This window comes from Schistocerca piceifrons, chromosome 3 (assembly GCF_021461385.2).
Source record: "Schistocerca piceifrons isolate TAMUIC-IGC-003096 chromosome 3, iqSchPice1.1, whole genome shotgun sequence".
NCBI classification, from domain to species: domain Eukaryota; kingdom Metazoa; phylum Arthropoda; class Insecta; order Orthoptera; family Acrididae; genus Schistocerca; species Schistocerca piceifrons.
The window spans coordinates 819051263-819123351 of record NC_060140.1 but is presented as its reverse complement, the minus strand read 5'-3'; the positions used below and the strand labels follow the sequence as shown (position 1 = coordinate 819123351).

The 72089-nt window shown below is 39.7% G+C and overlaps 1 protein-coding gene across 1 annotated transcript; it reads left to right on the top strand.

Annotated features, from left to right (window-relative positions):
* The first annotated feature begins 17359 nt into the window (after nucleotides 1-17359).
* Nucleotides 17360-59898, top strand: LOC124789084 (cilia- and flagella-associated protein 45-like). Its single transcript, XM_047256375.1, has 5 exons — nucleotides 17360-17406; nucleotides 17688-17877; nucleotides 47223-47396; nucleotides 59475-59690; nucleotides 59857-59898. Exons 1-5 carry the CDS (start codon nucleotides 17360-17362, stop codon nucleotides 59896-59898), a joined length of 669 nt encoding a protein of 222 aa, XP_047112331.1.
* Nucleotides 59899-72089: the final 12191 nt, after the last annotated feature.

Below are 72089 nucleotides of genomic sequence, written 5' to 3'. Positions count from 1 at the left end.
ATTTGTCTTTTCTTGTTATGTATAAGTATGGAATGAAACTGAGGAACAAAGTGCAACCTGTTGCCAGCTTAAAGCACACTTTTCGAGAATAGCACTGGCAGGGCCACTAAGCTTTAAGTCCCCATCTAATGTACAGATCACCATCAGTAGTTTAAATACCTTCCTCACATGATGAACTCCAGAATGGTAAAGAATTTAACACAGGACATTCTACATACATACTGCGCAAACTACTGTGAAGTGCACAGCAGTTGGTACATTATTTGGTGATCAGGAGCTGTGCAGCACCACTGCTCCTCAACTTCCCAATCACATTTCGATGATGTAAGTATCTTCCACTTCCAGGGTTTCCTGGTCTCAGTTTCAAATCAGTGCACTCACCATTGGAGAACAGAAATTCATTCTGGAAACAATTCCCTAAGTAATTCCTCTACAATTGCACTATGCTGTAGTCTGAGAAGGTGGGCAGAACATCTGAGAAGTTTGGAAAGTAGGAGAGAGATGCTAGTGGAAGTAAACGTGTGAGGATGGGTTGTGTGTCATGCCTGGATAACTCAGTGTATAGAGCATTTGCTCACAAAAGGCAGAGGTACTCAGTTCATTTTGTGATCTGGCACATTGTTATAATCTGCCAGGAAGTTTTAAGATTTCTGTTGACTACCTTTAGGTTGAATACTGCCACATCAGATGTTTAATAACCCCAACAATGCAGGCAGATGTATTGAAGTATACTGGTTAATTTTTCGTCACGCCCCTATTTTGTCACAAGGTTTATACATTATGTGTGCCCAGAGCAGTCGCAATTTTTAATTGTCAATGTAATCTGTACTTTTTTGTGTAAATTAGTTCCACTATTGAAGATGGTGGTTTGATGAACCCCCTGTCATGCAATTAAGTTTGATTTGAGAGTATGCATGTCGTTTAGGTTATGACACTTTTTGTTTCTTCCAATATTGGTTTTGAGCTGTGGGAACTAATCCTGTAAAGAACCTTGTAGTAGATGTGAGAATGGAGAGAGAACAAATATGAGGAAATGTGAGCAGCTTTTATACATATTGCTTGGTAGCATGGTGATGCTGGTAGCTCTGTAAGTGTTTAACTTTGCAGTGCACATCACAGCTATTGAGTGAGGGAAAATAAGGGGAACAGAAGAAGAAGGCAGGAATGCATGGTCCAGTGGAGTAACAAAACAGAGAATAGATGGATTTTTAACAACACAGGCTATTTATGAAGATAGAAAAACCGACATATATATTATTAGACAAAAACATAAAGAGAAATATATGATCTGTACACAGTTGAGATGCAATTTGCATGGCAAAGGTCTCAGTTCATTAATTTGAGTACAGAAACAAACATATGTTAAGTTCATAAGGCGGAGCCTCCACTAAAATTTACACAAGTTTGAAAGTTCAAGGGAAACACTATGTGCCTGTCCCTAGCAGAGGCCACAGGAAATGGTGAGTAAAACTAAAAAAAGACATAATGGCTAGGCACCATCACGAGTGCGGGAAGAGAATTCAACAGGTCTGTCCTTGTGGATGCATGGCACAGGCACAGCGTGTTTATCTGTGCCACTGCACATGGAATTAAGGCCCTCCAGAGGCTCTCCAAAGCAAGTTGGAAAAGCTAAAACTGCTGAATTGCAACTGTTTCTGCTCAGACAGCAATGGCACTCGCAAACTGTCTGCCCTAAGCAACACACAAGGCTTACTCACCAGATTTGTCCTCAAATAGTCATTATGTGGTGGCTCTTGGGCCTTCATTGAAAGCTCTGGTTTACAGACAAAAGCACTGGTTCACAAATAAAAGCACTGGTTCACAAATGAAAGGTCAGGTACGCAAATGAAAGGAGGACCATTTGCATAGATGCTACATCAGTAATTCAGTTCTAGCACATGCTGAAGAATGCCTGCCTTGCACATGGATGGGAATGGTGGGCAGAAGCCCCAGTTTGGTAGCTTGCAGTAGTGGGGAGAAGGACATTTCTGTTGGTAGATGTTCACTTGGCATGAGCGCAACTGCAAGCGGGGAGTCATCTGCTAGAGAAGACTGTGGGACTCACAGAATTTTATAATTTAGGGAGGCATCACACAGTTCCCACTCCCCCCCCCCCCCCCCCCCCCCGCCCCACTCCACTGCCCCCTACCCCATCTTGGTGAGAGGACGACATCAGCGTAACAACGTCAGATGCAGCTCCAGGTTATCAAACGCTAGTGTGGATGTTGTGGCGATGAGTGTTGTTGATGATGGCATGGGTGGGTGTCGGGTGAGGTTTGCAGTACCTGACAGCCCGATGTTAACAGCTGGCGTGTTGACAATGGGGTTTGGTAGTGCAGAGTGCAGTAGGAGAAAACAACTGGCCACCACTGGGAGTTGGGGTGGTGTAATGGTTATAGCGGTGATGTGCTGTGCATGGTGGCGGGCCGTAGTCCGGAACACATGATGGTTGACTGGCACGGTGGTGCGCTGGACCACATGGTCAAAGCTGCACTTGTTGAGATGCGACATGGGGCTGCAATTCAGGAAAGAAGCTGCTGCATGGCACAGAGGCAGGTGTGGAGGAGGCATTGGGCAGTATGACGAACTACAATGTGCCGCAGTCTCACTTAGTGCGAAGTGGGGCATGGGTATTTGGGCAGGTCAGTCTCAAATGGTTCAAATGGCTCTAAGCACTATGGGACTTAACATCTGAGGTCATCAGTCCCTGAGACTTAGAACTACTTAAACCTAACTAACCTAAGGACATCACACACATCCATGCCCGAGGCAGGATTCGAAGCTGTGACTGTAGCAGCTGTGTTGTTCCGGACTGAAGCACCTAGAACCAATCGGTCACAGCGGCTGACCCAGGTGGGGCATGTATGGCTAAGCACTACATGGCCAGCATGTATGGTTTAGTGGTTACTGGAGTATGCAGGTGCCAGAAATTCCTGCTGCTCCTGTTTCTGCCATCTGCCAGATCCCCTAGTGAGAGGCTGACGTGGCAGTGGGGTATGGTGTTGACTCTGAGGTGCTGGTGTGTTTGGAGTCGTGGCAAGGGCTGCAGGGCTGTTGAAGGTGCAGTGTCTGTGAATCCATTGGGTGGCGGCAGTGAGGTGTTGGGCTCAGTGTCAGGCGCCGCCTGCTCAGTGTCAGGCTCCATGTGCTTGAAAAGTGGCAGTGGGAGGGAAAGTGTAGGGGAGTGAGGTGGCTTGATCTGGATCCCAGGTGCTGGTTGGTGGTTCGGCGGCACTGGTGGAGATTGTGTCAAGAGTGGTGCTGGTGGTGTTGGGTGTGGCACTGATGTTAGCATCAACAGTGACATCATCGGCATTGGAAGTGGGCAGGGAGACCTCAACTGTTGGCAGTGTATGGGCAGTGCAGAGGATGAGCACCTAAGCTGACTTTAAACTGTGAATGGACACAACTGATGGGACATCATGGAGATGCATGGTAAATGTTTTGTCATTTTGTTGTAAAATGATGTGAATACTTGAGTATTGTGGGCAAAGCGGGGACTGGCTGGCATTGATGCATAGTATCACATGAGTGCATGGTGCAAGGTTCCGTTTTCCAGTGAACCAATGAAAAGGTGAGGGAACAAATTTTTGGTAACACTAACTATTTATTGAAATAGACAAACTAATATATATTATTTAACAAAAACATGAAGTGGAAGATATAACGTGTACACAGTTACTGTGCAATTTGCGCAGCAAAGGTTCTCGGTTCATCAGTACCGGAGAAACAAACACATGTTAAATTCATAGGTGGGGCCTTCACTAAGATGTGCGGAAGTTTGCAAGTTCAATGTAAACACTAAAAATTCATCCCTAGCAGAGGCCATAGGAAATGTAACAGTAAAAGGGACACAGTGTGTAGGTACTGTCATGCATGAAGGAATATCCAAAACTGCATGAGAATTGTATGGGATGGTCCACATGGACTTTCAGCGCTGGCACAAAGTAGTACAGTGTACAGGGCATTTACCTGCATCACTGCACATGGGATTAATGGCCTCCAAAAAGTGGAAGGTAGCTCTCTAAAGTGACTTGGGAAAGCTGAAGGAGATGTAGCATGTGAGCCATAAACTGCAGATTTCAACTGGTCCTGCTGGGAAAGCTAAGGCACTCACAAGCTATCTGCCCTAAGCAATGCACAAGGCTGACTCACCAGATTTGTCACTGAACAATCATCATGTGGCAGTCCTTGGGACCTCATTGCTCCACAAACAAAAGCTCTTGTTCAAAAATGAAAATTCAAATTCACAAATGAAAGATCTGGTTCACAAATGAAAGGAGAAGCATGTGTACGGATGCTGCACCAAGGATTCGTTACCAACAAACACTGAAGAATGCCTACCTTGCACGCAGACAGGAATTCTGGGCAGAAGCCATGTTAGGCAGATTGTGATAGTGGGAGGGGGGAAGCCATTTCTGTTGGTATGTGTCCACTATGACATGGGTGCTTTGGAGAGTGTCTAGATGCAACTGCAAGGGTAGAGTTGCCTGCTACAGCAGACTTTGGGACTCGTGAAGTTTTAGACTTTAGGGAGCCACCATAGTAGTTTTATTATAGAAGCCCAATTGGAACTCAACAGGCATCTGTGAGCTCCAGCTGAACTTCGAATCCTATAAAATAAAGAATTTTTTTTCTTTTCCTGGTTTGAGCCATTTATATTATGCACCATACCCACAGTACAGTTATAAAGCAACTATGTTTGAATCGCTCCATGCAGAAGGGGCCTCAGTCCATTGTACCTAATTTCGAGGAAAAAAAAAATCTAGACACTAGAGTTTGAGGTCAAAGCTAAGAGAAAAAATATATGTTGTTTATCGACCGAATATAAAGGTCCTTTACAGAGTTCCTTCAATGCTGGATTATTCAGTAACCAGTAATCTATCCCCAGTGCTTCAAAGAATGTAATCCCCATGTGTAAAACAGCTTCAAACACCTGAGTACTTTTCAAATGAGTTCTCATGTTAAATATTTAATATTAAGCAAGTATGTCCTTTATGCTTAAAGATGAAAAACCCTAATTATGTTGGTTTCATTAGTTTTGGATTGTTCACCCGGAGACTAATGAAAAAATAAAACACACTGGATGAGTATAGTTAGGGTAATTTGCAATCTGTTTTAACAAAAAGTAGTTTTTCACCCATTTCAATGTTTGTGACATCAAATCTCCTGAACTGTGAGTAATATAATGATATAATTTTGCATCTTCATTTAGTGGTATTTGTGGATACTGTCTGAAAAATGAGTTATGATTAGAGTCAGCAGTAAAGCTGTAATAAATTAAAACACCATGCCTGATGTTTTACTTTACTGCATGAAAACTGAAAATGTGCGGGGCATCAGTGAGAAAAATTTTCAGAAAGGTTTGAAATTATGTGTAAAGTTCATTGGAAGCAGGTAAGTGCTCTCATTCTCAAATACTTCATGAATACAGTCAGGGTAATTTGTGTGATGTGATTTATGCTCCTTCAAGACATATACACAGTTTCAGAGTTCAATACTTGTATTATTTCGTTAAACTTTAAATATAAGATTATACCTCTTGATGAGTAGATTATGGCAACATTTTAAATTTCTAATAATTATACGAAATACCAAACATCAAATATTTGTTATCCCTGAATGCTGTTAGATAGGCAACCTGCAAATGGGACCAGTGTCCATCGCAGCTATTTAGTAACACAGATGACAGTAGTGTTCTCAATGTACTGTGCCATTTAATATATTTAATATGCCACATATCTAAGTAGGTCATTGTCAGAGACAGGAAAAGAACAATGACAGAACCTTGTAAAATGCCATGTGCAGTTATAAAGCAACTACATTTGAATCGCTCCATGCAGAAGGGGCCTCAGTCCATTGTACCTAATTTCGAGGAAATATATATATATATATATATATATATACACTAGAGTTTGAGGTCAAAGCTAAGAGAAAAAATATATGTTGTTTATTGACCAAATATCAAGGTCCTTTACAGAGTTTACAGGCGTTTAAAGTGTTTTAATTTAGGAAAAAAGTTTTTTGGTGATGGATTTAAGTCCTTTCTGCATGGACCAAAATAGCTTTTAGAAGTTTCTTGAGGAAAATATAATGATTCATTTATTGCTTTGAGGATATGCTTATAGTTTAGGAATGTGAAATGATCATGAGCATTAGATAAAGCAAAACAACTGGTTTTCAATCAATATTTATTAAGAAAATAACTGAGACGAAAAACAATTCAATACATCATTTTGAGTTTCTTTAGTCATCTTGCTCTTAACTTTTAACAATGTCATTTGTGGGCCAGTGTGTCAGTTCGTGGTGGAATTCTTCATGTTCATTCGGCATATAAGGTAGTAATCTAGCAATGTCCTTAATTTTTGCTGCTTTTATTTGAACTTTCCCCATGGGATATGCACAGTTGGGTGGAAAAGTAGAATGTGACATATGGCCAGGTTGAGACAGATGGAATGTGTGTTTCACAATACCATCAACACACTGGGATGTTATTGTACATCCACAGAGTTGGCTACTGTATGAAAAGTGCATCAATGTACTGATTCTGAAATGTACTTTCTGGTCTCATGATACTGACTTCAGTATAGTTTCTTCTGATATGCAGTTTCTTTTATAAAGAATTGGCCACTAGTTCTTGAAATCCAAGATATCCTCTGTTTTAACTTAACATACTCCAAATTTCACAGATGTGCTAATTTCTATGATCAGTTTGGTTATTTCATGCACGTAATATAGTCGATCATGCCTTCTAAGGGTGCGTTTGATTGTAGCAAAATCCCTGTCACAGGGCAGAAAAGAATGATCTCTGACTGGAAAGAATTGCTCGATTTGTTTAAATCGGTCAGTGTCTGTTAAAAATAGAAGCAGCCTTACTAAAGTATGGTTCTTATTCTGCCATGCACAGTTACTGGAATACAAATGTAGTTATGTAATTTCAGCAGGAATGTCCTGCAGAATTATACAAGAAAGACCTCATTACATCCTTTTCTGGCAATTCCCTCATGATAAATGTATATTTTAGCTTTATTTTTCTCGATATCATGAATGCAAAACACATGCACAGGTAAAAAGTTCCCTGGACAGGGATCCCTGGTAACTGAATGTTCTGCATAAAATCTATTGCCAGAGATAGTACATGGTGTTTATCTTTCATTTCAGTTTCCACTTCAAGTTTATTATAGAATTTTTTAGCCCGTCTCTTGTGCACCATCAACTCAGCCACTGCACACCGTTTTGTCGCATCATTAATATGGGAATTTCGAATCTTAACTCATAATTCTTCACACAAGCAGCATGCATCTACCTGAGGTTGTCCAAATGACAGGGAGTAGTTTTCATTGAAAAACAAAGCAAATGCCTGAGTATGTTTCTCCTTGAACATTTTATATACCAACTTAATATTGAGTCTTGCATCTAAATACTTAGTTGTTCTCCCACTGTAGTGGCATTCTCTTACTGGATAGCTATTAATGTGTTCTCTCATGAGTTATCTAACTTTGGCTGACAAAGCGTTTACACTGGGAGTTTTCCCTCTTTTATCATGTGGTCTCTGATCTGATATAGACAGCTTTCTCAGTCGTTTCACTCTCTTGTCAGTTAAAGCTAGAAGAGCCAGAAATGCTTTGTAACATACCTTCCTTTTGGTGTTACCCACAATTACATACTTTGTCGACTTGTCAAACTGAATCGTCTTTTCTAGGTTGACATCATTGGATGTTATGTATGTCTATAAGTGACTGAATATAAACATCTTGTTCATCTTTAGAAGGCAAGTTATGGAGCTGTACTAAAATAGATTCCTTTTCATCTGCACTGATGTCTTGAAAGCACTTGAACCTCTTGCACCTGAAAACATAAAAGAATCCTAAGTTGTTGTTGTGGTCTTCAGTCCTGAGACTGGTTTGATGCAGCTCTCCATGCTACTCTATCCTGTGCAAACTTCTTCATCTCCCAGTACCTACCACAACCTACATCCTTCTGAATCTGCTTAGTGTATTCATCTCTTGGTCACCCTCTATGATTTCTACCCTCCACGCTGCCCTCCAATACTAAACTGATGATCCCTTGATGCCTCAGAACATGTCCTACCAACCGATCCCTTCTTCTAGTCAAATTGTGCCACAAACTTCTCTTCTCCCCAATCCTTTTCAATACTTCCTCATTAGTTATGTGACCTACCCATCTAATCTTCAGCATTCTTCTGTAGCACCACATTTCAAAAGCTTCTATTCTCTTCTTGTCCAAACTATTTATCGTCCATGTTTCACTCCCATACATGGCTACACTCCATACAAATACTTTCAGAAATAACTTCCTGACACTTAAATCTATACTCGATGTTAACAAATTTCTCTTCTTCAGAAATGCTTTCCTTGCCATTGCCAGTCTACATTTTATATCCTCCCTACTTCGACCGTCATCAGTTATTTTGCTCCCCAAATAGCAAACCTCCTTTACTACTTTAAGTGTCTCATTTCCTAATCTAATTCCCTCAGCATCACCCCAGTTAACTCGACTACATTCCATTATCGTCATTTTGCTTTTGTTGATGTTCATCTTATATCCTCCTTTCAAGACACTGTCCATTCCGTTCAACTGCTCTTCCAAGTCCTTTGCTGTCTCTGACATAATTACAACGTCATCGGCGAACCTCAAAGTTTTTATTTCTTCTCCATGGATTTTAATACCTACACCAAATTTTTCTTTTGTTTCCTTCACTGCTTGCTCAATATACAGATTGAATAACAACGGGGAGAGACTACAACCCTGTCTCACTCCCTTCCCAACCACTGCTTCCCTTTCATGTCACTCTACTCTTATAACTGCCATCTGGTTTCTGTACAAATTGTAAATAGCCTTTCGCTCGCTGTATTTTACCCCTGCCACCTTCAGAATTTGAAAGAAAGTATTCCAGTCAACATTGTAAAAGCTTTCTCTAAGTCTACAAATGCTAGAAACGTAGGTTTGCCTTTCCTTAATCTAGCTTCTAAGATAAGTCGTAGGGTCAGTATTGCCTCACGTGTTCCAACATTTTTACGGAATCCAAACTGATCTTCCCCGAGGTTGGCTTCTACTAGTTTTTCCATTCGTCTGTAAAGAATTTGCGTTAGTATTTTGCAGCTGAGACTTATTAAACTGATAGTTCGGTAATTTTCACATCTGTCAACACCTGCTTTCTTAGTGATTGGAATTATTATATTCTTCTTGAAGTCTGAGGGTATTTCACCTGTTTCATACATCTTGCTCACCAGATGGTAGAGTTTTGTCAGGACTGGCTCTCCCAAGGCCGTCAGTAGTTCTAATAGAATGTTGTCTACTCCGGGGGCCTTGTTTTGACTCAGGTCTTTCAGTGCTCTGTCAAACTCTTCACGCAGTATTGTATCTCCCATTTCATCTTCATCTACATCCTCCTCCATTTCCATAATATTGTCCTCAAGTACTTTGCCCTTGTATAGACCCTCTATATACTCCTTCCACCTTCCTGCTTTCCCTTCTTTGCTTAGAACTGGGTTTCCATCTGAGCTCTTGATGTTCATGCAAGTGGTTCTCGTATCTCCAAAGGTCTCTTTAATTTTCCAATAGGCAGTATCTATGTTACCCCTAGTGAGATAAGCCTCTACATCCTTACATTTGTCCTCTAGCCATTCCTGCTTAACCATTTTGCACTTCCTGTCGATCTTATTTTTGTGACGTTTGTATTCTTTTTTGCCTGCTTCATTTACTGCATTTTTGTATTTTCTCCTTTCATCAATTAAATTTAATATATCTTCTGTTACCCAAGGATTTCTACTAGCCCTTGTCTTTTTACCTACTTGATCCTCTGCTGCCTTCACTACTTCATCCCTCAGAGCTACCCATTCTTCTTCTACTGTATTTCTTTCCCCCATTCCTGTCAATTGTTCCCTTATGCTCTCCCTGAAACTCTGTACAACCTCTGGTTCAGTCAGTTTATCCAGGTCCCATCTCCTAAAATTCTCACCTTTCTGCAGTTTCTCCAGTTTTAATCTACAGTTCATAACCAATAGATTGTGGTCAGAGTCCACATCTGCCCCTGGAAATGTCTTACAATTTAAAACCTGGTTCCTAAATCTCTGTCTTACCATTATATAATATATCTGAAACGTTCCAGTATCTCCAGGGTTCTTCCATGTATACAACCTCCTTTCATGATTCTTGAACCAAGTGTTAGCTATGATTAAGTTGTGCTCTGTGCAAAATTCTACCAGGCGGCTTCCTCTTTCATTTCTTAGCTCCAATCCATATTCACCTACTATGTATCCTTCTCTTCCTTTTCCTACTGTCGAATTCCAGTCACCCATGACTATTAAATTTTCATCTCCCTTTACTACCTGAATAATTTCTTTTATCTCATCATACATTTCATCAACTTCTTCATTATCTGCAGAGCTAGTTGGCATATAAACTTGTACTACTGTAGTAGGCGTGGGCTTCGTGTCTATCTTGGACACAATAATGTGTTCACTATGCTGTTTGTAGTAGCTTACCCGCACTCCTATTTTTTATTCATTATTAAACCTACTCCTGCATTACTCCTATTTGATTTTGTATTTATAACCCTGTATTCACCTGACCAAAAGTCTTGTTCCTCCTGCCACCGAACTTCACTAATTCCCACTATATCTAACTTTAACCTATCCATTTCCCTTTTTAAATTTTCTAACCTACCTGCCTGATTAAGGGATCTGACATTCCACACTCCGATCCGTAGAATGCCAGTTTTCTTTCTCCTGATAACGACATCCTCTTGAGTAGTCCTCGCCCAGAGATCCGAATGGGGGACTATTTTACCTCTGGAATATTTTACCCAAGAGGACGCCATCATCATTTAACCATACAGTAAAGCTGCATGCCCTCGGGAAAAATTACGGCCGTAGTTTCCCCTTGCTTTCAGCCGTTCGCAGTACCAGCACAGCAAGGCCGTTTTGGTTAGTGTTACGAGGCCAGAACAGTCAATCATCCAGACTGTTGCTCTTGCAACTACTGAAAAGTCTGCTGCCCTCTTCAGGAACCACACGTTTGTCTGGCCTCTCAACATCTACATCTACATCTACATCTACATCTACATCTACATCCATACTCCTCAAGCCGCCTGACGGTGTGTGGCGGAGGGTACCCTGAATACCTCTATTGGTTCTCCCTTCTATTCCAGTCTCATATTGTTCGTGGAAAGAAGGATTGTCTGTATGCTTCTGTGTGGGCTTTATTCTCTCTGATTTTATCCTCATGGTCTCTTCACGAGATACCCCTCCGTTGTGGTTGCACCTTAGGTGCGGCTATCTGTATCACTGAGGCACGCAAGCCTCCCCACCAACGGCAAGGTCCATGGTTCATGGGAGGAAGAATCCTATATGGAAACATATTCTCAATTGATTGCCATACTAGTAGTGGCGATACCAAAATGTGTGCAGTGAACAAGAGCAGCGTCATGGTCAGTCCATAATAAAGTTTAGTCCAAACACTTGTTACAGTGTTCAAAAAACTGTCAGTAACATCCAATATAATTAAAAATTACCTGCAGTCACATCCTGTAATTTTAGCTGGTATCCGTTGTCCTTTATAGTTAATATATTCTTGGCCTTTTATCTTTGCTGTTTTTGAAATATTCCTCTTCCATGTTGAATGATTCCTTTTCCTTTTCTTCTCTTGTCTACTTTCTTCTTGTTGCGATACAGTGGCGCCTTCCAACACTTTCATAAATAAAATTGGAAATATTGCCAACAAACGAATGTGTAGATTAACAACATACACTTTCAGCTGTTTCCTTCCACCGAATAAGTTGTGCAGCTTAGCCAACATGCCCTACACATTGAAGTTAACATTTCCATGTGAAGTGTCCAACTTCGGGGCTGAAATGCAGTTGCTTAGCAAGAAGGGCTTCAGTCCTGGACTGAATTCCTTTCTGCATATAACTCAAAACAAGAAGCTTCAGTTTGTGTATTTCCAAGCACTGGATGGAATACATTTTTGCTCAGAATGATGAGAACAGCCATAAAGATACGATTTCCATCATAATCTCATTTTCACAATTTTGTGACTGAAGCCCTTTCTGCATGGAGTGATTCATTTGTTCTACTGTCCAACATTATCACTACACTAAGGTAACCTTCTGTTGAGGGTACTGTGTGGAAGTGCTATGGCTAAATTCAAACTGGCAATGCCTGAAGTGCAAAATAACTAATCATTGTGAAATGTTGGCCATAAAATATACTGATTAGTTTCAGATGGATGATAAAAGAAAAGGATAGTATTGCAGGATGGTAAACAATGACTCGACCATGCTGTTTACAGACAAGTTACAGGAAAAATGCTGGGGAGAAGTTTACAAAGCATACAGTGTAGAAGCAGAATTTAACTGTTTCTTAAACAGCATTTTCAGTCTTTTTTTCCCCTAAAACAGACAAGGTTAAAATTGAACAGAAGCGAGGTTAAGTGATAGATAATTTCTGTGATTAAAGTATATTGTTTGAGAAGAAGAGACCCATACCTGAATCAGAGTATAATCGTTTGTCAAGAGTTGAAAATCCATGACCACCAGTATTGTAAAATCTACCAGTACATTTTTGAGAAAGTGAAACACATCATCTGTTACTATAGGTTATCCATCTTTAGCCGACTGCAATTTAATTAAAAAGAATTACATCAGATACATTTCACTTTTCTGTTTAAAGCATCATCTGTGGTTATGGTGTTTCTTTACATATTCTTCTCCCTCCCTCCTTGCTAGTAGCAGTTGGCATCAAAAGGCTTCATTTCTCACGTGCACTTGACAGTTTTTGCCATTCTGCAGTATTTCCTGCCCTGCATTATTTACACTTCACTTTCTTAAACTGTCTAAATTGTTTCCCATTCACATTAAGAAAGTGAAATGTAAATAATGCAGCACAGGAAATACTGCAGAAAGGCAAAAACTGCCAAGTGCAAATGTGAAATGAAGCCTTTCAATGTCAACCACTGCTAGCAAGGAGGGAAGGAGCAGAATATGTAAAGAAACACCAATAACCAAGGAAGATGCTTTAAAAATAAAAGTTAAATGCATCTGGTGTAATTCTTTTAATTAAATTGCAGTCAGCTCAAGACGGATAACCTATATTAACAGATTGTAACAGCTGCTGTGGAAGATGGCCACGCAAACAAACATATGATAAAACACATCACTAAGCACAAAAATAAAACCGTCCAAGAATATGTAAACAACCATTTAAAACATTATCAAACAAGAAACAAAGAAAAATAGTGATACAAATGAAAGTGAGTTCTAGAAAATAGCTTTGACGGTAATGGTAACACTTTCAAATAATTGGTTGCCAAATTCAGTGGTTACTTTGTCACGTTGTGAGCAAACATTGCACCAGTAGCTGTAACTAATGCAAAGAAATATACACTCCATTACAAGATTGTTGACCTGGTGTGACCATTAACTTGCTCTCACATATATCTCTACATATATCTTAAAATGATATGAATATAATAGAGGGAAACATTCCACATGGGGAAAATATATGTAAAAACAAAGATGATGTGACTTACCAAAAGAAAGTGCTGGCAGGTCGATAGACACACAAACAAACACTAACATACACACAAAATTCAAGCTTTTGCAACCAACGGTTGCTTCATCAGGAAAGAGGGAAGGAGAGGGAAAGGCGAAAGGATGTGGGTTTTAAGGGAGAGGGTAAGGAGTCATTCCAATCCCGGGAGCGGAAAGACTCACCTTAGGGGGAAAAAAGGACGGGTATACACTCGCACACATATACAGACACCAAATATCTTAAAATGGATTGACAGGTTTAAATGTTGGCCAATGGCAGTTCCACTGAAGAACATCCTTTAGAGAATGTTGCCAGGTAACTCTTCTCATCATGGACTGCATATTTTGGAGCCCAAAAAATCATCACCACTTACAGAAGATGACAGGTTGGTTGTCAGTACTTACCTGACACGACCATAGGTATGCACCACATCAAAACCACTGGTTGCCATCCAACATAAAACACCATGGTTGAACAGTGGCATCACAACATTAAGGCAACATTAAGAGTCTGACTTTCAAATGACTGGCTTGACAAGTTACTAACTTTTCTAATGGGTCTCTGTGCTTGTGTGACTCCATAATATAACACCACTGCACCAGAGTTGACTTAGGGCATGAGAGCTATACTTCCGGTTGATTTTTTTCATTCTACATCATTATTTCACCCCAAAAAGCACATGGCATCACATAACCCAGTAAGTGTTTGACATCATGCTACAACATCTGTCTTCATCTATACTGAATTCCTGACCTGTTCACTTTTATTCATAAGATACACTTTTACAACCTATCTATGATGGGCAGTATCTGGGACATTCACACTCTGAAAAGCACTTTGCTGTTGAAACACCTCGTAATCAGATGACTATCTCCATTAACAGACTTAAACCAGACTTTCTGCTGAAGAGTATGAATCCCAGATCACCCATGTCAACATCAAGTAAACAACCAGCTCCAATCATCATACCTTCATAGTATCACAACCAAGCCAGAACTCGTACATGTTCTGGTCACACAGTGCACTTCCCAAAGAAATATACAAACACTGTCACTGGGGAGGGAGTAGTAAGTGGCTGTAATGGATGCAGTCTTTTGTTTCTGTTTATTGTATCCACTGCAAAATTGCTAAAATATAAGTGCAGTCATTATACCTTTACCTTGTGCTGTACATCTGTTCAGTAAAAGTAGTGCTAAATAAATAGCTGCCATTAACATCACAACACACACATCTGAATTTGGGGTGGTGTTGTGACTGAGAAGCATGGAATTCTGTTGAACAGCATTACATTGTGTTTGGTGATGAAACATGGTTCTACACTACACTGGATGACCATCATTGATAAGCATAGTGGTGAGTTAGAAAGAGATGGCGTTCTTCCAACACTTTTGAGAGGCATGATGGTGCTATTCCTGGTGTCAAGGTTAGGGAAACCATTCGATATGACTTCGGGTCATGGACTTGAATGTTACAGTATTATGTCACAGACATCCTGTGTCCTCCTCATGTGTTACCTCTCTTGCAACAGCATTGTGCTGCCATTTTTTGACAATACAATGCTTGTCCGCATGTGGCACATACCTCTGTGAACTGCGTGTGTGATGTTGAGGTACCCCTTTGGCCAGTAAGATCCCCAGGTTGTCCCTGATAGAATATGTTTGGGACCAGCTTGGATGTCAACTCTGTTCCAGACCTAGTATCCAGGATATGAAGGACCAGTTAAACAATTGTGGGCTACTGTGATTTTTATGAGTGTTACTGTTGTCTTCAACTTTGGCTGATTGTTGAAAGCAAACTGCATTTATGAGTAAGTGTAAGCTAATCCAAGAGTCAGTATGCTCAACTGCTTAAAGAGCTTTCTGCACAATGTTCTAGAATGTACACCATATATTAGTTTTATCACACACTTGTATGGAAAATGCACTTATTTCCTCAGTGGTGAGTCACTCCAGAATATGGTACAATAAGACATTAGAGAATTAAAGTAGAAAAAGTAAGTCAACTTTTTGAAATTTTCATCTCCATAATCTGATACTACTCATAATGCAAAAGCTTCAAAGTTTATATGTTTAAGACAGTCTGTAACATGTGACTTCCAGTTCAGTATCTTATCAATATAATAAAGAAAGATTTAGAATATTATGTTTAATTTACTGATTTACCCTCATGAATTATTTCTAATAGTGTGGTCAGGCCTTGTGTAATACTGAGTTGCCTGTCTTGTGTTTTGTCTAAATTGAGTGACAGCCTGTTTGCAAAGAGCCAGTTATTACTTTTCGAGATATGTCATTCACATTTTCAAGTGTTGAAACTACTCCATTTGGTGTGATTGTAATACTTGCATCATCAGCAAAGAGAACTATTTCTGCTTCTCGGGTATATGATGGAAGATCATTTTTAAATAACATGAACAAGAGTGGACCAAATATCGAACCCTTTGGCACACCTGTAATCATTATTCCCCATCCTAAAGATGCTTTTTCACTGTGTACACTCCCTAAGTTTCTTAATACAACACTCTGCATCCATTTAGTTAGAATGAAGTTAGAATGAAGCTGCATAGCCTCTGCTACAATAATATTTGAGCTTCTCTGGGGTAATACTGTGAACTGCTCAACCAAGTGTTTTTGGCAAGTGAAAGAAAATACCATTTGTCAATATTTTGTCACTAAAGCATTATGTTATATTGATTTGCGAATTAAAAAACAGCACGTTCTGTTGGGAGATCCTTTTGAAAACCTAGCTGAGACTGGCTAAGTATTTTGTTTTCCTAGAGGTGTATTATGGTTCTTGCTTGCATAATTTTGTCCAGTGGCTTTGAGAATCTGGTCAGTAGTTATTAATATCTATCTTACTACCTTGTTTGTGAAGGGGTCTAACAATAACTTATTTCATATAATTTATTTCATTCAATTTCAAAAAAAATCTCCTGTGATAGCAATGAGTTGCATATGCAACTGAATACATTGATACATTGCACGTATGTGAAGAACAGGATTTCAGTTCTTTATTTGTGAAATTGTAAACTGTGTGAGTTGATCTCCCAAAGATTTTAAAAGGTGATTCAAAAACTGTAGGGTATGCTGAAGAAACAAGCATACAGTTCAGTGCTCCAAACTCTACCTTACCAGATACAGCTCAGATGATGTCTGAATAGACCAATAAGTGGTTCATAGCTAAAATTTTAATCTTATTGCCACTGCTGAATGGTGTTTGAGAATAGTGTAAAATCTTAGAATTTACATAAGGTTTGAAATCTATTGGGAATTCGTGGATGACCCAGAGTATATTAATGAACTCCTAAGAGTAAGTCAGAAACACCATTTGGTGTAATTTAGTAGTAACAATTTGATTATGCTTCCATTTTTAATTTTTCACATTGTTATCACTGAATACCAGAGGCAAGAATCCATCTTTTCATAAATTCTTTAGTTGAGTAAGATGCTTATGGCAAGTGAAGATTAAAAAATTAAACACTGAGAATATATTTGTAAAGAAAGAAAAAAACTACAAATGAATTTAATAGATAAATTGCACAATTACATACAAATGGTTCAGTGTATGCTGTAGTCCATTTCTTCCAGTCAGCTGTCATGTGTTCAAAGTAACAAAAGGTTGTCAAACTCAAAACTACCTCCAGTCATTTTTTAAGTGTTGTGAGATGTATTAATTGCAATATTTCATTGGAGCAGAATCCTTTAGCCTGCCAAAACCTAGCAATTTTCATTGCTCATGTATCATGTTCCTATATGTGCACATATGCACCAGATTCATTTCAGTGGCACAAAATGCATAAAAAGTGTTGCATGACTGCCTTGATGCTGATTGCTCAGTATCTAGTATGCCAGCACAAGTGTGTGTGTGCGTGTGTGTTTGTGCAATATAGAGGGTGTGTGTGTGTGTGTGTGTGTGTGTGTGTGTGTGTGTGTGTGTGTGTGAGAGAGAGAGAGAGAGAGAGAGAGAGAGAGAGAGAGAGAGAGAGAGAATTTGTTTACATGTACTTGGTATTCTAGGATTTCTCTATTTATTCAGACAGCATAATGGTCATAGTTAATTCTAATTTTATTTTGCGTAAATCTATGAAGCATTTGTTTAAGTGTATTATTTAATGGTCTGCAAAATTTCTCCCTGCAGGAAGGAGCTAGAAGAGAATGAACTGAAGCTGGACCATATGATGGAACAAGAACGTTTACGAGGATTGAAAGAAGAGGAACGTCAAAAAGAGAAGAAAGATTGTCAAAAATATGAATATGTACAACAGATTATGAAGCAAATGAAAGATAATGAATCTGAAAGACTTAAAGAAGCAAAATATATTGAAGAGGTAATGAAAACAACACATACATAAAAGAGAACCAAATAAAATACTTTATGTCTACACAGTGATCAAAATTCATGCTTGTTATGAGATTGATACAGCTGACTTGTCTGTGTAGTTAAAAAATGACAAACAGATCAAAACAACTCGAAGGTGTTTTTGTGTATCTTTTGTGTGTGGTCTGGGTGCGGCAGACCTGCAGAGAGGTGGGGCAGGAAGCTGGGCAGGCATAAGAAAATTATTTAATATTTGTCTCTTATGAAAACACATAAATACAATTTAGAGAAGAAACTGAGTGGACATTTTCATGAGGCATTCCAGAGTTACTGTATATATTACATTTCCTTTTCAGGCTTTTTTTAGCTTAACTACATTGTGTGGTCATAGAATAAATATTTCTGCATCAAACAATGAGTTTTTCTTCCGAGGTGTGGTAAATAGCTTGAGTGCTATAATTTTTTTTAATGTGTAGGCTGCATGTGCATGCAACATTAACACTATGCCTGAACTCTTTTTGTTGATGTAAAAATACTTGAATTAAATTTGTGATGATAAGTAATATTGAAAAGCAACTTATTAATGTGTACTCATATTGTTAATATGGGATAACACTGTACATGGTAGAGTAGGATTGCAATAATATCGTGTCTCAATTTGCATGGAATTCTGAGCATCTTTTACAGCCCTATTAAATTTTATCATATCTGATTTCTTAGAGTTACTGTTTTGTAGCCACAGGAGGAATTTCATTTCCTGGATTTGCATTATGCTAATGCCAAGTACTAAATGCACTACCAGTACAATGTAGCTAGTGTGTCAATCCCCGAACTCAATGCTGCTTTATTTCTTTTATCTGTCCATCAGTTAAGTTGTATTATTTCTCGTTTCTTCCTACTTTCTTTCAGCTTTTTGAATGAGGAATTCCCTCACAGTCTATTAAAGCAAGGGTTTTTCTTGTTATTTCTAGTGTGGTTATATATCCCAACAACTGATTGTCCTTGTAAGATCTGTGTTGATGAAAAGGGGATGCATGCTTCTTTTATTCAATCACGAGTTATCTTCATATGTTCTCAAGTAGTAAAACACTATTTTGTTGATAGTCATCTGCATGTCACAGCTATGCTAGTCATTTGGAATATGGGAAGATAACTTTTTCAACCATCCTTTGAGTACTGCCTTCTGGCTTCCTGTTTCTTGGGAAGATGTATTAACTGCCAAATAACACTTGACTCTCTTTGCAGATCCTTCTTGAACATTTACTTATCAGCACAACATTTGTTTCTTCACAATGCTTTCACACAATCTGTTACCTCTGCTATTTCCCAGAATGAAGTTGAACAAACTCTTCTCTTTCCTAATTAGTTAACTATATGTGATGCTTCCTCTATTATTGTAGACCTGTGGTGGAATTGGGTTACAGATACATAGAGTTGTATATTTTACACAAATAACATTAGTTATGATCAATTATGGAAAAATATATATTTTCTGAGTAGAAACAACAGAGGCACAAATGGACAGCTTATAAATTGATGCCATAGGATATCTTGTCTGGAAGAAGAGAGGAAATGGGTGGAACAGATGTGACTCAATAGGAAAAACTCTTTGACTTTTCTGGACATGTTAATACATGCCATTGTTACTGTCCTCGGGTGTTCTGGATGCCCTTATGTGTGCCTTTCATCCTTCCATTAGGTGCTCTAGATATGTATATGTACACCTCCTTGTCACTGCCTTTGTTCTCCTGACTTGTTGATGCAGCCAGCTGCTTGGGTCCTTCTGAGCTCCAGATGCAGTAATGCATGAGGCATTTAGGGGCCAGATAGAGCAGCCAAGGAGCTGCATTTCCATTCTGAGTGCTCACCGGGTTTCCATCATTTGACCTATGTTCATTTGCTGCTGCGCTCTTTATGTATTGTGGTTTCCACCTTCATTATTAACAGTGAAAGAAGTAGAAGTAGAAGTGCCAACGTGGTTGTACAGAGGAATAAATCATGTAGATGGTGACAGGCAACTACTCCTGGTACTTGGCATCACTGATAAAAGAAACTTAAGCAGAGTATCAGATGCCTCCATATGAAAACCATTCCAATAGTGTTGCTGGAGAGACTAGTTGGCAAGCTGACATCAGTACATGTTGCTGTAATGCATTCTAAAGGTTGTAAATAAACAAAAGATCTTGATTGAAACTGAAATAGTTAAAAATTTAGCTACATAGTGATTACATCTTGTGACATAACAACAAATAGCTCTCAATTAAAGTTGAATATCCCACACAGAATATCATAAATATTAATGTGTGCAATGCCACAATATTATTTCTTGACGAGGTATTACATGCTTTTAAGAGAAGTACATCTTTCCAACAGAAAAAAATTATAGTTATGTCTGTATCTCATTAGACAAAAGTAGCTTAGAGTCTTAATCAAATGCGAATATATCACATCTTTTTGCATGCTGTCATTTGCAAAAAAAACCTTGTTTCTTGTTTCAATACCTTGAACCATTTATGAAATATGATGGCTGTTACAACCACGTGATTCGTGTTGCGCATGGACAGAACTCTGCGCATGATGGGTGCATTCTGCTCATAAATACAAAAACCAATATCTTGAGTATATCACTCTGCTCTCACATTTAAATACAATTTAAAAATGTTGGCTATATTTTGTAAGAAGTAATCAGTGTCATAAAATGAACTGTGCACAAAGTCCTCTCAGTGTATTTTTACCTCTGCAAAAATCTTAAAATATTGTGCAATGCTTTATTTGATTGGATGTAGCACTAAGACAAATAATGAAAATAAGTTTACTTATTTATTGTGTGAATAAATCATACTTTAAGATGCAAGAGAATCAAATTTTTTCACCAAATAGTTTTCATAATATTGAATGATATGTATTTCATATTGGTCAACAAGTCCACTCAAGCACATCACTGACAGTTTGTGTGACCCACCCATAGAAATAAAAACTAATATCTTGAGAATGGTGAGATATATCAGTCTGCTTTCAGCTTTAAATACAGTTTCAAAATGTTAGCTGTCTTTTGTATGCTGCGATTAGTGTTATAAAATGAACCATATGCAAAGTCTACTGTGCAAAAATCTTAAAATTTCATTCAGTGTCTTATTTAATGTGATGCAGCACAGTAACTAAGATGAATAACAAATGGAAGTTCAGCCATTTATCGAGAGAAGATATCATAGTGTAAGATGTGAAAGAATAAAATTTTTTCACCAAATAGTTTTCTTAAAATCGGATGATAATTTTTTTTTTATTAGTGAACCACATGTGTGCTCAACAAAGTCACTAACAATTTGTGAATAGAATCAGCAAATTCTGAGCAAATAAGTTATTAGTGTGATTCCTAATGACTGCAGATGTATTAGAGTGATATCACTGATAGGGGCATCCTTTCCATGAGTTATTACAGTTGTGAACATAGAACAGCAGCTTTATTGAAGACTAACTATGAAAGAACCCTAAGTTATGGAGATGAATACAAAGTGACACACCACTTTTGACATAGGCTTCTAACATCATATTAAAAACTTAGGCACGAAACAGTATTGGCATACCCCTGTGTCTGTTTATGCAATGATTTATTCCCAGAGTTATAAAATGAAAAATTTAAGTTGTTATAGGAACTATATTTATTTTCTATAGGGGGCATTTAAACCCAGATCAGCAAACAAAATTGTCATACACAACACACCAGGAATATTCAACTCAGGGGAGCCAGACCGTAAGGCAGAACCAGTACAAAGATAGCATGCTTGGAACATAGTCTCCCAGCTATGGTAGCAGTGTGACAACAAAGCTGCACTCTCCTTGGAATGCAGCAGGTACATTTGTAGCAGTCAATGGGTTCATTAAGAACATCAGCCATATCCTTGACTGAAGGGAGAGAACAGGGTAAGTCTACAGGAAAGGCAATAACTTTTTATGAAAAATAATATTTTTTGTAACTTTGTGATGTCAGTGATGTATATCCCAGTGAATGTTCCCACAGAGCCCATGCCCGCCCCCCTTCTCCCCCTCCTCCTTCCTACAGTGTGGAGCACTGGAGGGGAGACAAAAGTGGGATCAGTGACTGCTTCAGTGGTGGGCGCTGATGTGAATGACTGCTCATGCCATGGCTGGGACTTCCATAGTCATGACCAAATCATTTCTCAAAATGATGTTGTCCAGATGCGCATGAATAGTCATGCCCTGGCTGGCACTTTCATGAAACACAATTGGATCATCTCTAAAAGTCACAGTGGGTGTAGTATGAGTGCTGAACAGGTGGTTTGGCTGAAGCTGATGTGGAAACACCCAGTGTGACCACACAGATGCTGGTGGTATGACCAAAGAGGTGGGAGCAGGGTGTCAATGGTGAGGAGAGAGACTTTGATCTGATCAAAGGAATGGAGGGGGATGTGCGGTTGATGTGAGTTTCTAATTTATTTGCTGGAGTGAAAATCAATGGGTGTTATCTGCACAGAAGTCATTCATGACAGAATTGGGACCATTTAGAGCTAGGAATGCAGGGCACCAATGTGTTTTGGATCATTGTTCAAGTTGGTATAGATGAAGATGCAGTCACAGAGTCTGGTGGTGTTGTCGCGAACTTGTGTCAGGAAGAGGTGCTGTAGTTGTCAGTGGTGGGTGAATGCGAATTGCGTGCTTGAAAATGGTTAAAAAGGCATCATAGAGCATCATGAGCCTGTGGTAGCTGTTGTCAAACACAAAACAGGTAAACATTACCAGTGGAGTCAGTGTTGTCATATGAAAATCAGCTGCAGGCAGCAGTTGAGCTACATGGTGGAGAGTCGTGTGGAAGAGATGTGGCAATGGTGTGCTGTAGAGCTGGAGGGGTGTGCCCAATGATGCCAGCAGCAGGGTAGCTGGATGGGGAGGCAGGGCATGTTGTACTAATATGTGTGCTTTAGTGTCAGTGGCAATGTGCGTGCTGGGAAGACTGAGGAGTGAGCATTGTTGGATGTTGGGTTGGTGTGACTCATTGGAGTGGGGAGTGAGTATGATTGGATGTTGGGGGGACGTGACTGATTGGTGAGACTGGGGCCACGCATGTGCTCCCACTCTTGTTGTCATGACAGTTAAGTGACAAGATCATGAGCTGCTTGCACATCTGGGTGAGGGCAGTAGATATATCTTCATTACATTGCAGGAGCAACATGTTCCTCATATGGAATGTGTCCAGTGATGCACAGCAGTCAGTGTGGTGTTGGTGAATCACCAAGAGCTCTTCCTGTTGTTTGTCTTGATGGCAAAAGTCCTGGGATGCAGCAGCCCTTATTAAAGTACAGGAGTGTGGCTTGTCATATGACCAAGGAGAGGTGGAATTAGCATAAAAAGACTATTGCTAGGTCTGGTTTTGTGCTGTCCTTAACAGAGAATGTCCATGTGAGGTGGCGAGATGGTGATTGTTGTACAGCTTGGGTCATCAATTTGTGCACTGTGATCAATGATCTGGTAGCTTAGTGTGGCTAAAATGTCGTAGGTTAGTCCTTTGTCAATGAGCCGTCAATTAGTAGAGGGTTGATGTCAGAACTTATACCTGCCACAGGTTGTTCATCAGAGGGAATGAGGCAGGCAGCATATTTGAAAGCATTTTCCTTGGAATTGGGACTAGCAGAGGTGGAAGCTTTGTAGAATGCTCATCAGAGTCCAAGTCGATGAGAAGTTCGGAGATGTAAAGTCTGGTAGCAGTCATTGTAGGCTGAGTGAGAGAAGATTTGCTACTGTGTGGAGCCTTGAAATGACTAGAATAGTCTTCTTGAATACCTGAACTTGTTGCAGGCACTATTGAGTAGTCACAAGACAGGCAACCGTTGCACACAGTCGTCAAATTGGGCTCACTTGGAGAAGGTGGTTTGTGGGGCATAGTTACTTAGTGTGATGCAGTTAGAAGTCCCTGTGCAAGTGTAAGCATGGTGGGGTTGGTGGCATGTTATGACAGTGCAGGTGCGATTTGGTAGCAGATGTTTTGCACAGGTGTGGGTGCAGTCATGTCAGTGGTATAACGTGGTTGCATGGGTGTGACATGAAGGGTGGTGATCTGTGTAGGGTCAGGTGCAGCATGACTAGCAGTGTTCTGTGTCAGTGAATACAGGGAAGCAAGGATTTGTTGATGTCATGCATTAGTCATCACTCCAAGTGAGCATTGTGATGTCAGATTTTCTGGTAGTTGGGTGGTGTTGGTCAGACTTGACTGCTGGGTGGAATTAAGCATGGTGAAGCTGGTACCGCAGTGCATGGCCACCAGCACTATTGCCAGTGGTATGAATGCATTGTTGGTATTTGGTGAAGTGTTCTTGATGTAGTTGTTCATGTGTTGTCCATGAAGACATTGAATTATGGCAAATGTGCCTGAATCCAAGCCAACAGAATGCTGTAGTTCAGCAGTTGCAAGATGGATGTGGCAATGTGGCCCCTTAGTAAATTGTGTGTTGTCTTTGATTGTTCAGCTCTAATGTTGTAAGTTGAACGACAGTAGTGAAGCACATCACTTGCACAATTGATGTCTATTAACAGTCAGAGAGCCAGCTGAGAAGCATTACACTGTTCATAAAGGAAAACATTAGTGTAATGTGTGAATTTCGGCACATGATGGTTGCATGTGGACTTCATTGTTGTTGTGTAGTATCTAGTTCAGTACATATTTGGCATAATTTCAGTCGTTGTGGGTTGCCAATGCAGAAATTGTATAGTGTGGATACAATATAATTGAGGTATGACATGATACAGAAGTATAATAATGCTTGATTGCACAGTAAAAGATATATGTCTGTTCTGCTTTGAAGCTAAGAACACACTGAAGTCTGTGGTCAAGTCACAGATATTCCACTTATCATACATCAGTGATGTATATCACAATAGATCAGTGGATGCTGCCACCCCCCCCCCCCCCCACCCCCAACCCCACATGCATACATATATAAAGGTATTGTCTCTGTCTGTCATCAACCCCTTCCACACAGGTTGGATGATTTGCAGAACGTAATTGGACATAATGCTAGTTTAAGTGACTGTTAACAACAAATATGGTTTTTTAATAGGTTCATTAAAAATGACTCATACCACATTCTAGTCTTTATCATAAACATATATGGAACATGTAAGTAAATAACTGACTAACAAATGAACAAGAGTGTATTGTGAAATGGATTCTCCTCCCAATGTGATTGAATGATGGAGGTGTAAAATAATGAGAAAATACATTATAGTCTTCAAATCTAATGCAGCTATAGCCACTATGATCATACAAATCAGAATGTTGGAGTTTCAGTCAGAAACAAGATACAGAGAAAAAACAGTGGAAGTGACATTTAGTGTCACAGACATCAAAAGGTGTGTGAGACCTTTATCACAAAGGCAAATCCAAGAACTTTGGACATTCATCTAAAGAACTTTAGAAATGTCAAAAATCTTTTGTAGTGGATGAGGATACTGAGTTGAAAAGAGACAAAATGTAGGTAAATGGAAGTTAGTCTGGAATGTTAATTTGTTAATATCAAAAATATTATTTCTTCAATTTCACTTCCTTCTATTTCACTTGGGAGCTAGTACCTTGGAGATGTTTGCTGCTTAGTCCTTTATTAATCTTTTCTCTTCAGTCAAAATTGCGACCCTAGCCAAGGCTTCTAACATCTACCAATACAGTGGTACTTTACATAAAGTTGAACCAAATCTTAATAGTAGAAAAAATTTTCTTCATATCTAGCTGGCTGCAAAGGCGAGAAAAATTGTGGGGTACACTTCCTATTCAGTAGACTGTCAGTGTAAGATTATCATGTCTCGACAGTGCCTCATAAAGTGAGGTATTGTGACTCTGTTGATGGTGATCCTTCCATTGGATTGTTGTTGTTGTTGTGGTCTGTTTTGATGTAGCTCTCCATGCTACTCTACCGTGTGCAAGCCTCTTCATCTCCCAGTACCTACTGCAGCCTACATCCTTCTGAATCTGCTTAGTGTATTCATCTCTTGGTCTCCCTCCATGATTTTTACCCTCCACGCTGCCCTCCAGTACTAAATTGGTGATCCCTTGATGCCTCAGAACATGTCCTACCAACCAATCCCTTCTTCTAGTCAAGTTGTGCCACAAACTCCTCTTCTCCCCAATTCTATTCAATACCTCCTCATTAGTTATGTGATCTACCCATCTAATCTTCAGCATTCTTCTGTAGCACCACATTTCAAAAGCTTCTATTCTCTTCTTGTCCAAACTATTTATCGTCCATGTTTCACTCCCATACATGGCTACACTCCATACAAATACTTTCAGAAATAACTTCCTGACACTTAAATCTATACTCGATGTTAACAAATTTCTCTTCTTCAGAAACGCTTTCCTTGACATTGCCAGTCTACATTTTATATCCTCTCTACTTCGACCAACATCAGTTATTTTGCTCCCCACATAGCAAAACTCCTTTACTACTTTAAGTGTCTCATTTCCTAATCTAATTCCCGCAGCATCACCCAATTTAATTCGGCTACATTCCATTATCCTCGTTTTGCTTTTGTTGATGTTCATCGTGTACCCTCCTTTCAAGACACTATCCATTCCGTTCAACTGCTCTTCCAAGTCCTTTGCTGTCTCTGACAGAATTACAATGTCATTGGTGAACCTCAAAGCTTTTATTTTTCTCCATGGATTTTAATACCTACTTCAAACTTTTCTTTTGTTTCCTTTACTGCTTGCTCAATATACAGATTGAATAACATCGGGGAGAGGCTACAACCCTGTCTCACTCCCTTCTCAACCACTGCTCCCCTTTCATGTCCCTCGACTCTTATAACTGCCATCTGGTTTCTGTACAAATTGTAAATAGCCTTTCGCTCCCTGTATTTTACCCCTGCCACCTTCAGAATTTGAAAGAGAGTATTCCAGTCAACATTGTCAAAAGCTTTCTTTAAGTCTACAAATGCTAGAAACGTAGGTTTGCCTTTCCTTAATCTTTCTTCTAAGATAAGTCGTAGGGTCAGTATTGCTTCATGTCTTCTGGTAAACCTTGCGGGATGTAAGGTCGTGGTCCATGAAACTCTTCAGCTCCTAACGTTTCGTCCAGTGCTTCGCTGGACATCTTCAGAGGGGTGTTTCTCCTCCGGTGAGTCTTGCCGACTGACGGGTCGGACGTCTGAGAGCGACTTATGTATCGTAGAAAGTGGGCGTGACCAGAGTTACATGTGATATGCAGAGATAACCTTTGTCAGAGATAAAACTTAACTATCGATCGTAATCTTGTCACGGATAAAACTGTCTAGCAATTCTGTAGTGCTACTGTCCAAATATCACTTAAGTTTCATGGTCTCTTCTTTCCGATTAAAATTATCCCTATGTTTATATATTTCAATTGCTTCTCTACAAAGCCGTGGGTAATAGTTCGTCGTCGTAGATAAAATTTTTGTTTTGGAAAACTTCACTTGCTGATTTCCTGGCTGAAAAGCGTGTTCTGCTACAGCCGATTTATCTGTTTTTCCTAATCGGCAAAGACTTCTGTGTTCTTTTAACCGTGTATTTACGCTTCTTTTTGTTGTTCCAACATAAACTTTACCACATGTACACGGAATTTTATATACGCCACTGGCTGATAGAGGAGCGCGTTTATCTTTTACAGACCGAAGAACATGACAAATTTTCTTCGTTGGTCTAAAAACAGGTCTAATATCATGTTTACTTAAAACCTTTCCAATCTGATCCGTTACTTTCTTTATAAAAGGGAGAGAGACTGTATTCTTCCATCGTTTTTCGGACTTGTCCTTAAGCTTTTTGTTGTTTGGGTGCAGAATTCTGCTTACTTCTTTCTTTGAGTAGCCATTTCTCTCAAAAGCGTGCTTCAGATGTTTTAATTCGTCGTCTAGATACTCCGGCGTGCAAATCCGTCTGGCTCTGTCAACGAGACTTGTAATCACACCTCTTTTTTGTTTTGGATGGTGGTTAGAGTTTTTATGTAAGTATCTGTCTGTGTGCGTTATTTTTCTAAAAATCTGTTGTTTCAAGCTTCCATCCGTCTGTCTCATAACTAAAACATCCAAAAACGGTATTTTGTTATCATTTTCTCTCTCCATGGTAAACTGGATTCTTGGATTTATATTATTAAGGTAATCAAAAAATTCACCTAAGGCTTCTCTACCATGTGGCCAGACCACAAATGTATCGTCTACATACCGATACCAGCGAGATGGTTTCTTATCTGCTTTTTCCAAGGCTGACTGTTCGAATTTCTCCATGTAGAAATTAGCTACTGCAGGACCCAATGGGTTACCCATTGCTACGCCATTAAGTTGTTCGTAAAACTCATTATTCCACTGGAAATGACTGGAAGTAAGACAGTGTCTGAAAAGAGCAGTCAGATCTTCTGGAAAAATATCCGTTATAAAATCCATAACTTCATTAACTGGAATCATAGTAAATAAAGATACTACATCGAAACTTACTAAAATATCTTCAGGAGTCAGAATTAAACCTTCAATTTTCTCTATAAAATGACGTGAGTCCTTTATATATGAGTCTGTTTTTCCTAAATATGGTTGTAAGCGAGTTGTTAGTGCTATCAATTCTCTACGTACGAAATAGCAAGATATCTAACAACTCGCTTACAACCATATTTAGGAAAAACGGACTCATATATAAAGGACTCACGTCATTTTATAGAGAAAATTGAAGGTTTAATTCTGACTCCTGAAGATATTTTAGTAAGTTTCGATGTAGTATCTTTATTTACTATGATTCCAGTTAATGAAGTTATGGATTTTATAACGGATATTTTTCCAGAAGATCTGACTGCTCTTTTCAGACACTGTCTTACTTCCAGTCATTTCCAGTGGAATAATGAGTTTTATGAACAACTTAATGGCGTAGCAATGGGTAACCCATTGGGTCCTGCAGTAGCTAATTTCTACATGGAGAAATTCGAACAGTCAGCCTTGGAAAAAGCAGATAAGAAACCATCTCGCTGGTATCGGTATGTAGACGATACATTTGTGGTCTGGCCACATGATAGAGAAGCCTTAGGTGAATTTTTTGATTACCTTAATAATATAAATCCAAGAATCCAGTTTACCATGGAGAGAGAAAATGATAACAAAATACCGTTTTTGGATGTTTTAGTTATGAGACAGACGGATGGAAGCTTGAAACAACAGATTTTTAGAAAAATAACGCACACAGACAGATACTTACATAAAAACTCTAACCACCATCCAAAACAAAAAAGAGGTGTGATTACAAGTCTCGTTGACAGAGCCAGACGGATTTGCACGCCGGAGTATCTAGACGACGAATTAAAACATCTGAAGCACGCTTTTGAGAGAAATGGCTACTCAAAGAAAGAAGTAAGCAGAATTCTGGACCCAAACAACAAAAAGCTTAAGGACAAGTCCGAAAAACGATGGAAGAATACAGTCTCTCTCCCTTTTATAAAGAAAGTAACGGATCAGATTGGAAAGGTTTTAAGTAAACATGATATTAGACCTGTTTTTAGACCAACGAAGAAAATTTGTCATGTTCTTCGGTCTGTAAAAGATAAACCCGCTCCTCTATCAGCCAGTGGCGTATATAAAATTCCGTGTACATGTGGTAAAGTTTATGTTGGAACAACAAAAAGAAGCGTAAATACACGGTTAAAAGAACACAGAAGTCTTTGCCGATTAGGAAAAACAGATAAATCGGCTGTAGCAGAACATGCTTTTCAGCCAGGAAATCATCAAGTGAAGTTTTCCAAAACAAAAATTTTATCTACGACGACGAACTATTACCCACGGCTTTGTAGAGAAGCAATTGAAATATATAAACATAGGGATAATTTTAATCGGAAAGAAGAGACCATGAAACTTAGTGATATTTGGACAGTAGCACTACAGAATTGCTAGACAGTTTTATCCGTGACAAGATTACGATCGATAGTTAAGTTTTATCTCTGACAAAGGTTATCTCTGCATATCACATGTAACTCTGGTCACGCCCACTTTCTACGATACATAAGTCGCTCTCAGACGTCCGACCCGTCAGTCGGCAAGACTCACCGGAGGAGAAACACCCCTCTGAAGATGTCCAGCGAAGCACTGGACGAAACGTTAGGAGCTGAAGAGTTTCATGGACCATGACCTTACATCCCGCAAGGTTTACCAGAAGATATGTCATCCGGTCGTGAAAGCCTTCATACTATGATTGCTTCATGTGTTCCAACATTTCTACTGAATCCAAACTGATCATCCCCGAGGTCGGCTTCTACCAGTTTTTCCATTTATCTGTAAAGAATACGCGTTAGTGTTTTGCAGCTGTGACTTATTAAACTGATAGTTCGGTAATTTTCACATCTGTCAACACCTGCTTTCTTTGGGATTGGAATTATTATATTCTTCTTGAAGTCTGAGGGAATTTTGCCCGTCTCATACATCTTGCTCACCAGATGGTAGAGTTTTGTCAGGACTGGCTCTCCCAAGGCTGTCAGTAGTTCTAATGGAATGCTGTCTACTCCTAGGGCCTTGTTTTGACTTAGGGCTTTCAGTGCTCTGTCAAACTCTTCACGCAGTATTGTATCTCCCATTTCATCTTCATCTACCTCCTCTTCCATTTCCATAATATTGTCCTCAAGAACATCACCCCTGTATAGACCCCCTATATACTCCTTCCACCTTTCTGCTTTCCCTTCTTTGCTTAGAACTGGGTTTCCACCTGAGTTCTTGATATTCGTGCAAGTGGTTCTCTTTTCTCCAAAGGTCTCTTTAATTTTCCTGTAGGCAGTATCTATCTTACCCCTCATGAAATAAGCCTCTACATCCTTCCATTTGTCTCCTAGCCATCCCTGCTTAGCCATTTTGCACTTCCTTTCGATCTCTTTTTAGAGACGTTTGTATTCCTTTTTGCCTGCTTCACTTGCTGCATTTTTGTATTTTCTCCTTTCATCAATTAAATTCAGTATCTCTTCTGTTACCCAAGGATTTCTACTAGCCCTTGTCTTTTTACCTACTTGATCCTCTGCTGCCTTCACTATTTCATTCCTCAAAGCTACCCATTCTTCTTCTACTGTATTTCTTTCCTCCATTCCTGTCAATTGTTCCCTTATGCTCTCCCTGAAACTCTGTACAACCTCTGGTTCAGTCAGTTTATCCAGGTCCCATCTCCTTAAATTCCCACCTTTCTGCAGTTTCTCCAGTTTTAATCTACAGTTCATAACCAATAGATTGTGGTCAGAGTCCACATCTGCCCCTGGAAATGTCTCACAATTTAAAATCTGGTTCCTAAATCTCTGTCTTACCATTATATAGTATATCTGAAACGTTCCAGTATCTCCAGGGTTCTTCCATGTATACAACCTTCTTTCATGATTCTTGAACCAAGTGTTAGCTATGATTAAGTTATGCTCTGTGCAAAATTCTACCAGGCTGCTTCCTCTTTCATTTCTTAGCTCCAATCCATATTCACCTACTACGTATCCTTCTCTTCCTTTTCCTACTGTCGAATTCCAGTCACCCTTGACTATTAAATTTTCATCTCCCTTTACTACCTGAATAATTTCTTTTATCTCATCATACATTTCATCAACTTCTTCATTATCTGCAGAGCTAGTTGGCATATAAACTTGTACTACTGTAGTAGGCGTGGGCTTCGTGTCTATCTTGGACACAATAATGCGTTCACTATGCTGTTTGTAGTAGCTTACCCGCACTCCTATTTTTTATTCATTATTAAACCTACTCCTGCATTACTCCTATTTGATTTTGTATTTATAACCCTGTATTCACCTGACCAAAAGTCTTGTTCCTCCTGCCACCGAACTTCACTAATTCCCACTATATCTAACTTTAACCTATCCATTTCCCTTTTTAAATTTTCTAACCTACCTGCCCGATTTAGGGATTTGACATTCCACGCTCCGATCCATACAATGCCAGTTTTCTTTGTCCTGATAACGATGTCCTCTTGAGCAGTCCCCGCCCGGAGATCAGAATGGGGGACTATTTTACCTCCGGAATATTTTACCCAAGAGGACACCATCATCATTTAAACACACAGTAAAGCTGCATGCCCTCGGGAAAAATTACAGCTGTAGTTTCCCCTTGCTTTCAGCTGTTCGCAGTACCAGCACAGCAAGGCCGTTTTGGTTAGTGTTACAGGGCCAGGTCAGTCAGTCATCTAGACTGTTGCCCCTGCAACTACTGAAAAGGCTGCTACCCCTCTTCAGGAACCACACGTTTGTCTGGCCTCTCAACAGATACCCCTCCGTTGTGGTTGCACCTACGGTACGGCTATCTGTATCATTGAGGCACTCAAGCCTCCCCACCAGCGGCAAGGTCCATGGTTCATGGAGGGGGTCCATTGGATTAGACATTAATTTTGGTGGGCATCTCAGTAGTATTAGGAATAGGGTATATGTTGACACTTGGTTCAATCCCATTATGGTTCATCATCAAAACACTGCTGTAGTACCACACTTTTCATGCATTCATCTCAGTGATCTACACAATTGATACATGTTAGATAGTCAAATGTCACACAAGAAATATGCCAATACATGTGAAGAAAAGGACAAAAAAAAATCTTTCAAAATAATGAGTTCTTTTTTTGAGCTCTGCATGAAAAACTTTCAAAGGACCCATCCATCTTCCACATTGCCGTTATTTATAGATGAATGTACATTTATTTCCTCATGGTCATTTGATTTCAGCTTAAACCAGTTTCAGGTGTATCTTCAAACAATGTTCTGTACTCCATTGCTCTCTTTTACCTAAAAGACTGATGTAACAGAGGTTCCTAAGCTTGTGTTATTCTTTACTGTGTCTCAAGTTTTCTCTTGAATGTAGTCTGAATATTCACTTCAAAATAGATTGGTGTGGTTAAATAAATGCATTTCATCACTGAATAATGCAAAGGTGGAAGATGAATATGTCCTTTTAAATTAGGTGGCTAAGTAGCAGTCCCACAGGTTTTCCCTCGATGTTGTTTCCTCTTTTACTGGATGACGAAAACTTTTATTCTGAAAGTTATTATTTCTGTGGCTTCATGTTTATCCCCCCATAAGCTGTAATCAAAAACACTATCTCTTGTATCCCAGCTGGAAACAGAAGACATAAATACAGCCAGCAGACATAAACATGAAACTGATCATGGAGGTTGTTGATGGCAACATGGTGGGTGCCTCCAACATGGCTTTGCTTTCTGCACTGTCAGAACATAACTGAGAGGGCACCGCTAATCTTCACATGACCTGCAAGCCCCACTAGCAGCACAGTGTGACCTGCATGGTTTTGCTCATCCAGGGCTGTATATAAAGTCAGCTGCAGGCAATTTGTATTTGGTTCTCACCATCCTCCAGTTGCCTTATGTTTCATGCACCATTGTTGACATTCCTGTGATCTGGACTCTGTTTACAGCTTTATCATCAAACCAACAAGTGAGTGCTGTGCATTAGACTCTGCCTCAGAATGCATCATGGTCTTCAGTTATGGACAAACTGTCTAATTTAGGAATGAGCACTGCCTCTCTGTACTCTGCTCTGGATCACCGCTGGACTCAGCAGATGATTATGCTGTGCACTGTAGTGAGCATGTAGTAAATACTAGTTGAAGTAGAATGTTGGTGAAAAGCTAAAAGGACTTCAGGATGGACCCAGTTTTGGCGAAGCTGTTTGAACAACAATGGCTTTAACTGACACTGATGCAATATTGATTATCAGCTCAAGAGAAGAGGCTTCACCAGTTCTTGGAAGAAGTTCTACATGTCACTCAACCATTCAAAGTTATGCAAGTGGTGTCATTCCTGTTCCTCTTCAGAGTCTTTTTCATTATTAAATGGCACAACAGTTCAACATTAGTGCCAATCGCTCCCATATGTGAAGGCTATTTCAAAACACGGTGACACTTCAACAGTCCACTTTACTAGGCAAGCTGTGCGAAGTAGAGATGTTGATGACATCTTGCAGTGGTGTGTCAGAGCAGTAGCACCCATTTATGCCCACCGGGGCCCCATATGGCACACATGGATGCCAGCAGAATAAGGCCATAGACAAAAGACTCACTTAGAGTGCCAAAACATGTGTTTATGGGCACAGCTATAGAGAATACTTTAAACTGACAACCATTAAATCTCACACTAGAGAATGTTTTCAACATATACTGGTTATAAGAATGTTTCTCAAAATCTGCACATACTTGTAGTAGAGCACATAGCAGTAGAGAATATTTTTGGGTAGACTCCTTTTCACCTATTTGGTTTACTATCACTGATAAAATAAGCCTAGTTTTGTACACAAATCCTTTTCAGTCGATAGAGACACTGCATAAAGTATTTTCTGCCATAATTTCATTCAGACTGGGATGTGAAACAAACCATACAGCCAATATAACTTCTCATATACAAATTCATCTTTGGCTGTTCCCCATTTCCTTGTGTCTCAACCCATTCTATTCAGATTAAATGAGGCAGTTAACTCTGAACTGAATCAATTAGAGCAGCAGAGCATTCTCAAACAAATCACTTCAAATCAATGGGAAACACCATTAGTGGTTATAAAAGAACCAAATTCGAAACTATGCATTTATGGAGACTTTAAAGTAACAGTCAGTTCGCAAGTAGTTACTGATGTTTACCCACTTCCATGCCCAAAGAACTCTTAGTCAATGTTTGTGACAGACAATACTTCTAAAAGATTGATCTTTTTGATGCATAACTGCAGATCACATTGTAAGAAGAGTGTCAGTAGCTGTGTTTAATAAAGCTTCAGTTTCTACCAGTTTCACCACTTGCCTTTCAGCATTGCTAGCACACTACCACTGTTCCAACAGAAATCAGAGGATTTGTTGAAAGACATACCATCGTTCATAAACTATTTGGATGGCATTGTTGTCATGAGAGCTAATCTGCAGGAACTTATCAAATCTACACATTTTATTCAAGAAATTGCAGGCAGCTGGGCTATGAAGTAACTAGAACAAATTGTTTCAGGCATAATTGGAATATTAGTGGCACATGCTAAACAAAAATGGCATCTGTCCAACACAGTATCACTTAGAAGGCACTGACCAAGTGCCAGTACCAAAGAATGGAAAAGAATTGCAATCTTTCAAAGGCTAAGTAAACTATTACGTGGAATTTATTCATATACAGCTACTATTATCTGTGTATTAACCAGCTGCAAAAGAAGGGGATACAGTTCAAAAGGTCAATAGCCAGCAAAAGGTCCTACAAAAAGCTGAAGGTACATGTATGATCCATCCCATGCCTATCATCATTTGAACGCAGCTGACCACTGATCTTTACAACTGATGCCTCATCCTATGGCTTAGGGATATTATTGCCTCAAAAGAATGCTAAAAAGGTTGAACAATTAATACTATATGCTTTAAAAACACTAAAATCTGCTCAGAAGAATTATTGCCAGATAGAATCGGAAACCTGAGTCATCATGTACAGCATCTAAAATCTTCACACCTATTTCTAAGGATTGTTGTTCCATCTAATCACTGATCGTAAGCCCTTACTGGCAATATTTAGGCTGTGCCATGGCAGAGCAGACAGCACAGTGCCTGCAATGATAGGTCTTGCTCCTCAGTCACTACACTTACAAAATTCATTACAAGCCCACAACAAATTGTTCCATTTGCCCATGGGTCCCAATTTAACATTTGATAGTAAGGAAGAGGGTTGCTTCCAGATCAACTCATCATCCCGCTATGCTGTGCTAAACTTTCCAATAACAGGCACCAAGCTAGCCTATGTCACAAGACAAGGCTTAACACTTCAGCACATCCTGCTCTGGTTTCATCCAGGCTGGCCGAAGTTGGCCATCTCCACAGCTTCCCACTGCTGACCCTCTTTCATTTGAAAAATTGCCTTTCAGTTTTTGATGGAGTTATACTACTAGCTGCAGATTACAATGAACTTTGCATAGTCATTTTCCAGTCATCAAGTTCCCAAATGTTACACCTTCTTCATTGGAGCCACTGGGTGAACATGGCGTACTGACAGCCAACATGTACACTGGCCACTGACTGATAAAAATTGCAAATACCAGCACATGCTATTATCAGATGTACTGAGCATCAAGCAGTTCCATCACAAAAGAGTGCACCATGGGCAGTAGCCCTCAGCTCGTGGTCTAGTGGTTAGCATTGCTACTTCTGGATCACGGGGTCCCGGGTTCGATTCCCGGCTGGGTTGGGGATTCTCTCCACCCGGGTACTGGGCATTTGTGTTGTCCTCATCATCTCATCATCATTTGGGAAGTGGTGAGATTGGAACTGGAAAGATTGGGAACTTGTACAGGTGCTGTTGAGCACTCCACAAACCAACATCATCATCATCATCATCGTCATCATGGGCAGCACTACAACAGCTGTCAAACAAGATACACCTAGATTTTGCAAGGTCTTTCCTAAATACAATGTGGTTCATAACGGTGGATGCACCATTGAACTATGGTTATCTGCTCAATATGAGGTTCACCAACACAGAAGCCAACCTCCAGGTGCTGACAAAAATGTTAGCAATAGAAGGCCTCCCATGCACCATAGTAATGGACAACAGTACCCAATGTACATCTAAAACCATTCACAGAATTCTGCTCCCAGTATGAGATATTGCACATCAGGATGAGACCTTTTCACCCAGCATCTAACAGTGAGGCAAAAAGAATGGTGTGCACATTCAAAAAACAGATGTCAAAGGCCAGAGAAGCAATGTCAGCAGAGGCAAGGATAATCTGATTTCTTAGCACTTGTAGGATTATGCCAGCAAACAGTCACAGCTATGCTGAAGTACTCCATTTCTGACAACCATGCAACACCTACTCTTGCTGTGGGTGTCATCTCAGGAGAGCTCTACTGACAATCACTAACATCAGGGATTCTACATCTGTGTTGTCTCTACTGAGAATAGTGAAGTATGTGCAGATGCAGCCCTGTCAAGGCATGCAGCCACCGCCACCTCACCAGGACTTGTACACCACTGGAGGCAGCTCTTCCTCTTACATCTGAACTTCACCGGGTGCCAACATCAACTGACCTCCAGGCAGCTCCACATCCATCACCACAGACAGTGCAGAGACAACTACTAAAGCACCGGCCCAGGTCCAGCTTGGCTCTCTGGAACTATTCCAGCATCCATGCAGCTTTCAGCCAACATACAGGCAACTTCTGCCTCTTCTCCAAGACGCGGGCATGAGGCCATCCATTATTAGCAATGTGCACAAATTAAAGGGGGAGGAATCTTGTATGCTAGCCAGAAACAGAGGACACAAGTATGGAAGTAGTTCCAGAGACAGATGACATCAACACAAAGGGTACTGCCGAAGCAAGTGTACAGCCAGTGGACATAAACATGGAGCTGACTGTCGATGGCAGCATGGAAAGCACCTCTGACGTGATGTTAGTTCCCAGAGCATTGATGCACAGCTGAGAGGGTGCTGCTGCTTGTAATGTGACCTCCGAGCCACGTGGACAGCACCATTTGACATGGGTGGTTCTCCTTGTCCAGGACTGTATATGAGGCCAGCCAGAATCAACTAAAAGCACTTTGTGTTTGATTCTTGCCATGCTCTGTCTGTCTTAAGTTTCTTACACTTCTTGTTGGCATTCCTGTGTTATGGACTTGTTAATGAGGCTTTTTCTTTCTGTCTTTTTTTAAAATCTATATTCTTGTATGGAAAGAAGTTTATTCTACAAGGAAAGAAAGGGAACAGATGTGTAAGAGATAAGAACAAATTATGTTGTTTCCTAAATCGAGAGCTATGATTATTGAGTGTTTGGCAGAATGTGAGGAATCAGTTATATATTTTTTTTAATCATCTGGCCCACTCCCAACTGCCATCATTTTATTATCCTACTTTTACTGTACTTTGTCTTTACTCTCAAAGTGTTTTCTTTTATCAGGAGGCCATCACCTATGTCAATTTTTTACTACTTGACTGTTGCTTCTTGTCAATTCCTGGTATTTTTTATTTCCTGTTTCATTCAGTATTTTTTGATCTCGTGTGATTCTGAACTTTCAGTGATAAAACACTGCATTTTTTATCAGCTAGTATTTCTTTTATGTTGTTGTTATTGGAAAAGAACTCTAAGTGTAAAAGCTTTGGACCCATTCTCTTCTTCCTTCTTCGAGTGTAGCACACCATTTTAATTCTGCTGACAAAAGCTTGTTTTGGGTGTCTGTTGAAGACAGCTGTTTCTACAGTGACACTAATGGTGACTTATAGATCTATTATCCATCATAAGACTCCTTTAGTGTTCATGATAACTGAATTAACTGTTAATATTTTATTAAGTTCCATAAGTTTACATTCTGAATTATTTATCATGTCCATTATAATTATCCGGGCTGTTATGCCATGTTCGGTAGATGAATTCTGTGTCAATTCCCACCGTTTCATCCCCGACTGCGGGAGACATCTTCAAGGGGGTCTGTAACTCGATGGAAGGTCCAACACACCAACTGGCTCACTGTCAGTAGCGAGCCAGTGGGTGTGTTGGACCTTCCATTGAGCTACAGACCCCCTTGAAGATGTCTCCCACAGTTGGGGACGAAACATTGGGAATTGACACAGAATTCATCTACCGGCCATGGCATAACAGCCCGAATAATTATAATGGACATGACATTTCCAGCTGTGAAAGTCTACATTTTAGTATGAAATATTTATGCAAATTATCTTTTTATTTAGGAGAGTGAGATGATGAATAAACTGAGAGTTCAAATGCAAATAGAAGAGCAAGAAGCTGTACGCAAAAAAGAAAAAGAACAAGAAAAAATGAAAAAGGGACTCGATGAAGTGAACAGACAATTGTTGGAACTACAAGAGAAAAAACGACTTGAAATCCAAGCACTAGAACTCAGGGTGAGTATAATACTTCCATTTTATTGAATTTAAAGCTTCACAATCTCATGAAATAGAATAGTGAGTTGGTTTCAGTACCTTGAGAAGGAGCTTATGGTTGTGACTTGGTTGGCTGGTTCATTGCAAGGTCACCAGGCCCTTTGTGCAGGGGTAGTTCATCTGGAGTTAGTGACAACCACCAGGAATGTGTTCTGTTTATGAAAATACATAAACACTCCACCTTCAGGCCACAAGTGGCCCATCGGGACCATCCAACTGCCATGTCATCCTCAGCTGAGGATGCAGAGAGGAGGGGCATGTGGTCAGCACACCGCTCTCCCGGTCATGATGTTTTCTTTGACTGGAGCCACTACTATTCGGTCAAGTAGCTCCTCAGTTGGCACCCCAAAAAATGGCAACAGTGCATGGTGGCCCGAATGGTCACCTATCCAATTGCCGGCCATGCCCAACAGTGCTTAACTTTGGTGATTATATGGGAACCAGTGTATCCACTGCGGTAAGGCTGTTGCCCATTAAAATACATAGGAGTGATAAAATTGAGGCAATGAAGACAATACTGATGCCAGAACTGAGATAACTCATGGAGATGAATATGTGCAGCACTTTACACAGGCCAGAGTGCATGAGGAGTCTCCCAGTGCTCATCCATAGCGAAAGGAACCCAACACACATTCAACCCTCACCACGCCAATGTGATTAAAAGCAAAGACAGTTACAGAGCAAATAATGTCTTCTAGTCAGGAGGTTCAGAACAGTAAAAGTGAGAAAGCTAAAAACATAATGGACCGTAGTTCGGCCATCAGCAATAAAAATAAGATGCTAAGACTAGAGAAAGTTGAGGTGGGGGATGACAGCTGTGACTTTTGCATAATTGGTCATCATGTTGATGGGATGCAGGCGTTCATATTTTTTTCTTGCCTCAGAAATGACAGATGACAGAGTGATTTTTATTTTTGTATTTTCTTTTCTTTTTTAAGTACTGGGCAAACCAGTGAATGTGGAGCATGATGTTCAGTACAAATCGCACACAAAAATGGTTATTCACAAGGATGACCTTCATGGACTGATTATCTGCAGTTTTTTTCATTTTGTGTCTGCTGTGCAGGGGGGACAACATATGAACAAAGTGTAAACACCGGGAACACCTCATGGGTTGCGGGACATAAGGTTTCACATCACACCTATACACTTTAAAGGTGGTAGGATGTCAAATGGGCTGACGTGGAGCAGACCACTGGACATTTTAATTTCCACTGTCTATTCTTTTAAACTTTGTCAGCATGACCAGGAAGGATTCAAGATTCACACTCGTAGCAGAGGAAGTACAAAAACATAACAAATTTTTTTTTTACATGTGAAATTTCATCATTTTTTCACTTACTATTGGCTGCATTTGTTGCTATAGGTACACTTTTCTTCATAAATAACAGAGATTCTTCAGTGAATTTTGCATAGCATACAAACCATACTTACATCTAAAAACAAAGATGATGTGACTTACCATATGAAAACGCTGGCAGGTCGATAGACCCACAAACAAACACAATCATACACACAAAATTCTAGCTTTCGCAACCAACAGTTGCTTCATCAGGAAAGAGGGAAGGAGAGGGAAAGACGAAAGGATGTGGGTTTTAAGGGAGAGGGTAAGGAGTCATTCCAATCCCGGGAGCAGAAAGACTTTCCTTAGGGGGAAAAAAGGACAGGTATACACTCGCACACACACCTGTATCCAACCACACATACACAGACACAAGCAGACATTTGTAAAGGCAAAGAGATTCGGCAGAGATGTCAGTCGAGGCAAAAGTACAGAGGCAAAGATGTTGTTGAAAGACAGGTGAGGTATGAGTGGCGGCAACTTGAAATTAGCGGAGGTTGAGGCCTGGTGGATAACGAGAAGAGAGGATATACTGAAGGGCAAGTTCCCATCTCCGGAGTTCTGACAGGTTGGTGTTAGTGGGAAGTATCCAGATAACCCGGATGGTGTAACACTGTGCCAAGATGTGCTGGCTGTGCACCAAGGCATGTTTAGTCACAGGGTGATCCTCATAATCCAAAAAACACTGTCTGCCTGTGTCCATTCATGCGAATGGACAGTTTGTTGCTGGTCATTCCCACATAGAAAGCTTCACAGTGTAGGCAGGTCAGTTGGTAAATCATGTGGGTGCTTTCACACGTGGCTCTGCCTTTGATCGTGTACACCTTCCGGGTTACAGGACTGGAGTAGGTGGTGGTGGGAGGGTGCATGGGACAGGTTTTATACCGGGGGCAGTTACAAGGGTAGGAGCCAGAGGGTAGGGAAGGTGGTTTGGGGATTTCATAGGGATGAACTAAGAGGTTGCGAAGGTTAGGTGGATGGTGGAAAACACTTGGTGGAGTGGGGAGGATTTCATGAAGGATGGATCTCATTTCAGGGCAGGATTTGAGGAAGTTGTATCCCTGCTGGAGAGCCACATTCAGAGTCTGATCCAGTTCCGGAAAGTATCCTGTCACAAGTGGGGCAATTTTGTGGTTCTTCTGTGGGAGGTTCTGGTTTTGAGGGGATGAGGAAGTGGCTCTGGTTATTTGCTTCTGTACCAGGTTGGGAGGGTAGTTGCGGGATGCGAAAGCTGTTTTCAGGTTGTTGGTGTAATGGGTCAGGGATTCCGGACCGGAGCAGATTCGTTTGCCACGAAGACCTAGGCTGTAGGGAAGGGACCGTTTGATGTGGAATGGGTGGCAGCTGTCATAATGGAGGTACTGTTGCTTGTTGGTGGGTCTGATGTGGACAGACGTGTGAAGCTGGCCATTGGACAGATGGAGGTCAATGTCAAGGAAAGTGGCATGGGATTTGGAGTAGGACCAGGTGAATCTGATGGAACCAAAGGAGTTGAGGTTGGAGAGGAAGTTCTGGAGTTCTTCTTCACTGTGAGTCCAGATCATGAAGATGTCATCAATAAATCTGTACCAAACTTTGGGTTGGCAGGCCTGGGTAACCAAGAAGGCTTCCTCTAAGTGACCCATGAATAGGTTGGCGTACGAGGGGGCCATCCTGGTATCCTGGTACCCATGGCTGTTCTCTTTAATTGTTGGTATGTCTGGCCTTCGAAAGTGAAGAAGTTGTGGGTCAGGATGAAGCTGGCTAAGGTAATGAGGAAAGAGGTTTTAGGTAGTGTGGCAGGTGATTGGCGTGAAAGGAAGTGCTCCATCGCAGCGAGGCCCTGGACGTGCGGAATATTTGTGTATAAGGAAGTGGCATCAATGGTTACAAGGATGGTTTCCGAGGGTAACAGATTGGGTAAGGATTCCAGGCATTCGAGAGAGTGGTTGGTGTCTTTGATGAAGGATGGGGGACTGCATGTAATGGGTTGAAGGTGTTGATCTATGTATGCAGAGATACGTTCTGTGGGGGCTTGGTAACCAGCTACAATGGGGCGGCCAGGATGATTGGGTTTGTGAATTTTAGGAAGAAGGTAGAAGGTAGGGGTGCGGGGTGTCAGTGGGGTCAGGATGTTGATGGAGTCAGGTGAAAGGTTTTGTAGGGGGCCTAAGGTTCGGAGGATTCCTTGAAGCTCTGCCTGGACATCAGGAATGGGATTACCTTGGCAAACTTTGTATGTGGTCTTGTCTGAAAGCTGACGCAGTCCCTCAGCTACATACTCCCGGTGATCAAGTACCATGGTCGTGGAACCCTTGTCCGCCGGAAGAATGACGATGGATCGGTCAGCCTTCAGATCACGGATAGCTTGGGCTTAAGCGGTGGTGATGTTGGGAGTAGGATTAAGGTTTTTTTAAGAAGGATTGAGAAGCAAGGGAGGGGGGGGGGAGATCCTTCTTTGTAGTTGATTCTTGGGGGTGGAAAGAGGATTTGGGGTTGTGTGAGGATGTGGCTTGAGAGAGACACATTCTACCCACCGGCCCTTCCCTCCACTCCTAAAGTGGTGTTCCATCACCCACCCAACACATTCAAAATAGTAGTCCATCCCTCTGCCACTTACACTCCCAGCCCAAGGTGCTGCCCAACCCACTATCCAGCACCTCCTACTCTAGTCCTGTCACAAGCTTATCGTACCCTGCCAGAGGCTGGGCCATCTGTGAAAGAAGCCAACTCTGCTGCTAACATGGTACAGCCTTTTATGTTGGTTTGACTACCAACCAGCTCTCCAGGAGTATGAATGGCCACCACCAAACTGTTGTCAAGGAAAAAGTTGACCTTCTGGTGGCACAACATGCAGATGAGCACAAGATGGTAAATTCAATGGCTGCTTCACAACCCGAGCCATCTGGATCCTTCCCTCCACCACCTGCTTCCATGAACTATGCAGATGAGGGTTATCTTCACAACACATCCTACACTCTTGTAATCATTATGCACTCAATCTAATGTAAGCTACTGTCCTTGCATCTTCACCCAACAGTTTCCCCTTTCCAATTCATGTCCACTTGTAGCCTTCATCGTGTACCATTTCATGCCAGCCACCAAAACTATACCTACCATCGCTCCTTCATTCCTAACCAGCAAACCAGCCTCCCTCAAAGCCGCTAGCCACCAATCCCCAGTCCCTCTCCTTACATCCCATCTCCTCACCCACCCAATCCAACACTATCCCCACCACAACCAGCACCATCTTCCGCAAAATAGCATTAGCAAATTAGCAATGTCAGTGTAGCTGGCACCATGTAGGAGTGCAGGTGTGTGTGTGTGTGTGTGTGTGTGTGTGTGTGTGTGTGTGTGTGTGTGTGTGTATTTGCTTACTCCAGCTTGTCAAAGGATAACTCTGAAAGCTAGCAAGTTTTCCTTCTTCTTTGTGTGCCTATCGACAATTCAATGCTTCTGCTATTTGGTGAGTGATCTGCTTTAATCCTAAAGCATTTGCATTCTACAAGAACTTTCCTACCTTTAACTGTATGATGATGTGAAAGTGAGCTAATTTTACCAGGTCTGTATGAAGCTGCTAAATGAATGAAAGTCCTCGCATTACGGCATTTTTTCTGTATTGTCACTTTGTACACACACTTTTGCTGCTACATCCATCCTGTCATACAGTTCCAGAAATGAACAAACAAAAATAAACAGAGTTCACACTAATTCTTTCACATTAATACTGAAAGGACTACAGTTTTCATCGGTTAATAAACAGTTCACAAAAAACACTGTTTGATAGCTCAAATATTATGCAGATCATGAAAGTTCACATGGAATTTATGATCCTTCAGAAGAAAACCTCATTTCTCTCCAAAAAATGCCAGATTTTTGTCAGTGTTCTCTGTGACTTATCATAAAAGTTCATCAATAAACCAAATTCTACAAAAAATTACTGTTACTCATTCTCAATGAAAATATCTAGAGCTGTGTGTCAGAGCTGTCCATAGACTCCTCCCAACTCTCACATGAAATTCCTCTCCCAGTACCAAAGTGCTCAAAAGATCTATTCTCTGACTGGCTAAACGCCACAGTAGCCAATCAACTTCCAATTTGAATTCAGATAACCCAGTACTCTCCCTCCTTAGACTAACCCCTGTTCTGAAATCAGTTTAGATGGAATTACATAATGACACTTTTCCAAAAAAGGCAAATAAAGTAGATTGTTTGAAGGATTGAAGTAAGTTTTATGTTTAGACAACACTGAAAACTAGTTATTTTACAATTAGCATTTTCCCCCATGTACGTGACTGATGTCAGAACTGCACAGTCAGATTCCCAGACTGTCTCACACTTAGTTATTCACTATTTCAGTGATTTCTTATCCATATACATGCTGCATTCATTTGCTCATTCACTCAGACAGCATAACAGACCATAATAATAATATTAAACACACTACTTTTTGTAAGATGAAACCATTGCATAATTTATGCCATTAAACAAAATATTGTTTAATTATTTATTTTGTTGACTAAGTGTTGAGTTTAAGTTATCATCTGAAGTACTTTCAGAAAACATAGTAAAAGTGTCTGAATGTTGAATGAAATGGAGAGTTATGAATTTTTAGTTTCCTAGGTAGTTTTAAATATTTCCAAAATTACTTTGGATAAGACATTGAGATTCATAAAACAGTTCAGTATTTTTATTTTGAAAGGCCCTATGAAATTTCATGTTGATTGGTGTCTAGAACAGGTCTGTATTAATTGTGTGGTTAGTGAGTAATTTAGTCGATATGCAAAGCGTATGAATGAACCTAGGCTTGCAACAGTCAGTAAGCACAAAATGACAGATGGCATGCTCCTTAGTGAGGGAACACATTTCACAGGGCATCAGAAATGAGTCTTACAGCTTTCTAACTGTCAATGCATATCACTACACCACAACAAATTATTGACTGTCTACAAAGTAAAGAAAGTAAAAAAAGTATAGAAAGCGTTTTTTGGATGTAGGGACATGAAGAAAGGTGGTGAAATAAGACCTTGCACAGTTACTCACACAATGTTTGATAGGATACACAATGGTTGAAATTGTAACAATGCTGTAATTGTTTAACCTTCAAGAAAGAGAGGAGGGAATATAGAACGGTTTATAAGCCCATGAATCTGTTAGTGTTATACAAGATTTATACAAAAATCCTTATTAGTCATGAAGGAAAATAGTTTTAGACTTTAACCAAGGAAAAGAACATGCTGGCTTCAGAAGCAGGTGTAGCACAATTAACTAAATATGTCAATGAAGTTATAAAAAGAAGCAGGGAATATACTTACCATGTTTTATGGGTTTATGGAGTATGAGAAAGTGTTTGACAGTCAAAATAAAATCTGTATTGGCAACACTTGAGAACTAAGGAGTACAAGCTACTTATATAGGTTTGTGGAAGAGTATATAGAAAAAACTAGCAGCTCCTCTTCAATTAAGCAGTGAGAGTGAAAATTTCAGAATGTAGAAAGTATTTGCTTCAAATCTAGAATAGCGTTGGCAAAGGATGGTGAAACTGAACAGAACAAATATGGCAGTACCTATGAAATTAATTGCAGTTGGACCAAAATAACATGCAGCATTGGCATATTGATTCCACACCAGGAAAGTTTCAGTTATTTGTGAAAAATCTTGATACAGTGTTAGAATTATAAAATACTTTGAAGAACAAAAGCCAAAAGCTTGTAAGATATTAATAGAACTACAAACAGAATTACAACAGTTTGTTCTAACTTAATGAGTCATGTTTTTAGTGATGTATGTAACATATAACTAAAATGGGAACTTTTCAGGTAAGTTAAGCTATGCCATTTTTAATCCTTTTTATAAAGCAGCATCATTTTTCAGTCTAGTCTGTAAAGTAACGTGTGTAAGAGGAGTGTCACATTCAAATAGACATACTTTACGTAGTAAATCACAGTTTTTGGTCCTAGATGCATCTGTGTACCAAGGTAAACGTACTATAAATGTCATCATTGCAGGAACAGCTCAGCATAGTGTAATTGTGCTGCTCTTCCATTGCATTTAGTGAATCCACACAGAAGATGCTTATTGATCATATCTTCAATAGCAAACCTTTCCATATTGCTATGTAACACTGTCAACATAGAACCAACACTGCTGTCATGTGTCTCAGTGCAACTGGTTAGTTTTGGGTATAGATCCTCCTAATAAAGAGGTGTTAACTGATCCCTGTGTTGTTAAGGGACTATTTTATCCCTTAAAGCTATTTTCATTAATCAAGTATGTCAACAGTTGAAACCATTATTAACCAACATAATACTGTACTTGCTTAGCATAGGCATCCACAAAAAGGAGGGGGGGGGGGAGTAAGACTGGGAACTAAGACATTTATTCATTACAGTACTCTTATACATTTCTGGAAATGATTGTGTGTGTTCTGGCAGACTTCAGATGTAGGTGACTCGAGCATAGTGAGGACAATTACATTGAGAAATATTATGATTTTAGCAATAACAGCATAACTTATGTTTGTTTGGTTGTTACACTGTTCATATATTCATGGGAAATTAAACAGTTTCCTTTGCTGCAGTTGTTTGTGCTGACCCAATTTCACTGCAGATACTAACCACTGAAGTATACTGCTGACAAAGAGTCCACAAACATTTTTTGTGTTGATTCACACTTTAAAAAATCTCTAACAAATGTATGATGTCCAGGCGAGGCCCAAAGGAACAGTCCAGCAGTCCTGTGGTATAATAAGTTTTCCATGTCTCCTATAAAATTTATCTCTTGTAGCATGACACGCATCCCAACTTACCAAGTCAGTTATATAGAAAATGGCAAATGTAGAGTCTTTACTACCAAATTTTAGGGAAAGAGTGCTAATACAAACAGTTGGCTTGATACAGTTTGCAGATCACAAAACTGTTATAATTAGTCATATTTAAGAGACAGTAACAAAATAAATTTTGACCAATATTTTGTGAATAAATTTTTGTGAAACTTATTTTACAGAAATTCTTAGTGCTAAGAAATGCAATAATTATGCTGCTCTTTGTTTTAGAATGATTAATGTGTCTATAATTATTATATCAATATGTTACACTCTGATATTTCATATGTTTTTAGCATTGGCCATTAAAAACAAAAATTTTGCAGGTTCAGGAATACTTATGCCGAAAGGCGGCTCAACATAGGTCTCGTCAACAACAGCAAGAGAAGTTAAGACTGGCAAAAGAACAGGAACTGGCCCGTTTACGTTCTTTGCAAGAACGGCAACAAGACTTGCAAGAAAAAATGGAAGAAATATACGCACAGCGAGTACAAGATGAGGTAATTTATAAATACAGTTCATAAAATACCAAATGACAATAAGAAGAGGCAGTTAGACTAGGACTGATACTCCCACATGAAGCAGCAAGCACTGTTGAATCTCTAGCTTTAGAATATTTAAACATACAAAAAGTGTAGATAGAAGAAATTGATGAACATTACTACTGCTTTATTCACATATGATGTAGTGATTGTATTTTTGCTGTTGTGACAACAGATTAACTTTGTACTCTGAAGTTTTAATCTCGTGACCGGAAAGAGACAAGTCAATGAAAATGGAAGTCATTACTGCTGAGCTTTTGAACTCACACCCTTCTTCAGAATAGAGGCTTGTCTTCGCAGACATATATACTTCAGATGAGAGGCATTACTCATTTGCAGGAGTTGACAGTGAAGTATTTTGTTCCGAGAAATAAGCACACTGGACAAGAAATTAGTCACCCTCTGGAAGAATCATGCCAATACCATGTAACATCCTCTCCAACCTAGGCAGTAGCTTTAATTTGAGTAGGGAGGGACTCCACAAGTTTCTTCAGGTATGCCATATTTAGCTGAAGCTACTCATTGATTATTAGACCCAATAGAGCTACAAAATTGCAGGGATGTTGAATGCTATGTTCACCTGTTGCTCTGTATAGTCTCAGGCATTTCCTATGGGAATAAGACTGAGTGATTTAGCAGGGCAGTTCAGGTGTGATGGTGTTCCTGAGTGTGCATCAAACTGGGAATACGTGTATTCTGCTCTGTGATATGGCTGTCATCATCTTGTAAGACTCTGAGTGTCCACAGTAGACTTATCATGAAGGTGTGGAAGAAAGGGGAACATTTGGTCATTGAGAATGTTGAACTAAACATCCTGATTCATGTTCTCTCTGTCTTGAATCAGTGGGTCAAAGTCATGACAAGAAAAACACCACAAAACTACCTTTAGGCTGAATTACATCCTCATACTGCCAGCTAAATGCCTCCTTGGGCCATTGGTGGACTTGATACCTTGCATCATTTGAAAATAGGTGAAACTGTGATATGTTTGATCACTCTAGACATCGACAGTCAGGCACTGTCAAATTTCTGTGTTGTTTGGTCCATTGTGGACGAACAACTTTTTGTGCCACTGTGAGAAATGGCCTTTTGCGATGTGCCCTATTCTGAATACCTACTGCATGCATTTCCCTTCAAGATGTTTGCTGGGAAGCTGACTAACACGCTCCTGCATTCTCTGGCATTGGCAATGCCTTTCTGGCATGAAACTGACTGTCATTACAAGGTGTAAGACTCATCTCCGAGATGTTGGCTAGGATCTTTTTGTGGCACTGTTCATAAGGCATGTTACATGGCTGCAAGTGATACACCATTCCTTATAGACATATTGGACAGCCACATTGATGACACAACTAGAATTGCCATGAAACTAAATATAAGAACTAAAGAAAAATTAAGAAATTGTGTATGTTACTTAACAGGAAACATTCTATCAAAAACTGACAACATTCATACAGCGTACATTGTGTCATAGATGAATAAAGAAATCCTCAGTCAGACACCAAAATCTTGGACATAGGCATGTCTAAAAATGATTGCTACTTTCTACCAGCGTGTCATATCTTCATATTGACCCATATTACTGAACTGATTCCATACAACCAACTGGCACATAAACACCATTTGAATGGCTTACGAAAATGAAACAGGCGAAAAGGAATACAAATGTCTCAAAAATGAGATTCACAGAAAGTGCAAAATGGCTAAACGGGAATGGCTAGAAGACAGATGTAAGGATGTAGAAACGTGTATCACAAGGGGTAAGATGGATACTGTCTACAGGAAAATTAAAGAGACCCTTGGAGAAAAGAGAACCACCTGCATCAATATCAAGAGCTCAGATGGAAAACCCAACCCAAGCAAGGGAAAGCAGAAAGGTGGAGGGAATATATAGAGGGTCTATACAAGGGTGATGTACTTCAGGGCAATATTATGGAAATGAAAGGGGGCATAGATGAAGATGGAATGGGAGATATGATACTGCATTAAGAATTTGACAGAACCTTGAAAGACTTAAGTCAAAGCAAGGCCTCGGGAGTAGGCAACATTACATTAGAACTACTGATAGCCTTGGGAGAGCCAGCCATGACAAAACCCTTCCATCTGGTGGGCAAGCTGTATGAGACAGACAAAATACCCTCAGACTTCAAGAAGATTATAATAATTCCAATCCCAAAGAAAGCAGGTGTTGATAGGTGTGAAAATTACCAAACTATCAGTTTAATAAGTTATGGTTGTAAAATAATAACTCAAATTCGTTACAGATGAATGAAAAAACTGGTTGAAGCCGACCTAGGGGTAGATCAGTTTGGATTCTGTAGAAATGTTGGAACATATGAGGCAATAGTGCCTCTATGACTTATCTTAGAAGATAAGGCAAATCTACGTTTTTAGCATACACAGACTTAGAGAAAGCTTTTGACAATGTTGAATGGAATACCCTGTTTCAAAGTCTGAAGACAGCAAGACAGCAGGGATAAAATACAGGGAGCAAAAGGCTATTTACAGTTCATACAGAAATCAGGTAGCAGTCGTAAGATGCGAGGGGCATGAAAGGGAAGCAGTAGCTGAGAAGGGAGTGAGACAGTGTTATAGCCTATCTGTGATGTTATTCAATCTGTATATTGAGCAAGCAGTAAATGAAACAAAAGAACAATTTGGAGTAGGAATTAAAATCCATGGAGAAGAAATAAAAACTTTGAGGTTTGCCGACGGCATTGTACTTCTGTCAGAGATAGCAAAAGACCTGGAAGAGCAGCTGAACAGAATGGACAGTGTCTTGAAAGGAGGATATAAGATGAACATCAACAAAAGCAAAATGAGGATAATGGAATGTAGTTGAATTAAATCAGGTGATGCTGAGGGAATTAGATTAGGAAATGAGACACTTAAAGTTGAAAAGGAGTTTTGCTATTTGGGGAGCAAAATAACTGATGATGATCAGAGTAGAAAGGATATAAAATGTAGACTGGCAATGGCAAGAAAAGTGTTTCTGAAGAAGAGAAATTTATTAACATCAAATATAGAGTTAAGTGTAAGGAAGTTTTTTCTGAATGAATTTGTATGGAGTGTAGCTATGTATGGAAGTGAAACATGGATAATAAACAGCCTAGACAAGAAAAGAATAGAAGTTTTCAAAATGTGGTGCCATACAAGAATGCTGAAGACTAGATGGTTAGATCATGTAACTAATGAGGAGGTACTCAACAGAATTGAGGAGAAGAAGAATTTGTGGCACAACTTGACTAGAAGAAGGGATCGGTCGCTAGGACACATTGTGGGGCATCAAGGAATGGCCAATTTAGTGCTGGAGGGAAGCGAGGAGGGTAAAAATCATAGAGGGATACCAAGAGATGAATACGCTAAGCAGATTCTGAAGGATGTAGGTTGCAGTAGTTTTTCGGAGATGAAGAGGCTTGCACTGGATAGAGTAGCATGGAGAGCTGCATCAAACCTGTCACTGGACTGAAGACCACAACAACAACAACGAAAAGGCTGACATGTAGACTGACTTCCTTGCACACAATGCCAAATGCGCAAAACTTGCAGAAACAAATAGAAATGTGTGCAAATGTCATATGCTGCTTTCTTTAATTTTTGCTACTTAACATAATTCCACTTTTATTCAGGGTGATTATAATTAAAAGTTCCAGTTTGAAAACACTGTAAAAAAGAATCATTGTTCAGACTGACATGAAATTTCAACTGAATGAAAAAATGAAATGATCGTACGGCATTGTTGGCCGGGAGGCCCCATGAGGCAGAGTTTGGCTGCCGTATTGCAAGTCCTTTTTTTCAATTGACGCCACTTCAGCAACTTATGGATCAGTGATGATGAAACTGATGATGAAGGACACACAACACCCAGTCCCCTGCTGGGAATAAAACCCGGACTCCCTGTGTGGTGGGCAGAAACGATACCGCTATGCTACGGAGGCGGACTTCAGCTGAATGTTATTGAAGAACTGGGAAATGAAACTTCCTGGCAGATTAAAACTGTGTGCCGGACCGTGACTTGAACTCAGGACCTTGCCTGTTGTGGACAAGTGCTCTACCAACTGAGCTACCCAAGTATGACCCACACCCCATCCTCACAGCTTTACTTCCGCCCGTACCTCGTCTCCTACTTTCCAAACTTCACAGAAGCTCTCCTGCGAACGTTGCAGAACTAGCACTCCTGGAAGAAAGGATATCGCAAAGACATGGCTTAGCCACAGCCTGGGGGATGTTTCCAGGGTCAGATTTTCACTCTGCAGCAGAGTGTGCGCTGATATGAAATTTCCTGGCAGATTAAATCTGTGTGCCGGACTGAGACTCGAACTCGCGACCTACGCCTTTTGCAGGCAAGTGCTCTACCAGCTGAGCTACCCAAGCACGACTCATGCTCCATACTCACAGCTTTACTTCTGCCAGTACCTCGTCTCCTACTTTCAAAACTTCACAGAAGCTCTCCTGCGAACGTTGCAGAACTACCACTCCTGGAAGAAAGGATATCACGGAGACATGGCTTAGCCACAGTCTGGGGGATGTTTCCAGAATGAAATTTTCACTCTGCAGTGGAGTGTGTGCTGATGTGAAAATTCCTGGCAGATTAAAACAATTTTATATGATCCTTGTTGTGGGATGGATGTGTCACTTTCCATGACATCCCAAATCCTCATCACAACTCTCTCCAACACTCTCTCAACAAAATATGAGGGTGTCCTGGAAAGTATTGCCCCCAAATTTTTAATGTGAAAACACTTAAGGCTTTTTAAATAAAACAAACATTATTAAAATTCTACATCTTTCTTCATCATGTCTACATAGTTATTTCCCAAGATAGTTACCCTGCCAGTGAACACATTTCTGCCAATAAGACATCAGTTTGTAGCTACTGTCACTGCAGAATGATTGGCTTTGTTAACAGAGCCATAAACTCACCTCTGCTTGCATTGCTTCATCACTACCAAAATGAAGTCATCAAAGATGTTCTTTAAGTTTTATAAAAACATGAAAATCAGATGGGTCCAAGATAGGATAGTATGAAGCAAGATTGATGACATTGAACCCAAGGTACTGGATTGTTGCTGATGTCACATTGCTCATATGTGGTCTGGCATTGTCAGTGTGGAAACATGCAAGAAACTGACTGCGTCAGCCATCAACACCGCTCAAACCACCAGACAAAGGAACGGCAGTGGCAAAGACTTCCAGTCTCAGAAGACATGCCAACTGCAATCACCAATGGTGCATCACATGCAAGGGGATGCCAAGTGCAACCACCAGTGCTGCATCACATGCAAGGGGAACCAAACTGCCTCCAGTTCCAATCCATTATAGAGGAGAGTACATGATGCTTTACCATCCCATCAAACAGAATCTGGCGAGCAACTTATTCTTTGACATCTTGGGTTGTCGGGTGTTCTGCTGGATATCAGCGTCGTACTTGCACGATATTTCGGTCACGTAGCTCGTAACCTTCATCAGGTGCGACCTCTCTTTTTTTTAGTCCTCAGTCTTCTGACTGGCTTCATGTGGCCCTCCACGAATTTCTTTCCTATGCCAATCTCTTCATCTCAGAGTAGCACTTGCAACCTATGTCCTCAGTTATTTGCTGGATGTATTCCAATCTCTGTCTTCCTCTACAGCTTTTGCCCTCTACAGCCCTCTCAGTCTCAGGTCGCACCTGATGAAGGTTACGAGCTACATGACCAAAATATCGTGCAAGTACGACGCTGATATCTGGCAGATCACCCGACAACCCAAGATGTCATTAGATCGCCGGGAAAGCCTGAAGAGTTACAACTTATTCTTTATCAGATATGCAGGAACGGATCTCTACAAGATTTTCCTACACATTGCTGAAGATCATGCTGTTGTAACTGGCTTCCTTATCAACAGTGTCTGCCTCCAGTAGCTGAGTGGTCAGTGTGACAGACTGTCAATCCTAAGGGCCCGGTTCAATTCCTGGCTGGGTTGGAGACTTTCTCCACTCAGGGACAGGGTGTTGTGTTGTCCTAATTATCATCATTTCATCCCCATTAACACGCAAGTTGCTGAAGTGGTGTCAGATCGAAAGACTTGCACCCAGCGAACGGTTTACCTGACAGGAGGGCCTAGTCACGCAACATTTACATTTCATCAACAGTAACTTCAGTTTCTACTCAAATGCATTGGCTCCCAAGAAACCTATCAAGGTCATATTTAGAGGCTTCCCAAACTCCCTTGACCCCTGCTACATCCTGGATGAAGTAGTTATCACAAGATACAATGAGCAGTCAGTGTCCGACATGAAATCACCAAGGATACACAAATAGATAATCGTGATTCTCGTCATTGTTCCTGACAGTAGAGAACAGGAAAATCTATAGTGTCACATCTGTGTGTACCTACTGAGTGGCAGTGGAAGGCCTAACACCAAGCACCACCATCACAGTAAGAGGATTATGTCACTCATCATTGTGCCATACCTCCTCAATGTGTCAAGTATAATGGGGAGCACCATGCCAATGAAAGTGCCTTGACCTCTGCATACAGAAGCCCATCTGCACCCACTGTTATGTTGATCATGTCACCAGCTACCATGGATGTCCAAACGACTTTCTTTTCTCTCTCTCTCTTTTTTTTAGTCCTCAGTCTTCTGACTGGCTTCATGTGGCCCTCCACGAATTTATTTCCTATGCCAATCTCTTCATCTCAGAGTAGCACTTGCAACCTATGTCCTCAATTATTTGCTGGATCTATTCCAATCTCTGTCTTCCTCTACAGCTTTTACCCTGTACAGCTCCCTCTAGTACCATGGAAGTCATTCCCTGATGTCTTAACAGATTTCCTATCACCTTGTCCCTTCTTCTTGTCAGTGTTTTCCACATATTCCTTTCCACTCCGATTCTGTGCAGAAGCTCCTCATTCCTTACCTTATCAGTCCATCTAATTTTCGACAGTTGTCTATAGCACCACATTTCAAATGCTTCAATTCTCTTCTGTTCCAGTTTTCCCACAGTCCACATTTCACTACCATACAATGCTGTGCTCCAAACATACATTCTCAGAAATTTCTCTCTCTAACAAATAAATGTCATGTGACTGGGGTCACCCGTCAGGTAGACCACACCTCAAATGCTTCAATTCTCTTCTGTTCCAGTTTTCCCACTGTCTATGTTTCACTACCATACATTGCTGTGCTCCAAACATACATTCTCAGAAATTTCTCTCTCTAATAAATAAATGTCGTGTGACTAGGGCCACCCATTGGGTAGACCATTCGCCGGGTGCAAGTCTTTCGATTTGATGCCACTTCAGTGACTTGCATGTCGACTATCTTTAATTAAGGCCTTTGTTTGATACTAGTAGACTTCTCTTGGCCAGGAATGCCATTTTTTGCCAGTGCTAGTCTGCTTTTGATTCTTCCTTGCTCTGTCCATCATTGCTGCCTAGGTAGCAGAATTCCTTAACTTCATCTACTTCATTACCATCAATCCTTGTGTTATGTTTCCCACTGTTCTCATTTGTGCTACTTCTCTTTACTTTCAGCTTTCTTCGAGTTACTCTCAATCCATATTCTGTACTCATTAGACTGTTCATTCCATTCACCAGATCATGTAATTCTTCTTCACTTTCACTCAGGATAGCAACATCATCAGCAAATTGTATCATTGATGTCCTTTGGCCTTGAATTTTAATTCCACTCCTGAGCGCTTCTTGTATTCTCATAATTTCTTCTTCACTGTACAGATTGAACAGGAGAGGCAAAAACTACGTCCCTGTCTTACAACCTTTTAATCCAACTTCATTCTTGGTCGTCTACTCTTATTATTCCCTCTTGGCTCTTGCACACGTTGTATATTACACATCTCTCCTTATAGTTTATCCCTATTTTTCTCAGAATTTTGAACATCTTGCACCATTTGACATTGTCAAATGTTTTTTCCAGGTCAACAAATGCTGTGAACATGTCTTGATTTTTCTTTAGTATTCCTTTCATTATCAGCTGCAATGTCAGAATTGCCTCTCTGGCGCCTTTACCTTTCCTAAAGCTGAACTCATCATTATCTAATGTATTGTCAATTCTCTTTTCCATTCTTCTGTATATTATTCTTGTCAGCAACTTGGATGCATAAGCTCTTAAGCTGTTATACTGATTGCTCAAGAGTTATTTCTTTTAACAAGCAACACAAAGCTCATGAACTATCATGAGGTTAGTCTAGTGCTGCTGATGCCTTCTGCAGTGCCCCACTCAGAGAGTGGTTGTGCAACTGGGAATGCACATTGAACGCAACAAAACATGACGTGCACTTTCCAAGTGTAGATGCAGACCACTGCTCAATGCTCAAACCAGTGCCAATGGTGCACCATGCTATCGCAACCCCCATCAAGAGCACTAATTAACTAATACAGCATCCAGGTAGTGCTGGCTCATCTCAAAAATGAATATTAAACCAGGCATCAATGTCAGAGTACCCAACTGGTGCTACTACTGGTCTGGTCATCCTAAAGTCAGTGGGGGAACTACAGTTTACATTTGTTCCATGTTATGCCATGGTCTTCTACATCTGTCAGCACTCATGACTGTTGAAGCAACTGCATTTGCTTTTGACACTGCACAGGGTTGCATTGCATCACCTTTAAAACCAGATTCCAACTGCTGAGAACACCACTGGATACTGGAGACTTCAAGCCATTGCTGTCCCTTGCAAGGAAGTCTTTCCGGGAATGTGATTTCAACGTGAAGCACGCCACTGGGATTCCAGGATCAGCAGTACCAGTGGCAGTTAGTACTGGATGCCATCAAGAATCATGACATGGTGATGCAGGGGCTGTGCCAACCTACCATTTATCCCAGCTAAGGACAACCTAATATAATTGACAATGGAATCTTCAAACTAGTACTGCATCCCATATATGCAAAGGTAGACAGTGTGATATCTTCCAACCATGTACCTTGTTCTGTCTAGAAGTTGACCTAACCTGGACTCCAAAACATGGGATTCCCCCAAGAAGACAGACTGGGACAGTTACATGGTGCAGCTGGCAGCTGAATTACCACAAGTACCCAATCCAGGTGATGTAGAATCAAGAAAGCTCTATACTTGGATGCCACTTGGAATGCCACACATAGATCAACTTTGTGTCTGTCACTTTCAAAGCACCTAATAGAGGGCATTGCAGAAAGGAACAGAGTATGACATAATTATCAGCACAGCCAGAATTCTGCAACAAAAAGGCTTTTAAATAGCATGCAGTGAGATGCCAAAAAAAGAACTAGAAGAGCATTGTAACTAAGCAAGGATAGACAGGATTACTGCACTATGCATCGATGATGGAACTGCTTGGCGAGGTACCAAACATTTTGTGTGGTAAACTCTCCACATGCTACCTCTTCAAGTGGGCAATGAAGTGATCATTGAACTGAACGTGAAAGCAGAAGGTCTAGCTGATGTATGCAGTGACACATTCACATTCATTGATAATCTTTGGGTGACAACTAGATCGCCGTAGTCAACAACTGTCTCCCACTCTTCCTTGATGCCAAAGAGGAAGAAGACAACATTGGACCAATCACAGCCAATGAGGTCCACCAGCAACTCAACTTTCTCAATACACAGAAGTCAAGGGAAGCTGATGTCATCAACACAACAACATGTTGAAGCAGATGCTGCAACTAAACACATATCTGGAATCTTCAGCTCTGTCAAAGAGACTGGAATTTACCCAAAAGCCTGGAAGCATGCAGAGATAGTTGCCATTCCAAAGCCTCGTGAGGCTGCATGAGCTCCCAAAAGCTACAGACCCATCAGCTTGCTGCCAGCACTATCGAAAGTATCCAAGAGGGCCTACCTGTATTGCCTGCTCCAACATACTGAAGATGAAGACATTCCTCTTGATGTCCAGTATGCTTTTCATCGTGGACATTCCACCACTCACCAACTCCTTTGTCTGGTTGAAGAGGCCATGGAAGCAACAGACCACTCACAGTACTTCGGAGACCTCCTGCTGAATGTCCTACAAGCTGTTGACTCTGTATAGCATGAGGGTTTTCTGTACAAGCTCTTGCTGGGACTCCCAACATCATATGTGCAGCTGATACACAGCAACCTCCAAGACCACACATTACATGCATGAGCTGGGTCTATTATCTCCATGTAATATTAAATCCAAGCTGGCATCACCTAAGACTCCATGATTGGGCCGTCTGTCTATCCTATATATGTACAGTGGACCTACCATGGACTACATGAGTACAATTAGTGCTGTATGTTTATGATGCAGTGCTATATAAAATAGTGGCAGCATACATCTGGTGCATTGGCAGCTTCAAATGATTGTCGACAACCTAAACAGTTCTCCAACAACATGGTGACCAGAAATGTGGTGAACTGTGACAGCTTAACAGTGACAAGGTTCACCCTCACACAGAATCCAAGGCACTTATCGCAAATACAATTTCAAAAGAAACGTGCATCTACTGGTGGCAGAGGAAAGAAGACCCAACAGTCTCTAAAGGCACTAACAGAAGTCAGGGAAAGAAGAAGACAACCACACATCAACTGAAGGCAAAGCACTTCATGCTCTTACTTCACACAACACAGGGCAAGGGAGTCCTGTCTGTTTGGGGAGTGGTGGTGATATGTTGCTGGTAGAGGAGTTGTAACAGCAGAATGAGTCACTCAGGAGAGCTCATTGACTTCAAATGTGGACTAGTCATTGAATGTCACCTGAGCAAAAAATTCATCATGGACATTTCAGCCCTTCTAAAGCTGCCCACATCGACTGTTGTTGGATGTGGTTTTGAAGTGGAAATGTGAAGAACAAACACAACTAAACCAAGACCAGACAGACCTCATGTCCTGATGGACAGGGACCATCAAGCATTGGGAGGATGATTGTAAAAAGTTGCATGAAATCTGTGGAATGAATCACTCATGAGTTCCAAAGTGCTACCAGTGATCAAGCAAGGACAGTGACTGTTCGTAGAGAATTAAAAAGATTGGTGTACATTGGTCGAGCAGCTCCTCATAAGAAACATATTTCTGTAGTCATTGCTAAGCAACGTTTGAGGTGTGAAGAGCAATGCTGCTGGACAATGGTTGACTGGAAATGAGTGATTTGGAGTAATGAATCATGCTGTACCCTGTGACAGCCCCAATGGAAGGGCTTGAGTTTGACGAATGCTAGGAGAACATGACCTATCATGTTAGTGCTAACAGTAAATATGGAGGAGATGGTGTTACTGTATGGGGGGTTTTCAAGGATAGGATGTAGTACGCTTATTTCACTTAAGAAAATGCTAAACTCAGAAGAATATGAACAAATTTTACAGCATTATGTACTGCTACAGTAAAGGAGTAGTTTGGATATGATGACTGTTTGTATCAGCACGGCAATCACCCTGTCATAAAGCAGCATCTGTGATGAAATGGTTTGTGGACAATAACAACCCTGAAAAGGACTGGCCTGCCCAGAATCCTAATGTAATGCCCTGGGCCCTTAGGGATGAATAATTAGAACATTGTTTTCATTCCAGGCCCCAGTGTCCAACATCAGTATCTTAACACTCAATGGGGTACCTTTGAGGTGAGTTAGAACATTGCTTCCATTCCAGACCCCAATGTCCAATGTCACTATCTTATCTGAGTTCAGCTCTTGAGGAAGAATGGGCTGCCATTCCTCCACAGACATTCAGACAGCTCACTGAAAATGTCTCGAGCAGAGTTCAAGCTGTCATCAAAGCGAAGGATGGACACGCCCCATATTAATGTCCATCAATAGCAGTCTAGATACTTTTGATCAGATAGTGTATTTTGCTGGGCCATAATGTGTCCTTTGAAAAGTAATTCTCCTGGATTAGTCAATCCTGGCCTTTTTCGTTGTTTCTTATGTCGAGTCATATTTTTGGTTTCCTAACACTATGTTTCCTATATTTTTCAGTTTAGAGTTTGGGAATGTTCATGTCTTCTATTTCTTTTTTTAATCTACTCCTATAGTTAACAGATATGTTTCTTCTGTGATAATCATGACTGACAAGGTTTGTTTTTGGTGGCCTCAAAATGCTAGATGGAACGTGAGTGGCGTCGAAGAGAGCTAGAGGCTGTCCGCAAGAAAGCACAGACAGATGAGGAGCTTAAGAAGGCACTTGCTGAGCAAGTCAAAGAGAGACAGCGCATTCAAGCACTGGAGATTGCAAGGGAAAAGCAGGAATTTGAGAAAGTGCAGAAGATACAGGAGCAGCTCGCAGAAAAGGAAAGACAGGAGCAACTGAAGAGATTACAGGTAAGAACATAAGTTCTGTAGGATCGTAGGATTGCCTTAGATACTGGTAAAAAATACAGGCACACTATGCTGAGAAAGTACCGTAAAAAAAAAAAAAAAAAAAAAAAAAAAAAAAAAAAAAAAAAAAAAAAAAAGGCATTCAGAGAATGTATGTTTCTCCTTGCAGGCAGTTATAATTGTGATTTTGAGCTCAGTATACTCCAAGTGATCTTGTAGTGGGAGAGAGTTATCACTGTGAATGTGGCCTGTGATATATGTCCTTTAACACATACATAAGATTCCTGGAAGGGAAGCTTACATCCATTACTCATGTCTGTAACAATGTTCATTGTAAACAAAATCTGATTTGGAGAACGCCCACAACTGTGAATCATGAGAACTGAATTAAAAATCTGTTGCAGTTGTAGCTAACATTCTCTTTTTCTTTCACGGATAGTTTTGGAGGCCTTACAGCTGCATTATCAGGTGCCTCCCAATAAATTGTTAAGTCATGAGCCTGCCCACCATACAGTTCATCAAGTGGCACCTGATAATGATGGAGCTGTAAAGCCTCCGAAACTACACCGGGGAGGGGGAGTACATTAGCTACAACTAAAGTGATTTTTAATTTAGTTATAATGTTCCTTGTGCCATAAACAAATACATTTATGGTTAAAACTGTACCATATTACTGCCAGATCTGAAATGAGAAAAGTTTGCAAGTTGAATATCGCTATTTCTAGTTTATTTTTCAAAAAAAGTTTAAAGTTATTAACCTGTTGAAGTAACACACAGTCAAAATTGCACTTCTTTCTCCAATTTAATTATTGGACATACAATTTTAGCTGTTATTTCAGATTAGCTGACATAAAGTTAAATGTCCTAAATAAATAGGCAGCAGTCAAAAAATTCCCTTGTAACCATTCAAATTAATCCAAACAAAATATATTACATGCATGGGCCACAAGGAAATCCCAGATAATTCCAAGAACACCCAAATCTCCTTAATAATGTGCAGTACAAATCTCATAATCAGAATAGTAAATCTTTACAAAAGTAAAATCTTTATGTAACAGTCACTGCCATTCTAACTACATGCATATCCCTATGTCTACCATACCATCTAAATCTACAGCTATACTCTGCAAACCACTGTTGAGTGCATGGTAGAGGGTATGTCCCACAGTACCAGTTATTAGGGCTTCTTCCAGTTCCAGTTCCATTCACATATTCAGCATGGGAAGAATGATTGTTTGAATGCCTCTGTGTGTGCAGTGATTATTCTAATCTTATCCTAAAGATCCCTATGTGAGTGACACATAGGAGGTTGTAATATACCGGTATTCCTAGAGTCATCATTTAAAGCCAGCTCTTGAAAATTTGTTTTGATAGACTTTCTTGGGATAGTTAACGTCTGTTTTCAAGAATCTTCCCATTCAGTTTCTTCAGTATCTCTGTGACTCACCACAGATCAAACAAACCTGTGACCATTCATGCTGCCCTTCTCTGTACACGTTCAGTATTCCCTGTTGGTCCAATTTGGTACAGGTCCCACACATTTGAGCAGTATTCTAGAACTGGTCACACTGGTGATTTATTGGCAATCTCCTTTGTAGACCAATTGCACTTCCCCAGTATTCTGCCAATAAGCCAAAGTCTATGACCTGCTTTAGCCACGACTGAACCTATGTGATAATTCCATTTAATATCGCTACCAAGTGTTACATTCCAGTATTTGTATGAGTTGGGTGATTCCAACAGTGACTCATTTATATTATAGTCAAAGGATACTACATTTTTTCATTGTGTGAAGTGCACAATATTACATTTTTGAACATTTATAGGAAGTTGCCAATTTTTGCACCACTTGGAAACCTTATCGAGACCTGACTGAATATTTCTGCAGTTTATTTCAGACAGTACTTCATTATAGATAACTGTATCATCTGCAAAAAGTCTGAGGTTACTATAAATGTTAGTCGCAAGGTCATTAATATACAATGTGAACAGCAAGGGTCCCAACAAACTTACCTGGGGCACACCTGAACTTACGTCTGCATCTGACGATGAGTGTCTACGCAGGGTAACATGCTGCATCCTCCCTAACAAAAAGCCCCCAATCCAGTCACAAATTCCACTTGATATGTCATATGATTGTACTTTTGACAATATGTGTAGATGTGGTACTGAGTTAAATGCTTGTTGGAAATCTATCTGCCTGCCTTGATCCAAAACTTTCAATGCGTCATGCGGGAAAAGTGCCAGTTGGGTTTCACAAGGTCATTGGTTTCAGAATCCATGCTGGTTGGCATTGAGGAGGTCATTCTGTTCAAGGTACCTCATTATGTTTGAGCTCAGAATATGTTCTAAGATTCTACAACAAATCGATGTCAAGGATATTGGGAAGCAGTTTTGTCAATCACTTCTACTACCATTCCTGTAGAAGGGTGTAATGTGCTTTTCCCAAGAACTAGGTACGGTTTTTCCAAGAACTGGGCACGGTTTTTTGTCTGAGGGATCTACAATAGATTATAGTTAGAAGAGGGGCTAGCTCATCCGAGAATTCAGGATAGAATGTGACAGGTATTCCATCAGGCCTTGGAGTATTGTTCAATTCTATTGTTGAATTTTAATTATTTCAGCTGTTTCTCAACACCACTGACCATAATACTTATTTCATTTATCTTTCTGGTGGTACGAGGATTAAATTAGGGCAATTCTCTTGGGTTTTCTCTTGTAAAGGAACATTTGAAAATGGAATTGAGCCTTTAGCTTTGCTATCCTCAATTTCTGTTCCTGTCTCATTCACTAGGGCTGGACACTAACTTTGATGTCACTAACATCCTTTACATATGGGGTTTTGTGAAATATCATTTGACAATATTCTATTATGCTAGAAGGCATCACGCATTGCTCTCTTGACAGCCAATCAGAACCTCTCCATCTATAGCCCTATGCTTTGTTCTACACCTATTATGCAGTAATCGCTGTTTCTTTAGAAATTTCTTTACAGTGACCATAAGCCATGGAGATTTCCTCCCGTTATGAACTGTACTACTGGGTACATATCTATCTTGTGCATAGTCAAATATTCTTTAAATTTCAGGGGCTATTCAGCAATGTGTACTCATATTTATGAAATGTATTATTTTACTTCCACATTGAGAAAATGTCTAATGAAAAAAGGATTTCATTAATTTAAGCACTAACTGGTGCTATTGATATTGATTTTTGAACTATCAAATGAGAAGTATAGTAAGTGTTGCTAAGACTGCATTCGTGGCATCGACAATGATCACCAGATGCAGTCACCAGAGGTCGCCTGATTACATTGGCCAACAATTTGGTTACGGTGCATCTGATCCCCTTCATCAGTTTTTGTCGGAATCGACAAGGTTAGGTTAGCTTAGAATTATTCTATGAAAGGGGCTAGAATCTATTTTAACCTCATTAAGCGGGATGGATGCTTGAAGATGAGTGCATCATTGTGGCTTTTACTACTAAAGTGATACCAAATGTGTGTGAATGAGCTAATCCAGTGGTTGTCAGATTTTTTTGGTCAAGAGCTAATACTGACATCATGGGACAACACTTCAGGCTTTGTAGATACCGATCTCATTATTAATTGGTAACCTATATAAATTGGTCTGTTATGGGCTACCAAGAGACTAGCTATGGTAAGAGCACTAAAAGGTGGCCGGTGGCCACCAGATACTGATCATAAAAAGTCGGGACCATTTGGAGCAGTTCCTATTGACTGTTCCCTGTTTAGGATTGCTGCCACGCTCACTGACCCAAAAGCTATGACACTGTAATTGCCTGGCAAAATGTTGTGTTGCCCATGTTGTAGTGGTTCTGCCTGCTTTATTTATTCCTTTGTTGCCCTTGGTGTCAATGTACTACATTGCTACACTGGTTGAAAAATGGGGTTTGTAATTTGGACACTGACTGCGGTAAATAATGTAGCTGACAGGTGGACTGTCGCGTTTCACAGATGTTTACTTTTACTTTTCACAATCCCCCCCCCCATATACACATTTAATGTGGCCAGTGCACTATTGTTTAACTTTCCATTTCCATAAGCCTCATTAATAGTTTGCAGGCGAACATCCACATACTGCTACAATAGTTTCCTGTTGAACATCTACAAGCAGTAAAAACATAACCACGTAGTTCACAGTTCTTGAAGAATAATCAGGTACAAATGGAGCAGGCACTGTCACCATTTTAACATATGGCTTAATTGTTTAAGACTTATTACACTGTTAAGTTGGAGCATTGTTGTTGTTCTAACCAGCACAGGTTACTCGTCTGAAACTCGGACATGGACTGACTGAATTGTGACCAAAAATTGGGCCCTTATATATCATCACAATAATAGGTGCTGAAACTACACATTGTTCGAAGTTTAATTTACAGAAATTACAATAAACTTAACTCATTTGATTGACTGAATACATAGAAAAATTGGTTCTTTTTAACAGTTTCTTCTACTACAACAGTTAAGCTGAATTATGAAATTAATATATATAGTTAAGCAAACAATACTTTTGACAAAACTGTTAATTACTTTGGAATTAATGAAGGGCTGGTTTTGCTAACATGTTTTTGAATAGAGCTAAATAGATCCTTTAGGAATACTATTTGTTGTTCCTCCAAATGTTTATAATTAGTACAGAATTTATAGTTGTTTATACATCAATAGAATTTAAGTTATGAAACAATTACTGATTTCATCCTGTAATGTAAGATATGAACTAGTAATAGTTGAAATAAATTGTAGAATCAGTTACATACATAAACTAAGCACAACATTAGATCTGGTGTTATGTTCTTTAAAACTGAGAGCCAACCTTTCTCTTTTATGAAAATACAGATTATACTCATGTATGTTAATAGTAATTAGTTAAAAGTGGAAAAAAAAGAAAACGAATTTAAGGAGGCAGATGGCAAAACAATAGGGGAAGTAAAAATACCCAGCTTGTTTCGTCACATCACCCCCTCATTGGATTGACCAGACAGATATTGCAAATAGCCAACTGGACAATTCAATGACCACAAGTAACTCCAGAAATTGGGTTTAAAATCTGCACACAGAAAAATACATAAGACATCTTATCAAAAACTACAGTACATATGTTTTTTTCAAATTTATACATATGAGAACTGGCCATACAAAAATCCCCATACAAAATAATTACCTACTGTGTATTGTTGTACAGTATCACAAACTATCCACAAGTTATACTTTTAACAAAAATTACACATCTTCATCATATTTGATGTCCTTTTTTGTTAAGCAAAGATTACATTTTAAAATATATATCACTTTGTACAAGTCCTGTCTTGCTAAACAAAATAAATCCTAATGGGTTGCAATCGACAGAAAATTTCACTTGCTCAATGTTTAGTAATTTTCACAAGCACTTTCACTTTTTCAATGGGCTTTTACAAATTTTCTCACCAAGTTGTCCATGCCTTCATCAGGTCCAAGTGGCAGTTAGTAAGGAAATGCATTGCTATCACTTCCCTTGGAGGTGGTTCTCGTCCGCTACAGTACACAAAAAAATGAGACAAAATATCCTACTTAAGTGCACTTATTTTGACTTCTAACTTAAGTCTAAAAAAAGTTTAACACTAATGGCAAATGATATTAATTATATCATAAATAAATACATTACATAGTTCTCATAACATTAAAATAATTAGCACTAAAACTGACTATAGTATGAAAGGTGGTGACTAGAAAAAAATTTTAAAATCAAGTGCACATTACACTACCAAAACATAGCTCTAAGTCATAACTGTCTGAAACTGGTTAAACTTGAAAGATGTGGGTCTCTTTTCCATTTGCAAAATATCAAAAACTCAATATGTGCAGTAGCATAGATTTACTAATTATTACATTATGGAAAAAGAATAGAGTCACCATCACATAACTTGATTACTATTCACATCAAGATCAAGGGTATGGAAGTTGTATCAAATCATTGCCCCACTTCGCTACTCCACTCTGAGCTCTACTCTCATTCAATCGGAAAATTAAATTCTCACAAAACCACAAAATGTTATCAAATAGTTGACCTGCCAGAATATTCACATCAGTCTAGCACCACCATTATCAGTTAATCAGCAAAATTACTTTTCGTTATCCCAGTATTACCAATTTAAGCTCATAGTAGAAGTTTTCAGATAACCTGTAGATCGGATGGTGCACCATCATATGACTTGTAAATATTGCTCTTTCTGTTAATCTCTCATTTCAGCTGCAGTGTCATGAATTGCACAATATAAACAGTACTCAATGTTGCCTAGTTAAAAATTAGATCATCAGTACAGTTACACAACATTTGTTTGTATGCAGTCATCTTTTTCATTAATCATGTCTGTCAGTTCCATTATTTTACTTACATTTCTTATCTTGGTAACTAGTGGAGTGCTTTCTCAAAAAATATACCTACTGCAGAGACAGGCTCCTTGACCATTAAGACCCTAACATTATTCATTATTTTATTATTTCATTATTGCTTCATTATCTAATAAATAAACACCTTCTCTGCTTATCTAATGCAAAACAGACTGTACTGAAAAACACTCCACAGTAGCCGATCCGTATGCTAAGGCAAACTTAATTCTCATTACCGATCAGATAAAATCATCACTTAGACAAACTATTATTTCACTTTATTCTAGCCTGAAGGGAGATATACATACAAGTCTTGCTAATACATTCCACCCACATTAGTCCAGGCAACTATGTTTAAAAGTTGTAATTCCTTAATGTTAGAAAAGGCTGTACCATGACACACAACTATAGCAACTATAGGTAGATAGTTATCTCCATATACTGATTGCATTGAACACAAACACTTCTATTATACCCCAATTAATATTAATACCTAGTATTTAAAATGGTTTATACTGCATATTGCTGCTGCACCCATGAGTTGATTGCTTCAGGTGTTAATTATCCTCCACATATGTTGACAGCTTTCATTTCCAGTTTACCTTACCTCTTTGTTCGACAGAAATTCTTTGATCATGGTACCAACTAACTTTTTTCTGTCCTCCTATGACTCCATTACTTATAAGTAACACAACATAATATAAATAGATATATAGATAACACTAAAGAAAACTTTTCTAACATATTTCTATTCTAAAGTATGCTACTGCACAAAATCACATGAAAGTCGAAGACAGAATGTTTGTTATTCACTTATAAAATACGGGTAGGATAGGAGAAGAGTTTGACGGCCTCAGGAAACATGAAAAATGAGACGGACAGCTGGGGTAAGCATTATCGCCACATTATGAATCCAACACAGAATGCTGAACCCCTTACTTGCTAATTGCACAAGAAATTAGTCCCAAATTTACATCAATGCTGAGATTTTGAATTACCAACAAATTGCATTCCAACAGCTGACCTGCCAATTTTACAGTTAATGGTACCTCTTGTTTCACACTCATTGATATCTTATCAGTAGCACCAATAATTTTTATTCCAGAAACATGCATCACTACTATACCCTCCTTGTTCTTAATAGATTCAAAAAATGCATGTGAAATGCCATTCTAATCACTACCATTGTACAATACACACTTAACATGTATACCTTGTACACTTGCTGTTGTTACAGGGTGCCACACTTCCTTTTTACTTACCATGTGATCTTGTTCATACAACAAATCCTCATTAATTTTTTCCCAGTCAAATGACAGATAGCATGGTTATCTTCCTCATTATCATTCTCAAACTCCAACTATTCACTAGGCCTATTATCCTCCTTTATTCTTTCTTTAAGTAACATATTGCCCTCATTATCATTTACAAATTCAAATACCCCATTCTCATCACTAATGGATTCGTCATTGCTATCATCATTACAACTACTGTCAGAGTCAGACCCACTGTAACTTTCTCTATGCTTTAGATTTTGTACCACTTCCATGTTTTTCTCCATTTAAGTCAATTTTGAATCTACATTTTCACTTAATTTTTCCAGTTTTTCCCCTACCACTACTGCACACTTGGCTACTACCTCAGTTTCTAAATCATTTTTAATCTTATCGATTTGATTCTCAAGTTTAACCCTATTTTCAGCACATTGTTTCTTGGAAACCTCCACCTTCATACTATTGTCTTCACAAAGTCTCTCTCTCTTCCACACATTTACGACTCATTGTTAATTTCTCGTTAGTATTATCAGCATCCAACATCTTATTTAATTCTAAAAGATTAAAGCTGACTACCTGAATCTCCTTTTTAATTTCTTTCTTCAGTTCATCCTTTAAGCTAACCATGTCAGTTCTAATGCTATCAGTTTTCTTTTCCACCCTACATATGAGGGGCATTTGAAAAGTCCGTGCAAAAATAAAAACTACTTACGTGTTTGCGGCAAACCTTTTTTATTTTTCGACTTAGTCTCATTTTAGACCTATACACTTCATCCAAATAATAGGAATTGTCCAAGTTTGTAAAATAGCCATTAGTTTCTGCAATCACTTCCTCATTTGAATAAAATCTTTGTCCTGCCAGCCATTTCTACAAATTGGGGAACAAATAATAGTCCAAGGGAGCCAAGTCTGGAGAATAGGGGGGATGTGAAACGAGTTGGAATCCTATTTGCATTAATTTTGTGACCACGACTGCTGGTGCATTGTCGTGATGGAAAAGGACTTTTTTGCGGTTCAATCGCAGGCATTTTTCTTGCAGCTCGATTTTCAAATAGTCCAATAGCAATGAATAATATGGACCTGTAATAGTTTTACCCTTTTCCAGATAGTCAATGAGGATTATCCCTTGCGAATTCCAAATGACAGCCACCATAACCTTTCCGGCCAAAGGAATGGTCTTCGCCTTTTTTGGTGCAGATTCTCCCTTGGTAACCCATTGTTTAGATTGTTGTTTGGTCTCAGGGGAATAGTAATATATCCATGTTTCATCCACAGTGATGAAATGGCACTTAAAGTCCTGCGGATTCTTCTACAACTCTACATGTACATCCATACTCTGCAAGCCACCAGATGGTGTGTGGCAGAGGGTACTCCTGATGGTGTGTGGCAGAGGGTACTTTGAGTACATCTACCAGTTCTCCCTTCTATTCCATCTCATATTGTTTGTGGAAAGAAAGATTGTCGGTATGCCTCTGTGTGGGCTCTAAATTCTCTGATTTTATCCTCGTGGTCTCTTCGTGAAACATACGTAGGAGGGAGCAATATACTACTTGACTCCTCAGTGATGGTATGTTCTCGAAACTTCTACAAAAGCCCGTACCGAGCTACTGAGCATCTCTCTTGCAGAGTCTTCCACTGGAGTTTATCTATTATCTCCGTAATGCTTTTGCGATTACTAAATGATCTTGTAACGAAGCGCGCTGCTCTCCGTTGGATCTTCTCTATCTCTTCTATCAACCCTATCTGGTTCTTCCTGAACAGCTGCAAACCATCCATGCAACACTTCACACAAGTCTGTTTTTGGTCAAGTGTGAGCAATCATGGAACGCATCTTGCAGATAGCTTTCTCATGTCCAAATGCTTATGAAAAATGTTATGTACCCATTCACTCGAGATGCCCACAGCACTAGCAATCTCACACACCTTAACTCTTCTGTCATCCATCACCATATCATGGATTTTATCAATGATTTCTGGAGTTGTAACCTCCACAGGGTGTCCAGAACATTCAGCATCACTTGTGCCCATATGGCCGCTCCAAAAATTTTGAAACCACTTACAAACTGTTCTAATCAAAGGATCACAGTTATTGTAATGTTTATCAAGCTTCTCTTTAGTCTCCTGAGGCGCTTTGCCTTTCATAAACTAATGTTTAATCAGCACACGAAATTCTTTTTCATCCATTTTTTGACAATCACTTGACTTCCTTGATTCACACGAATGTCAAACACAAAGAAATAGACCAGTATGGCTGAAACTTGGTGTGCATTCTTTCCAGAGATACTACTAACTAAACATGACCTTGATACGTGCTGGTAGTGCCAACCCTCATACTTTCCAAGGACTTTTAAAACGCCCCTCGTATATTACTCATAATTTGCCTTAACATTGTTTCCAAGTTTCCGTCCACCATAAACTGTTGCCCTTGCTGACTGTCGCTACTAGATTCCTCCTCCTTAACCTTAATGACTTCATCTACTTCAGTACTGTTTTCGTCCATTTTGCTCTTTACAATAGGACTTTCGTCCCCATCCTTCATAGTTACATTCATGTCTGATAACTATTATCGTCTACAGAACACATCACACTTACATCCTTGCGTTCATTTAACAACTTAACCTCTACATCTTTGTCCTCTGTCACACTGTCTTGTCCATTAAGGTCACTCATTATGTATGTCTTAATGCAACAGTTTTTGCTATGAAATTACCGTATTCTCATTCACTCTTCTTCTGCTGCTCTGCTGCTGCTATTGTTGTTGTTGTCTGGATCTGCAAGGCTGTGGGAAGTTTTAATTCTCTCGGCAAGGCATCTTGTTTATCTCATCAGCTGTGTCCACCTGCGTGCTGATTGGTTGCTCCTGTACTCAGTGGCTGCTGCCATAGAACCTGCTCGCTGATTGGCTGCTGTCCTACTGTGGCCATGAAATCCAAGTGGTGATTGGCTGTAGCATCTCTTCCATTTAAAACTGTGAGCTGCTCGAGTTCACACTTCACTGTCAAATGTCGTGAGTTCTAGTTTATTGTGCTCACATACAATAGTCCTCATGTTGGGGCACCGTATGTAGCAGTTCTGCCTGCTTTATTTTTTCTTTTGTTGTCCTTGGTGTTGATGTACTGCATTGCTACACTGGCTGAAAAATGGGGTTCGTAATTTGGACACTGACTATGGTAAATAATGTAGCCCACAGGTACACAGTTGCATTTCACAAATGTTTACTTTCACTTTTTACAAACCCCCCCTCCCATATACACATTTAATATGGCCAGTGCACTATTGTTTAACTTTCCATAAGCCTCATTAATAGTTTGCAGTTGAACATCCACATACTGCTACAATAGTTTCCTGTTGAACTTCTACAAGCAGTAAAAACATCACCACATAGTTCACAGTTCTTTTGGAATAATCAGGTATGTATGGAGCAGACACTGTCACTGCTTTAACACACGGCCTATTGATGTAACACTTATTCCACTGTTAAGTTGATGCATTGTTGTCATTATAACCAACACAGGTTCCTCATCTGAAACTCAGACATGGACTGACTGAATTGTGACCAAAAATTGGGCCCTTATATATCATCACAATAATAGGTGCTGAAACTACACATTGTTCGAAGTTTAATTTACAGAAATTACAATAAACTTAACTCATTTGATTGACTGAATACATAGAAAAATTGGTTCTTTTTAACAGTTTCTTCTACTACAACAGTTAAGCTGAATTATTTGTTTAAATCATGAAATTAACATATATAGTTAAGCAAACAATACTTTTGACAAAACTGTTAATTACTTTGGAATTAATGAAGGGCTGGTTTTGCTAACATGTTTTGGAATAGAGCTAAATAGATCATTTAGGAATACTATTTGTTGTTCCTCCAAATGTTTATAATTAGTACAGAATTTATATTTGTTTATATGTCAACAATAGAATTTAAGTTACAAAACAATTACTGATGTCAACCTATAATGAAAGATACTAACTTGTAATAGTCGAAATAAATCATAGAATCAATTACATACGTAAACTAAGCACAACATTAGATCTGGTGTTATATTCTCTAAAACTGAGGGCCAACCTTTCTCTTTTATGAAAATGCAGATAATACTCATATATGTCAAAAGTAATTAGTTAAAAGTGATAAAATGAATTTAAGGAGGCAGATGGCAAAACAAGAGGGGAGATAAAAATATCCCAACTTGCATTGTCACAGTGTGAGCGAATGATTGATTTATTAATAACAGTAACTGTACTTATATTTAAATGCTTTATGCAGTATGAGACATAATCACCAATGTTAGGTCTGGGGGCTTGTATTTGTGTCAGTGAGTTGCTGAGTGATGGTGGGTTCTTTTGTTTGTTCTTGTGCCATGCATTCTTAGTCATATTGTAGGGAGATTGCAAAAGGTTGTGAGAAATAACCGATCATGATATTATCGCCTCCATGCACATATTGAATGTTGGTTGTGTACTGGCCGATAAGATCCAAGTGACAGAAACATCAAGGCTTTGCATCTGCAGATGAATTGCAAATGGCATCAACCAAGGTCTGACGATCTGTAAATAGTGTTACATGGTGACTTTCATTTTCTTGACTGAAATAACAAACAGCAGAGTAAACTGCAAGCAACATGTGGTTGAATGCTGACCATTTTCACTGTGTGGTCAAGAGTTTCATGGAGAAAAATTGAAGTTGTTGTGGCACACCATTAACAGTCTGTTGAAGAACTGTTCCAT

Excerpts from the sequence above, each read along its gene's own strand:
- LOC124789084 (XM_047256375.1), top strand. The coding sequence starts at position 17,360 with ATGACTGCCTTGATGCTGATTGCTCAGTATCTAGTATGCCAGCACAA. Across the intron at positions 17,407-17,687 it reads TATCTAGTATGCCAGCACAA|GAAGGAGCTAGAAGAGAATG; the intron begins GTGTGTGTGTGC and ends TTCTCCCTGCAG. Across the intron at positions 59,691-59,856 it reads AGCAACTGAAGAGATTACAG|GCAGTTATAATTGTGATTTT; the intron begins GTAAGAACATAA and ends TTCTCCTTGCAG.